The sequence below is a fragment of the Lathyrus oleraceus genome, unplaced genomic scaffold, assembly GCF_024323335.1.
Source record: "Lathyrus oleraceus cultivar Zhongwan6 unplaced genomic scaffold, CAAS_Psat_ZW6_1.0 chrUn0501, whole genome shotgun sequence".
In the NCBI taxonomy this organism is placed as follows: Eukaryota; Viridiplantae; Streptophyta; class Magnoliopsida; order Fabales; family Fabaceae; genus Lathyrus; species Lathyrus oleraceus.
The window spans coordinates 1-55,118 of record NW_026112892.1 but is presented as its reverse complement, the minus strand read 5'-3'; the positions used below and the strand labels follow the sequence as shown (position 1 = coordinate 55,118).

Below are 55,118 nucleotides of genomic sequence, written 5' to 3'. Positions count from 1 at the left end.
TTACAATCTCACTTACAAAAATTCTATTGCTTTCGGGACAAAAAATTAATGCTATGTAAGGAAATCGTAATTGGACTTAGTAGAAGCAACAACTATCTGAGGTAGGGCGGCAATAATAAATGGTGTTTAATGCATGCTAGAGACAAGGTATAAAGACCAAACTCCTAAAGCATACCACACACAAAATAAGAGGGGATGGACCTATCTCAATCAAGCTCATATTAATTCATCTGACACAAGGTCATTGATGAATCAACTAGCATTTTGATCCATGAGAAATCATTGGTCATGAATGGATTGGGAAAGAAGTGGAATTAAGATGAAGAGATGAAGTAAAAAGAGATCTCAAATTGGTCAAGGAACGAACCTCCCTTGATCAATACCATCCATTCATCTTGAGGGATGAAGTTCAAACTTCATCAGCCCCTAAATCCATTGGTATTGATCAAATTAAAGTCCAATTTAACCAATATCAATTCCAAATAGAAGTTGAGTCAACACAAAGTCAATAAAATAGCTCAACAAAAAATATTAAAGCATTAAAATAATTTAAATTCAATTTTTAAATGAAGAAAAATACATTTTAAAAGGTCAAAAAACCTGAAATCCCTTCAAATCACCAATAAATGGCCAAGGGATTTTTAAAGTCAGAAGTATTAAAATAAATTAACAACAAGTCAAAAATCACAAAATTCACTAAAAATATCAAACTGAATCAAAAATTAATTTTAATTCAAAAATGGGAAGAGGAAATTATTTGTGAAATTTGGGGGAAAGTCCCATATTTTTTGGATTAAAATTGAATTTATAATGAATTAAATGAGAAAATGGTATTTTAAACATAAATCAAAAAATTAATTATATAAAAAAATCAGGGCCATCAGACCTCCATCATTAATTGAGGTGAAATCTGATGGCCAACGCGTGCTATCTACCATAGTCCTGAGTCAAAGCACGTGTATATATGGTATTCAGAATGGATGGATGAGATTATAAAGTGACAACCAGATCAGATGGCTCGGACAATGTCAATGCACCACCGGAGCCCTAGCTCTGGTCATCTTCTTCGGCCAGGTCACTGGACTGGTTAGGATCAAAACCGCACCAAAATTAATGGGTCATACACTATTTTGAAGAGAAAATCATGAGGATTCCAAATATGATCTCAAATTTTTCCAACTCTCATTCTATAAGAAGATATATGGAGTTGAAAATTTAGGTTCCAAAACTGAGTTGCTTCGATTCAACCTCAAAGCAACTCAATATAAATGCCTACATTGGTAGGACTTCAGCCAACCACAAATCAAGCAAAATGTTGAGAAATGAGTGAGAATCGAAGAAGGGAAGTTTGAGAAATTTCACCTTCGGGTAGCAGCTATGGAGGTCGATCTTGATGCAATTCCACTTGGTTTTACTTCCTCTTGCTTGCAGGAGATGATTGAGAAGAAAAGAGATGTGAATCATTGGAGTTCTAGTTCACAAACATAATTTGAACTAGAAGCTCGATTTCAAACAAATCCTCAAGGTATTATTTCAATGGTGACTATGGGGTTGCTGGGCAAAGCTTAGGCAAGGTTCTCCTTCAATTCTGAGGCAATGCACATGTATTTTATAAGCTCATGAATTCATTTCCACACCATTTTGAAATTTTGGCCAAAATTAACAAGTTTGTGTGCATGGGTGTATGGGCATATGCTTAGTCCCAAATGATCATGTAATCCACTCCAAATTCATGCATAATTAATGCTAAGATCATAACATGAGGCCATGCAAAAGAGTTTAACATTTGAGTTCAAAAGTTTCCAAATTGGGCCATACAAAGAAACCATGTGGGAGTCCCTCAAATTTGATCCAAATGTAATGATCTTGGACTCTTTGGAAATCTACCGTCATGGGGAACAACTTTGATGTTAGGAATTTTTCCATTTGAAGCTTGGATCATGATGAATTCTGGCCTTGAAGTTGGAGGAATCAAACATACTTGAAAATTTTCTAAGTTAAAAGTCAAATGACCTTTTTTCCACCTTGAATGACTTTTGCTATGAGCTTTAAATGACTTTGGTTCCTTCTTAAAAGTTGTAGCTCTGTCAATCATATTCAATTTAGTCACAAAATTGACACCATTTGGAGCCTGCATGATAGAGTTATGGATTTTAGAAGTTGAGAAAAGTTGCTTGTTCAATGATGATGACCCAAATGGACCTATAATGTTTCCTCATGGAACATGCCTTTGAGAGTGGAATTTGACCTTTCTCAAAGAAGAAAAGTTATATAAGACATATTTAAATTTATCATGAAACTTGGATGATCATCATATCATACAAATATATGAAGTTATGGTTCTTGGAAGTTGACCTTGCATCTAGGGCATAGACAAAATGACCTATAATCGTTCACCATAAAAAATGACTTTCCAAGAAAAATTAGCTCTTGATGCCAACATGAAACTTGTTTGGAATGTAATAAAGATTAACTTTAATCTTGGAATAATTTTCATATGACAAAAAGTGTAGGAGATAGAGTCTAGGGAACCCTAGATTTGACCAATTGACTTTCTCTGGTCAACCTCCTTGAACCAACTTACAAAATTGAAGTTATTTTTTTCTTTGTGGCTCATGGAGGATAATATATGCAATGGAGTATCCCTTGATATGTTTGACCAATTGTTGAAGAAATTTGCTGAGGAAGGCGCACAAGATGCCTAGATGAATTAGGGTTTCCTTGACAAACAAGCTTCAAACTCTTGATGAATTCTTGATCAAAATGACAAATAGAGAGCATGGATATCCATATATGATGATTTGAATCAATGTAAACCTTTTATACCTTGATCCCTTGTCTTGAGGGTCTCAAACACTAGATATATTTTTGGATTTTGGTTAGCAAACAAAGAAAAAATAAACTATGAGACAATCACAAATGCTTAGTGATATCTCCCAATGCAAACCCAATGATTGATAGGTGAGGAGGATACCAAGATGTGATCCCAATGCTAATTCCATGTTAATGAGATGGCATGAGGGATCTTAAGGGTCAAAATTGAGGTCTTACAAGAGTCTCACTTGTTCCATTTAAGATACTACTCTATTATCCTCGAAGAGTCTTAGATATAATGGGGATATTGTTCCATTTTGGAAAGTTTCAATTATATCACGTAAGATACCGCTTCGCTGATTCTCACGGAGTCTCACTTATTATGTTTGAGATACTTCTCTATTATCCACAAAGAGTCTTAGATTTAGTTGGGATATTGTTTCGTTTTAGAAAGTTTCAATTATATTGCGTAAGATACTGCTTCACTAATTCTCTAAGAGTCTCATTTGTTTCGTTTAAGATACTGCTTTGTTATCCTAGGAAAGTATTAGTTATATAAATTGGGATATTGTTCTATTTTTGGAAAGTTTCAATTATATCGCGTAAGATATTGCTCGTTGATTCTTAGGGAGTCTCACTTGTTCTGTTTGATATACTGATCTATTATCCATAGAGAGTCTTAGATTTAGTTGGGATATTGTTCCATTTTTAGAAAGTTTCAATTATATTGCGTAAAATACTGCTTCACTGATTCTCTATGAGTCTTATTTGTTTTGTTTAAGATATTGCTTTATTATCCTAGGAGAGTCTTGGCTATATAAATTGGGATATTGTTCCTTCTTTGGAAAGTTTCAATTATATCACGAAAGATATTGCTCTCATGATTATCAAGGAGTCTTGTTTTTTTCATTTGAGGTTTCTTTGTTGATTTTCAGAGAATCTTAAGTCTTATAAATTGGGATATTGTTTCATCTTTGGAAAGTTTCAATTATATCATGAAAGATACTGCTCTGACGATTATCAAGGTGTCTTATTTGTTGTATTTGAGGTTTCTTTGTTGATTTTCAGAGAAACTTAAGTCTTATATGTTGTACCCCAAAATTTACCCTCTTATCTTTAACCCTAATTGGCTTATGCCTTATTATCATACATACTCATGCACATCATTGGTTTTATGGTTATGGGATCAAGGTATCATGTTCTATTGGTTTATATCAAGCAAGAAAGAAGAAGGACTGGAATTCAAGTCAATGGTGAAGAGATTTGCTCAATCTCATTGTTCACTCAAGCCACAAGGGTTCCATATGCATCAAGAGGTTTCAACATGTTCATTGTATCCTCAGATGATTGAGACTGGCAAGGAATTTGAAGATGATCATCATTCTCCTATCTTTTGGCTATCAATTCGGGTTTTGGTCAAAGTCAGCTTGTGACTAATTTTTTTGAGCAAAAATTATCTCCATGGTCCTTTATATGACTCAAATCATCCATGTGTGAAGTATTGATCATTAGATTTAATCAGAAGAGGCTCAATTGATAAAAAGAAATGATGAATTGGTTGTGTAAAAATAAAAGTCAATTATGCAACCAAAAAGTCAACTCCTGACTTTTTAAGGTCAAACTTATGTCTCATGAGTAAAATATGGCCAATGGTTGAGATTTGTCCAAGTGGAATCACAAGAATCAAGAAAATCAAGAGAGCTGTCAAATTTGCCTAATTTGGGAATTTAGGGTTTATGAGAACTTACTATTTTTGGCAAGTTTGGTGTGCATGATCAGCTGTTTTCAATACCAATTTTCCATATGATCAAGGATTCAAATAAAGTTGTCTTTAACATGAAAGTTGTTCTAATTTATTCAAGCTTTAAGGATATACCAAGTTTGTAGTATTTGGAGCGTCATGGTTCAAGTTATGAACATTTGAAGGTGGGTGTTTCAAATTCATCAAAAGCCCAACACCTAGAAAATTTTCTAAGTGTTTCAAGTCAAAATTTGAAAGCAAGTTCATGGAAATTTTAGGTGTGTTAGAGGATTCATTTCAAAATACATTTAACATGAAAATTGTTCTTTGATCTTTCATCTTTCCATTGATACCAAGTTTATGAAGTTTGGGGAAATATATATCAAGTTGTAGTCGTGCCAAGATGACTGCATGGCCATGCATTAACCTTGAGATAAAGACATGCACAAATTGAGCCTTGCACAATTTGCTTCAAATGGTCAAACATGTTCCATTACCATCACACACACCATTTTGTCCTTTCCCTTAAAGGCCCAAAAAAGGAGATTTTTATGCACACTCTTGTTCCCATGCATTTGGCCAAAAGGAGAAAACTAAAAGTATGAGAACTTACTGAATTCATTCCTTCTCACGTACCAGCCTTCCCATTCTTTGTCCACCTCATTTCCCTTTGTCTAAAATGCACCAAACATTCCCTTGGATCAGCATGAAGCGCACCATGCTACCTCACTCTCATTTTCACTCAATTTTCCAAACTTGCCCCTCAACAGATTTTTAGTTTGGGCCAACACTTCACCTCACCCTACACACTCTATATAGTACCCTCTTTCCCTCATTTTCACACACCCGCACCCTTGAAGAGTGAGAAATCAGATCTGTCCATTGAAGCTTTCAAGTAATTTTTCTTATTTGAAGCTCTATTCTCCTCATTTCTCTTGCTTCATTCCTATTATTCGAAGACGATAGAGCATTGTTAGTGGGGTTTCTGAAGTTGTAAGCAAGCAGAAGAGGCAGTGGACCTTCTTTACTAGGTAAGCTTCTCCTTTCTTCATCTCTTTCATTATAGATATAAAAATGCATGAATAGGTTACATACATTGCATATGGTTGGCTTAAGATGATGTTGTTGCTTGCTTGCTTGGATATTTGATGATTGAAGTTGCTGAAATTTATGAAAATAGTTGTGTTTGCTTGACTTTCATGCTAATTTTCTCCATGTTTAATCTATCATTTTGAGATTTGCTTGGCATGGTTGTGCTCTACTCTATGAGATCTACATTTTTGTTTTTTATTTCATTTGATTTCATGGATTGTGGATGAAGTTGTTATGTAGAGATGTATGGAGCTAGAGAATAGGTTCTGTTTAAAATGTTTCTGAGGTTGAAGATGATGCATGCTCTCTTCTGATTGGCTGACTTGTTTTTTTTGTCTTTTGTGACTTAAGTGAGCGTGACCGGTTGATACCGTATTACATGATTTTTGTGTTTTTTTATTTATTTATTTAAATGTCACATTGTTAAATCTGATTTCATTTGGTATTGGATCATGGGCCTGGTGCATTCTCTTTTCCCACCCCAACGCTTTGGGCCCATTGCATGTTTAACTATTTTTCAGTTCATTTCCATTTTGCGGTTGCACCCCCTTTGCCACTTAAGTTCATTTTATTTCTTTTTGTTTATTTTATTTTAATACTTTCAATACTCCAAAAATTCCCTAAAAAATCATTTTAGGTTGTTTTTTAATTTCCTATAATTTTTATTTTATTTTTCTAATTATTTTGGTATTTTATTTTAATTTGACCATAAAATGTGTTTGGTTTGATCTAGCTTGTGCAAAAGGGTTTGATTCTTGATGTTTCCCTTTAAGTTTTAATCCCAATTTTTGCACATACATAGACACATGTATATAGGACCCTTGAGTGTTAATTTGATGGCTTGATCATTCATTTTGGTTTATGTTTGAATTTATTTTGATGCCTAACTTGTATGATCAATAATGGTTTGTGATGCTTGATGTTTGATATCATTTTGAACTTGTTCTTGAGCCAATCTTTTAGGCATTTTTAGGCACATATATGCTTAGGGTTTGAGTGTTTATTTGAGGTCCTTTGGTATTAAATTGATACATGTATATTGTGTCTTTATGAGCCTCGATTGTTTGCTTACTTGTTAAGATATTTGTGGACAATTGTTGATTGTTTGAGTTGCTTCTTGACCACTCTCTTAGGCACATGTTAGGACACTTGTAAGTGGATGACTTCATGATGCTTTGTTAATTTTTCACCTATTTTTGGAGCCTCAAAAATATTTCTCTTGTGTGATACAATGCATGATTAATTGATTAACTTTTGCTCACATTGATTGTTTGTTTAGAGGATGCACTTGTGCAACCTGTAGCGGTAAATTTTTTGAGATTAAGCTATTGATTAACTTAACTCCCAAAACAAGAGTCACCATAGCGCTTTTATTGTTTCCAAAGGAAAAGGGAAAAAGTACAAACAAAACCCAAAGAAAGTTTTAAAACAAAACTAATAAAAAGAGAACAAAGGTTTGGGGTTAGTTATGCAAAGGGAAGGTATTAGCACCCTAAACATCCATGGTACTCCATGGGAACCTCTTTGAAAATATACACATTTTGGTTTGCAAAAAGGGTGTTGTTTGTTAAAAGATTGGAGAGATGAGAAAAGAAGCATTTTTATTATGAATTTGTGTTTTCCAAGACTTTTAAAGTCTCATGCCTACGTACCAACAAAGTGTAATGGAGGATCAAAATCTCGTAGTTCGTGGTAAAAATAACAAAAGGAGTTTTTTTTATTCATTTTTATGGGAAAGACATTTTGTCATTTTTAGGAGAATACTCAACTAGTGAGCCATGAGTATGATAACTTTGCATCATCATGAAAAGGGCTCCAACTTGGATAAGAATCAACAAGTATGCCACTATCTCCCACATATGGAAAAGAATCATCATCAATACTATGGAGATAGGAGAATTATAACTCAACTATGGAAATGACTCATGCCTAATGCTTTGAGAAAAGTTTTAAAGGGAAAAGTGCACAAAGGCATAAAATGAGTTGAATGAGTTAGGAATTTTTTAAGTCTTTTGAAATTAGTCTAAACATGCTTAAGATGGATTAACATTTATTATGAAAAAGGCTTGAAAATCACTTGAAAAAAGTCAAGGTTTATTAAGAAAGTGGTTCAAGTTAAAACAAGAAGGTTTTGAAAAAGAGAGAAGATTTTGAAAATTAAAGAAAGGGGAAGGAGAAGAAGAGGCTATCCTAAAGCAGTAAAGTAAAAGCTAAAGAAGAAAGATCTAACAAAAAGATAGCAAGATTTATGACATAAGTCAAGCAAGAATTCCCTTCTTTGGATTAAGCTCCAAGCAAGCAAAATAATCAAATATTAATCCATGTATCAAATGAACTCAGAGTAACCAAGCCAAGTCTTCACAGAGAAGTCCGTAATCAAGGGGTATTGTAAGACCCCAATTTTGACCCTAAGATCCCTCAGGCAATTTCATCATAAGCATTAGCATTGGGATCATACATTGGCATCCTCCTTACCCCTCCTTCATTGGGTTTGTTTTGGGAGAGATCACCAAGTACTTTGTGATTGTATCATATTTGTATTTTATCATTTTACTAATCAAAACACCAAAAATATGTCTTTGCATTTGCCTAACTCTTTTGTAGGTAGGGCATGATTTCCATTGATCTATCAAATTCATATCTAGGGTTTGAGACCCTCATGACAAAGAGCACAACCATGAATTGATACAAGAATGGTTATGATCATCATATATGAGTTCCATTGATTCCTACATGTTATATTGATCAAGTTTTCTTCAAGATTTTTTGAGGGTGATTTGCCTTGGAAACCCTAGTTTGACTGGGTATCCTGAGTAACTTCTCCAACAAGCTATCTCACCAATTGATCAAATTTCTCAAGGTGAACTTCAAAATCCATCATCTTATGCATATATGATCTACCATGAGCCTAGAAAGTCAAGAGAATTGAAGATTAGCAAGTTGTTTGATGGTGGTTGGCCAGATGAATTCATCTGATCAAAACTGGGTCTCCCTAGACCCTATCTCCTACAATTTTAACCATATTAAAATGATTCCAAGATAAATATTACTCTAAATGACATTCCAAACAACTTTCATGTTTAGACCTAGAGCTATTTTTGCTTTGAAAATCATTTTCTATGTTGAAACATTATAGGTCATTTTGTCTAAACCCTAATTTGAAAGTAAACTTCCCAAGGCCATAACTTTCTCAATTTTGATGAGATGAAATATTTCCAAGTCTCACAATCAAATTCAATATGTCTACTTCAACTTTGATGTTGGGAGTGAGAGCTGATTCAACTTTTATGAGCATGTGGTATAAGGCTACATTATAGGTCACTTTTGACCTATACCATTGATCAAGTGATTTTCCAAACTTCAAAAATGCATAACTCTATCATTTCAAATCTAAATAACATGAAATTGGTGACCATTGTGAAGGAAATTGAAATAGCTAAAACTTTTATGAAGACATTTTTCTCATTTGAAGCTCACATAAAAAGTTAAGCAAGGTGGAATATTGAGACATATGGCTTGACACTTAGAAAAAATTTCAACATGTTGAAATTTCCAAACTTCCACCTCAAAATTCACCATGATACAAGCTTCAAATGGAAAAGTGTTGAACATGAAAGTTGTTCCTCTTGATCTAACCTTTCCAAAAGTCCAAGATCATCCATTTTGGACAAGAATTACTAGGGTTATGCATGGCATGAACATGGTATCATCATTTGGCAAAGATCAAACTTCAAATCTTCACACACACTTGCCTAGCATTCCAACATGACTTCAGCCTTGCTTACACTCAATTATGGATTAGATGGAGTGATTTCATGGGCCTGTACACACCCATGCACTCATGCATCACACATTGCTAATTTTGGAAGTTCAGTTCAAGTGTGCAAATATCAATTGAATTGGCTATAAATAGAGCTCCATATGCTCTAAATTACATACACATTCGCGCCAGCTTTGATCCCAGACCTATAACCCTCTCATTCCAAAGGATAATCCTGAGAATTTCATTTGAAATTGAGTTGGAATTCTCACTATTTTGAGATTCCAAACTCCAGGGATCCAAGACCTTTTGCGTATTCTATTTCATTCTTGCAAGCATTCTGATTGAGATCAAGCACGAGCCAAGGGAAGAATAGTTGAATCCAGACCTACATTGAAGGTATTTTCCACAAAATTTCATCTCTTCGATTCTCTCTCAATCTTGCTCAATTCTCTTGATTCTTTGGTTGTCTGAAGTCCTACCAATGTAGGCAAGAAGATTGAGTTGTTTTGAGGCTAAATCGAAACAACTCAGTTCATGTACCTCAAATTTCAACTCCATGTATCTCTCAATATACTTGGAGTTAGGATGAATTGAGGTCAGATTCGTGATCTACGCCATTTTTTCTTTCAGATCATGTCCTCTTTTTTCATTTTTTTATAGTGATGAGTGAACCAGTCCGGCCAGGGTCGCCGGAGAAGACGACCAACCTTTGGACGCCGGTGATGTGCTGGCTTGGTTCTGAGCCATTGATCTTATTTGAATTGTTTTAATCACGAGCGTGCATTGTAATTACCTTTCTTGTGGCGCATTGACTCAAGACCACAATGGAACGCGCGCTGGTGGCCACTTGATCTTCCACCTCAATTAATGAGGGAGATCAAGTGGCTCACGTTTTTTGGTTATTTTCTGATTTTCTTTTATTCCTTTTATTTTCATTAATTCATATTAATTTTAATATTGATCCAAAAAATATGAGAGTTTCACCAAAAAAATTCAAATAAATTCCTCTTTCATATTCTGAATTAAAATTATTTTTTGGATCATTATTAATAGTTTTCATGATTTAATTGATTTTTCATTTGTTTTTTAATTGTTTAAAAATACTTTTAAATGTCCAAACAATATGAAATTTTTTCTCCAAGGTCCTTTGACCTTGTTTCACCTATGATAAATCTCATGGCCGTTTCTTTGGTGTTTTGATGAGGTTTTAGGAATTGGACAAGCCATATTTAATTTAAATGCCTTATTTTAATATTTTTAATTTAAATAAATGCCAAATGATTTTGTTGATTAATTGTGATGACTTATTTGTGTTTGACTATTGTTGTTGGGCCTTGATCAAGGTTGATTTGACTTTGTCAAATTAATATCATTGGATTTAGGGGATTGATGGAATGTACATTCCATCTCCCAAAATGAATGAATGATATTAATTTGGTAAAAGTCCTCCTTTGATCAATTTGTGATTTCATCCATTCCCCTCCCTCTTCATCTTATTCCCCTTATTTATGCATTCATCTCATTTGGCCTATGATATCTCAAAGTCCTAAAGCTAGTTGATTGAAAAATTAACATGAGTATGAATGAGATTAGGCCACACCTTTTGCATATTCGTTTTGTGTGTGGTATGTTTCATGAGCATAGTTCATAATACTATGTCTCTAACATGCATTAACACCAAAGTTCTATTGCCCGGCCTCAAATAGTTGTGACTTCTACATAAGTCTAATTACGATTGCCTAACATAGCGCTAAATTTGTGACATAAAAGGCATAACATTCTAGTTAGTGAGATTGTAAGTCTCCCCTCTTTCATGGTATTGTGTGGAAACTTGGCCTTTTCTCCTTCCTTTAGAAGATGTTTTGGCTCAAGGATTTATGCTTGTGACAAGTGGGTTGAGTGTTCTCCAAAGAATGTCTAAGAAAGCAAAAGCAAAACAATACTAACTTCTAACCTATTAACTACTAAGTTTTAATTTCAAGCCATTTACTTTTATGTCATTTAATTCCAGCTTTTATACATATGCCATTGTTCATATCATCCTAATTGTTTATGTTAATGCAATTTTCACTTTGTCCACTTGGACCATACTGTGTGATATATTTTGTTTGTGTATACTTTGCTTGTTTGAGTGGTCTTTGACCATTAATGTATATAATAACAAAAAAAACCCTAAAAAACTTTTGTGTGGACTGTTGGCTTGATCTTGGACAAATGGACTTAGAATTTAGGCAACATTCCTATGCTAAAGGACTTGGCCAATGCCAACTTATTGAGAAACCAAGTGCTTGCAATTTGAAACTTTATCTGATATATCATTCAAGATCTCTCTAAGTTCATCTACAACATGATCATTGTGAAACTGTTATTTTGAACCTGTGACTTGTGAAATTCATTTGTTACATGGGCTACCTTGAAGAAGATCATGGAATGGATAAGCTTGGATGGGGCCATCTTTATTTGATGCCTTGCTCTTCAAGATAATATAATTGTGCATTTGTGTGTTGCTTGATTCTAAAAGTCCAAGGGAATTCTGGGTTTCTATTGACATTATTGTCTATTGGATTGCTACCCACTTGGTCAGATCTTTTCAACTCTAAACTTTTAATTTTTTATATAGGATAGTCTCTTCATCTTCTCCCCATTACTTTAATTTCAAAATATCTCCCTCCTTTTTCAAAACCTTCTTTGATTGAACTTATTTTGTTCTAAACTTTGACAACTTTTGCAAAAAAGATAGAAACTTTGGCCTTATGCCATTGCATTTTCAAATTTATTTTCCTAAATCAAACTTGTAAATAAACTTAACTATACTTGACTTAAACTTTCAAAAATAAAAAAAGAACTAACTCAACCAAATCATTTTTAGGCCCTTGTGCCTTTCAAACTTAATTTTTGTTAAAAGCAATGCATCCACTTTGAAATTTGTATCACGAACTACGAGGTTTTGATCCTTCATTTTTATGTTGGTACGTAGGCACGTGATCGAAGGTTTTGTCAAACACAAAAATATAATTAATGAATTCTTTTCTCATCCCCCTATTCTATTTGTTTGTAAACATCACTTTGTACCAAATACATATGCACACAAAAAGGGCTCCCTAGGAGTACCTAGGACACTTTGGGTGTTAACACCTTCCCGCTGTGTAACCAACCCCTTACCTATAATCTCTGACATTTAATTAGTTTTGATTTGAAAACTTCTTACTTTTTGGGTTTTGTTCGTACTTTTTCCCTTTTCCCTCGGAAACAATAAAAGCGCGGTGGCGACTCTTGTTATTTGATCTCTAGCTTATCCATAGCTTGATGATCATGAATTTTCCGCTACAGAAATTAAGTGGCGACTCTGCTGGGGAGTAGTCTTCAGTGGGTTTAGCCTACTTTTTGTGTGTATATATTTGTCTATATGTGATGTTTGTATATATGTATGTGTGATATAATCTGCTTGTTGTGCTTGGTGATCTCTGAGTGGTGAGATAAGTTCTAACCCTAACTTGAGTGCAATTAAGATAGGAGGATGGTATAGTCATCTTCGACTTGTGTGGAGTAGTCCTTAACAAGTCGGCTTGAGATCCATCTGCTCAGTGGAGACTCTTTTAGATTTGGAAATGTCACACAAGTATTTGTGGTTAGGCATTACTATCTCTAATTTGGGTCTGAGAAGCTGAGGACCGTACAACATTTACCCCCTCTTGGCCTATTTAGGACGTAGTGCGGAGGCTGTTCAAGTGTAGACATGATAATAGTTGTTACGCGATACTAAACTCAGATGAGTTTCTCTTGAGAATATTATGGGTCGGTGAGTCATCCATCTTATCCTGTAATATCCGATAGATGGAATTAAGACTCTGGGAACTTTTTAGAACATGATCTACATGTTCTTATCCTTAGTTCACTCCTTTGGGATGGTTCTTACCCAGACTCCATGCTCGTGACTTGCAACAAACCCTTGATTCTTGGTTGATCCAATCAAGTCTTATCAATATCAATGGAACTTGTGTGTTGATAAGGTGTAAACCATAATCCACCAAAATGGATGATTGATCTTGACAATGACTTGATTCATCTCTTGAGCTTTGTTTTCCTTGTGTGTGATCCCTTATTTGTGATTGTTGCATTCATGCATTCATGCGCATCATAACATTCATCAAACGAAAAATTTCAAGGAACTGAGGTATTATTTGCAAATATTTTCAGACCATGGATTATGGACGAAGGAACACTAAAAAGTACAGTTTCAGATGTCCCGACTTGAAAAAGTTAAGGAAGCTAGCATCTTTTGTGTTAGATCCCTTGGACTTCAAACAACGTCATGGGAAGCTTCTGTCCATCTTGTCTGCTGATGTGGTTGAAGGACTTTTGAGTGTGCTAGTGCAGTTCTATGATCCTCTCTACCGTTGTTTCACTTTCCCATATTTTTAGCTTGTGCCTACCTTGGAGGAATATTATCATCTTTTGGGGATACCTGTTTCTAGTAGAGTACCTTTTAGTGGATTGGAGAAGATTCCCCGATCTAGTATTATTGCTGAAGCTCTTCACTTGAAGAAGTCTGAGATAGAGGATCATTGGGTGAAGAAAGGGGGGTTATTTGGGTTGCCATCTGATTTCCTCAGTAAGGAAGCTACTGCTTTTGCTCAAGCTGGTAGTGTGGACGCTTTTGAAGCTATATTTGTGTTGCTCATTTATGGATTAGCTTTGTTCCCTAACATCGACAGTTTTGTTGATGTTATCTCCATTAGAATTTTCTTGATTGGGAATCCTGTGCCTACTTTGTTGGGTGATATGTATTTCTCTTTGCATCTAAGGAATTCTAAGGGTGGTGGAACTATTGTCTGTTGCATTCCTCTTCTGTACAAGTGGTTTATTTCGCACTTGCCTCAAACACCTACTTTTGTGGAGAACAAACAATGTCTAAGGTGGTCTCAGAGACTTATGTCTCTCACTAATGATGATATAGTTTGGTATGATCCGTCTTTAAGCAGTTTGGACATTATTGATAGTTGTGGTGAATTCTCATAATGTGCCTCTCATTGGTACACAAAGAGGAATTAACTACAACCCTGCTTTGGCTCGTCGTCAACTTGGGTTCCCCTTGAGAGACAAACCTAATAACACTTTGTTAGAAGGTCTTTTCTATCAAGAGGGTAAAGATCCCCAACATTTGAAGCAGAAGATTGTGCATGCTTGGCATAATGTGCATAGGAAGGGAATATCCGAGCTTGGTCCGTGCAATTGTGTAGCTTTGGAAGCTTACACTCTTTGGGTGAAGAAGAGAGCTTTGTAGTTGAAGATGCATTATCCTTGCGAAAGACCTGTGTCTATGGTTGTGGTTGAGCCATTAACTCTCCCTAACCAAGATGTAGAGGAGTTGGAAGACAAGCTCATCAAGATGAAGCAAGAAAAGGACATGTGGGAAGAGCGTTTCCGTGCTTTGAGCAAGAAGCATGAAGAGTTGTAGTTGGAGTCTAAGGACAAAGATACACTTATTGAGCTACTTGAAGACCGAGTGGCAAAAAGACAGAGAGAGCCAGAGGTTTCATCTTCTAGCATGCCTCAGTCTTCCGTTGCTTGGAAGAAGATTGTTGACCAGCTTGTCCTCGAGAAGACTCAGATCAAGGCTCCTTTTGAGACTGAGATTCGTCGCATTTGAAGGAAGTACGCGCCTACAGCGAGATCTTCTGACATTGTTGTTAAGGATCCTTAGGATGACTAGTCTCCTTTTCTCTTGTATTTTTTATTTGGTTTCTGAAATTGTACTCAGTGTAATCCTTCCAATTTATATAAATAAAAAGAGATTTTTGGTCATATCAAGTTGTTGCAATTTCCATTTAAATATATATTTGTAAATGATATAGTAAGTTCCTTGAAAATAAATAAATTCAAGCATTGCCTCTCATGCATCATTTGCATAAGCAGGTTTTTGCCAGATGTCTTATTGGTGTTTCTTCTGTGCTTCAGCCAAGCTGACTCACCGGTATAATACCCGAGCCAATCATCTAAAAATCATGGAACACCTAGAGCAAGAGAACAGAGAGCTAAAGGAAGAAATCGCTCGCCTGACTGCCATGATGGAGTCAGTTCTTGCCGCTCAGAGTCAATCTTCTCCAACACCTGCAACTTCTCCTGCGAGGACTGTTATTTCAGAGGTAGCTACCTCTACCGTGCCTGCTGCTGGTGCCCATTTCGCGCCAACTATGCCTGCCGGATTCCCGTCCAACTTTGTGCCCGAAGGCTTTGCGCCTACCTTTGCTTCCATGCCAGCATCTAGCCCGATCATGTCCGTATCACGTCCCGTTGTGCACACTTTGCCTCGCGTAGAGGACACCATTTATCACTCCGAGCCGTCTGAGGGTCCGAATGTCTATGAGAAGATAGACAAAATGAAAGATCAGTTTCTTGAGTTGCGCAAGGAATTGAAAACGCTGAGAGGTAAAGATTTGTTTGGAAAAAGTGCTGCCGAGTTATGTTTAGTGCCCAACATCAAGATCCCGGTGAAGTTCAAAGTGTCTGACTTTGAAAAGTATAAGGGGAACTCTTGTCCGCTCAATCATCTTGTGATGTATGCTCACAAGATGTCTACTCAGACCGACAATGATCAATTGTTTATTCACTACTTCCAAGATAGTCTGACCGGCATTGCGCTTTGTTGGTATATGGGATTGGACAGTGCCAGCATTTGCACTTTCAATGACTTGGGGGAGGCTTTTGTATAGCAGTATAAGTATAATGTGGACATGGCGCCAAATAGAGACCAGCTTAGGTCTATGTCTCAGAAGGATAAAGAGACATTTAAAGAGTATGCACAACGATGGAGGGAGTTGGCTGCCCAGATCACTCCTCCTTTGGAGGAAAAAGAAATGACAAAAATCTTCTTGAAAACTCTGAGTTCATTTTACTATGAACGTATGATTTCTAGTGTGCCCAATGACTTTACCGAAACGGTAAACATGGGGATGAGGCTTGAGGAAGAAGTCTGAGATGGATGTTTGTCAAGAGATGAGGCGGCAACAAGCAAGAGGTATGGCAGTAATTTTGGTAAGAAGAAGGACAGTGAGACGAATGCAATAAGCAGTGGGAGGCAGAGGAGGCCTCGGATCAGAAGGAATCCATCATCCCGTCAATATCATCATCATCAAGTATCTTTCATTATCCCGATATTTTCTAATCAACAAACAACACCAGTTCAACAACAACAACAACGTCAATAACAACAACCGCAACAACAAACAAACACCTACAACAACAACAATACCAACAACAATCATCAGCAACAAAACTTTGAGAGGAAGAATGTCTATTTTGACCCAATTCCTATGTCTTACGTAGAGCTTTATCCATCCTTGGTCCTCAAGAACCTGATCCAACCAAGAAACCCGCCACAGATTCCCGAACTACTTCCTTGGTGGTATAAACCTGAACTCCATTGTGCTTTTCATCAAGGAGCACCCGGACATGATATTGAAAACTGTTATCAGCTCAAGTATGAGGTTTAGGAATTAATGAAGAGTGGCATGGTGTCGTTCGAGGACCGTGCGTCGAATGTGAAAGCAAACCCATTGCCCGCTCATGGGAACTCTTCTGTGAATATGGTGGATGGTTGTCCTGGGGAGTTTAAAGTTTTTGATGTGCGTTTTATCAGGAGGTCCTTAGTGCAGATGCATAAGGATGTTTATTTGGTAAGTGAGTGTGAGCACAACCATGATGATTGTGTTGTTTGTAGTGTTAACCCGAGGGGTTGCGATGTTGTGAAAAAGGAAATCCAACGTTTGATAGATGAAGGCATGATCCAAATTGTTCAATCCCGTCATGTAGATGGTGATGTTAATGTCATAGTACCTGTTTTCAAGCAGCCTGAGAAGTTGGTGATTCAGTATAATTCCAGTAACAACAATAGTCAAAGATCAGTATCACCGTTGGTAATACGGTTAGCGGTCCCAGTCCCGTATTCATCTGATAAAGCTGTGCCGTATCAGTATAATGCTACACTGATGAAGGGTGGTCAAGAGATCCTGTTACCTACAACTAGTTCAGTGGTGAGCATTGCTGATGTTACTAAGGTGACCCGCAGTGGTCGAGTGTTTGGGACGGTGTTCCCAAAGGATAAAGAAGAATCGGTTGTGAGTAAGAAAGTGGAAGTGCCTGTTGAAAACCCAGTTGGTTGTTCAAAAGATAAGTCTGGTGAATCCAGCAACTTGAAACCCGATGATGATGATGAGGTACTTCGTTTGATTAAAAGGAGCAAGTTTAATGTGGTAGAGCAGCTGCTCCAAACCCCCTCAAAGATCCTAGTGTTGCCTCTGCTCATGAATTCTGAAGCGCACAGAGAAGCACTACAGAGAGTTCTAGAGCAAGCTTTTATAGAACATGATGTTACAGTGGATCAATTCGATCATATTGTGGCTAACATCAATTCTTGCAATAATCTCAGCTTCTGTGATGAAGAACTCCCCGAGGAGGGCAGGAATCATAATTTGGCTTCGCACATCTCGATGAATTGCAAAGAGGATGCTTTGTCAAATGTGCTTGTTGACATCGGTTCGTCACTAAATGTGCTTCCGAAGTCAACTTTGTCAAAGTTATCTTACCAAGGAGCGCCCATGAGGTTTAGTCGTCTAATTGTCAAAGCCTTTGATGGTTCGCGCAAAACGGTTATTGGTGAAGTGGACCTTCCAGTTAAAATAGGTCCGAGTGATTTTCAGATTACTTTTCAAGTAATGGGTATCCACCCGGCCTATAGTTGCTTATTGGGAAGGCCATGGATCATGAGGCAGAAGCTGTTACCTCAACTTTGCACCAAAAGCTCAAATTTGTGAAGAATGGCAAGCTAGTGATTGTTGGTGGAGAGAAGGCGTTGTTGGTTAGCCATTTGTCATCTTTCTCTTATGTGGAAGTTGAGGATGAGGTTGGAACTCCATTCCAGGCCTTATCTATTGCTGCTGAGAAGAGAGTTGGGGCACCTATGTCTTTGTTGAAAGATGCTCAAAAGATTGTGGAAGAAGGCAATGTCGATCAGTGGGGGCACATGGTAGAGGTCTCCGACAACAAAGGCAGGACCGACTTGGGATTCCAGAAAGGTTCATCAACTGCAAGGACTGAAGATATGCAACTTAGCTTCCGTAGCGGAGGGTTCGTTCATGGCAATGAACAACACTTAGCTACTGTGCTAGAGGATGGCGGAGAGGAAGACTACACCAATTTTGTGATGCATGGAAAGGCTTGCAACAATTGGACTGCTGTTGATATTCCTGTTATTTTGCATCGATCTAAGTAATTGCTTTTATATGTTTTAAAATCTTTATCCTATGCCTAAGGGAGAAGTGAACATTGTTTAGGCATTTTCAAATTGATCATCAATAAAATTAATTCTATTCATCCACATCTATGATGTTTGTTTTTACTTTTTGCTTTATTCTGAAAATGGTAATCACAAAAAACATAAATAAATAATATAATTGTCCATCTGCATAATATTTGATCACAAATTCACTTCTCTAAAATCAAAATATCAAATCCTTATGCAGGTTGGTTCCTAACCCCATTGAATACAATGATCCTTCTCCTTCTCCAAATTTTGAATTCCCCGTGTTTGAGGCCGAAGAGGAAAGTGATATAGTAGTAAGTGATGAATTATCTCGTCTTCTTGAGCAAGATGAAAAGACCATTCGGCCTTTCGAAGAGCAAGTCGAGTTAGTCAATTTGGGTTCCGAGTATGATGTGAAGGAAGTCAAGATTGGGTCTCGACTGTGTCCAGATGTTAAGAAGGGGTTGATGGATCTTCTTCGAGAGTATTCAGATGTGTTTGCTTGGTCCTATCAAGACATGCCTGGGTTGGATTCTGAGATTGTGGAGCATAGATTTCCGTTGAAGCCAGAATGCCCGCCAATCAAGTAGATGTTGAGAAGAACGCATGCTAATACGGCTGTGAAGATCAAAGAGGAAGTGCCGAAGCATATTGATGCCAGTTTCGTTGTAATCGCTGAGTATCCACAATGGGTGGCCAATATTGTGCTTGTGCCGAAGAAATATGGAAAAGTCTGCATGTGTGTCGACTATAGAGATTTGAATAAAGTCAGTCTAAAAGATGATTTCCCTCTGCCACACATTGATATGTTGTTAGACAATACTGCTAAATTCAAAGTCTTTTCGTTTATGGATGGATTTTCTGGATATAATCTGATCAAGATGGCACCCAGAGATATGGAGAAGACCATATTCATTACACCTTGGGGAACATTCTGTTATAGAGTGATGCCTTTCGGTTTAAAGAATACTGGTGCAATGTACTAGAGAGCAATGGCTACTCTTTTTCATGATATGATGCATAAAGAGATTGAAGTTTATGTCAATAACATGATTGCTAAATCGATTGATGAAGAGGAACATGTTGAGCATTTGTTGAAGCTATTCCAGCGTTTGAGGAAGTATAAACTCCATTTGAATCCCAATAAATGTACTTTTGGTGTTCGTTCTGGTAAGTTGTTGGTCTTTATTGTCAGCGAGAAGGGTATTGAAGTTGATCCTGCCAAGGTCAAAGCAATACAAGAGATGCATACGCCCAAAACTGAGAAGCAAGTCAGAGGTTTTCTCGGTCGCTTGAATTATATTTCCAGATTCATTTCACACATGACTGCCACATGTGCACCTATATTCAAACTTCTTCGGAAATATCAGTCTTGCGATTGGATCGAAGATTTCCATAAAGCTTTTGACAGTATCAAGGAATATTTGCTTGAACCTCCGATTTTTTCTCCACCTGTTGAAGTAAGACCATTGATCATGTATTTGACTGTGCTCGAAGGTAGGATGGGTTGTGTTCTTGGTCAGCAAGATGAGACTGGAAAGAAAGAATTTGCAATTTACTACCTCAGTAAGAAGTTCACCGACTGTGAGACTCGGTATTCTATGCTTGAGAAAACTTGTTGCGCATTGGTGATGCATTGTAAATCTTGATGTTCGCAAGTGTACGAACGCGTCTGAGTAATATAAAAGATTATCGAACCACAGAGACCAAGTGTCAATCTATCGTTATCTATTGTTATGGTGTTTATCAAAGGCAATTAAAATAGGTGTTTTTGTAGTGTGCAATTGAAAAGTAAAGTTTTAAAATAAAATTAATTAATAAAGACGGGGTCGAATGTAATTCACATAATTAAATGATAATCCAAGTACTTGCTAATAGAACTACTTATGGGCAATGTTTCCTACTTTGAAAAGAACTAATTTAACAGGAACTATCGCTTTCACGTATTCAGAACTGAGTTGTACTCCCTAATCAAACCCTCTTATTGTCACTTATAAAAAGGCGCGCATTGCGTTAGAGTAGTAAACCTATTTTTAAGAAATATAGTATCTTGACTAAGTTGAAAAGTATTATAACCTGGATTTCTTAACCAAAAGAGGTTCTCACGAACCAGAATCTAAACTTATAAACGCGTCCGAAAATAGTTTCAAAATCTCTTTTCTTCTTGATGTTAAAAACTCCTAATGAATTAGACAAAGCGCTTTCGCTGTTTTTGAAATAGTTAAGAACAATTAAGTTTAAAAAGACATTGGACGGCTTTCGATCTTACCCAACGGAATTGAAGTGCGGGAAAACTTAATTTGAAAGTTAGAATAGCCCTTTAAGTGTTTCTACGAACAATTGTACAGATTACTGGTTTAATTACGATGCTTACATTCTAGCCTTATAAATTTAGCTAGACATGGTAAAGTAAAAGTGCATTAAAATAAATAAAAGTAGTGCGAGTGCGGAAAGTAAATAATTTAAAGCGAGTGCGGAAAATAAATGAAAGTAGTGCGAGTGCGGAAAATAAATAATTTAAAGCGAGTGCGGGAAATAAATAATTTAAAGCGAGTGCGGAAAATAAATAAAGTAAAAGCGAGTGCGGGAAATAAATAAAGTAAAAGCGAGTGCGGGAAATAAATAAAGTAAAGGCGAGTAATAAAAACCTGCTCCAATCGGAGGGCTGAGTAAATTGCAATGCGGAAAAGAAAATGGCGGCAGGATTAACTTCCTTCCAAAGTGCTCCAAACTCGAGTACAAACACAGACTCAATTACACAATTGTAGTAACACTCCAATGCGAAGCGATTACCACTTTATAAAACTGAATATATGCCTAAGTGAAACAAAGTTGCTTCTGATTTCGCCTTGTTCCAACGTTCGGATCTTTGTCTGCTCTAAGTTTGGGTGATTGTAAATCTGAATTCGCGTTTCTATTTATAAGCAAATAAAAAAGGTGGAATTTACTTGGATGCCCTTCAACTTGAAAATAGAGGAAACCGTTTTCCTCTTGTGGCGCCCGCCACAAGGCCATGGCACCCGCCACAAGCACTAAGTGGGGCGCCTTAGTGGAAGTGGTGGGAAAACGTGGGAGTTGATGGAAGTTTGAATTGGACACGTCATGGCTTGGACTGTGGCGCCCGCCATTGGGTAGGCCATAAGAGCAAAATGCTGATTTTTAGGGTTTTTGGCTCTTTTTCGCTCCTTTTCTCGATCGGGGCTCCTATTAAGGTAAAAACCTGAAAACAAAGGAAAACACAGTAATAACACAACAAAACGATAATAAAATAACTAGAATGCATGCGAAATCGGAGTCGAAAATACGTAAATTTTAGTGTGATCAAACTCTCCCACACTTAAACCTTTGCTTGTCCTCAAGCAAAACATTGAAAAGCTTATAGAAGAAAATTTGTGAAAACGAGTGCTTCAGGTAAAAATTCTAAGTTCAAGTCGGGATGCAGTGATAGGTACTAACTGAGTGAACTAAGGGTATCATGATGATACTAATCCGCAAATACGGACATAAACTTCATTCCTATATTAACCAACCCTTATTATCCCACAATACCTAGGCCTGCCGCTTCATCTCTTTTGTGTCCTTTTCATTCAGGTGCAATCACATTAAGCCCGTTATCCGTACATACTTCATAGTAGAGTGGCCTGTTAGTGATTATGATCAGAGCATGGGATTTCTGGCACATAAATATGTGTAAATCCTTTTCTGGACCCAACTGTAGTTGTGGGGGATCGGATCGTAATCCGCCCTACCGAGTTCAGTGCCAGATACCTCTGAACCAACTAACAGTGAGTACTGCTTTTCTTTTTCTTTTTCTTTTTCTTTTTGTAGCAGATTTTTTTTTACAATTCTTTGGTTTAAATGACTTTGTGAGGGTCACCTATACCGGAGTTGCCTTTTTGCTTTCTTTTATTTTTTTGTTTTTCTGGATCATTCACTTATTTGCATCGGTCCCCTACGTAGAGGATGCGTAGGCCAGAGCTGACTGCTGAGATAAACTACTAAGGACTTATACGGAAATGATGATTAAGGCCATGGTATATGGGGTTTCGGGAATGATTCCTATATTTACAAAGTCTATGGTGCTAAAACAGATACTGATGTTTCACAAAGTTCTCCCAAGTCACCGCATCCTTACTCAAAACATGTCCTTAAAACATGAAAACTTTCGAAATAACACTATTTTCTTTTTGCAAAATAAAAATAAAAATTGGTGGGGCTAAAGGTATGGGGAGGTAGGATTGTAATAAGGATCTACTATATTTGGTGACTCGTCAGACTCATGCATTATACTAAAAAGAAAAATAAACAACTGAAAGGGAAATTAAACAACTAAAAGGAAATAAACAGTCTAAAAATAGCAAATAAACTGAAAATAAAAGGAAAACGATAAATGCTCCTCCCACACTTAAATCGAACATTGTCCCCAATGTTTCGAAATAAGACAAGGGAAGAGTTACTTGGCAACCTATTGCTGACCACTAGTGCCCTCGCCATCCTGAGGTGGACGACGGGAACGGGTACGACGACGGTCTCTCTGATCCATCCTCGCCTGCAGGGCATCCTGAGCGGTCCTCACCTCTCGAAGGTTACCAATAATGGAACCTTGGGTGGCTTCAATTAGTGCCATGTGTCTCTGGTTGTATTGTTGTTGACGGGCTTGTGTATCGGTGATCACTTGCAGAGAGTGTAGAACAGTGTCATATGACCTGTCTGTCCTCCGCTGCGATTCTTGCATGAAGTTCATAGTACCCGTTATTTGTTGCTGGAGTGTAGAGAGTAGGTCGTCACGCCTTTGCTCTCGAGCCAGGTGGTCACGCCACATCTCCTCTGTAATATAGAAGCCAAGAGTGGTACCTGCAGAAGAAGAAGATGGTGCGGTGTGTGGTGGTGAAGGATGATGGGGGGACACATGTGGTACGGGAGATCTCTCTCTCCGATCATATTCATCATCAGTGTCTGGTCCCGCCTCATCAGGAATGTTAGGAGGAAGAGGACCCAAAACAGGTGGAGCATCTAAATCGTAGGTCCAATTCCTCTCATCACGTATATTTGTACGTCTAGTGCAAGGTAGAATAACAGATGGGATGGCCACACCATGAATCATAAGTGTATAACCTCCTTCTCTCCTTGAGCGGCACAATTTCATGTCTCTTAGAAATTTTAAATTAATTGTGCGAGGAGGTAAGGGGTTTAGGGTAGCCATCTCATTGTTCAGGTTAAGTGCCCGAGCAATAGACGTAATCAAGTCACCAAAAGAAATCGGTCCCGCCTTATTCAGAGTTAAAATCATATGGGCGAGCATAAACGAAACCGAATTAATTTTCCTATTTGTGAGGCTTCCTTGCAAAAATAGAAGCTCTCTAGCGTTAACCTTATTTGGATTCTCCCGGCCAAAAACAGTGCATGCCAACAGATATCTAAAAACTCTGATGGTCGGGTTATGGATGGTTGAGGCAAGAACTCCTTCAAAAGAGTTAATGGAAGTGTTTGATAGACGCTCCCAGAAGGAAAATACCTCAACAGCCCATTCGGAATCCAAAGGGGCCTCACAAATAGCACCCTCCCCATGAGGGATCCCTAACAGACTGGCTAGTTCATCGGTACTGAATTGGTATTCAACAACAAACATTCTAAATTGAACAGTACCGATTGTGCTAGCAGTGTTAGGGCGGACAACATAAATTAAAGAACTTAAAAATTCAATTGTCAGCCGCTCATAGGTGGGTTCTTTGTTGATAAAGAAATTATGCAAACCTAAGAAGTCTAATAAATGGAAAATGCTATGGTAGATGCCTAAAGTATATAGACAATCTTCGTCAACATACCTCGTCGGGAGAAGTTCCCGATTTTGCAACCGTTCAATGATTTTTCTTTGTCTCTCCCCTGGTTTCCCTCCTCGAAGAACGAATCCGTTGAACTCCATTTGAATGCTCTTGAAATGTGGACGAAGAAGATGAAGTGGTTGATGAAAAGGTTGGATTTTTACAAAATCCGGCGGATGAAATCGAAAATGGAAAGTGGATTTGTGATTTGTGTGGTATGATGGTTAGGAAAGTATGAGCTTTTTGTGGGTTCAAGGGCTTTTTTCCAAGGTGAAAAAATGGGTTTTGAAGGTTGTATGTTGTAAAAGTGGTGAAGAAGAGAGGTCTGCCCCGACCATTTACAAACGCTGTGGCGGGCGCCACAGGTCCTATGGCGGGCGCCACAAGGCAAAATCCGGCTGGGCCATATTTTGGTCCTTTGGTTTGGGCTTCGCTTGTCTTTTGGCTTTGAGGGGTCTGGATAGCATTTGTCTTGTGATTCTCCTAGTTTCTTCGACTTGCATAATTTTATAAAAGTGAAAACGAAAAATAAAAAGTGAAACTGAGTGGATTCACGGAGCACGGCTATCTCCTGTCTGAGCTCGACGATCTCTTGATATAGACAATCGGCTTCAGTAGCGTGGGTGAGATCAGACACTCCAATCTGTAAAGTTAGGTCCGCCACTTCCTGTCTAAGCGCTGCAATCTCTCTATGGCACTCAGCAATCTGGTGCGTATGTCGGGTGTCTGCAATGAGTGATTATTAGAGAGAACAGTGATTCTAGGAGATGGTGGTGCAGGTGTGTATTCAGCAACTGGGGGCGATCTCGGCTCCTCAACGGTCTCTCCTTGGCCCTCTAGAGCATAACTCCAATTCGCTGGATCATGCACACTGGTCATCATAGGGTCTGGCAATGTGAAGTAATGGATGGCCTCACTGTCGAATAGCAATCGGAACTGACATGGGTGGAAAGAGGCTCTCCTCATCAATCCTCTGGTCAAACAGAAATCGATGTCCATGGTAGTATATCCACAATAGGTCCGAAGATGCAACAGCTTGCAAGACAGACCCAAAGCGACAGCAATCTGTGTGATGATTCCACCAACATGGATGACTCCTTCGGTGGATCTAGAGATACCGCTGAGATTATTCAATAAAAAGTTCCCACATGCTACTGGGCGAGACTGGGATGCGCAAAATAGTAGGAAGATCTCCTCTTCACTTAGTAGAGTCTCTGCATCCTGTCTTCCCAAGAAGGAATGTGCTAATATCATCTGAAAATATCTGAAGGATGGGTTATGTATGACATAAGATAACTGTGTAGATGGATCCTGGCTTTCGCCTCCTGATATATCACTCCAAAACTTCTCCACTTCCTTACCCAAGAAATATCCCAAAGGTGTCTCCGGGATAGCATCAGGAGTGGTCTGGAAACCCAATAAGTCGCCGAACTCTTTCTGGCTGAAGGAGTACTCAACTCCAAAAAGTCTGAAAGCAGCATACCCATCTGGTCCAGAATATGGGTCGTAGTCGAATGAACTCAGGAACTCCAAAGTCAGGTTCGTATATGTGTTATTCAAGTTATCAGCAAATTCGTCCCAGTGGAGCTGGTGGCTAAGGAATCAGATACTAGGCTCGATACCCAGTGCCTCCATACAATGCTGATCAGGGTAACGTGTGGGTGCCATAGGGCGCTGGTATAAAGCAATGTAGCGCTCCCTCTGAGCATTGTCTCTATAGGCGACATGCATGTCATCAAAACCCTGCATCCTGTAAAAGTTAGGAAAGTGATCCTGAAAATACAAACCATTCAAACTTTAGTCTCAATGCAAAATAAGAGAAAATAAAATAAAAAATAAAAATAAATGTAAATAAATGCGAAAAAAAAGTAAAATGAAAAGAAAAACCATGGGTTGCCTCCCACACAGCGCTTGTTTAACGTCATTAGCTTGACGGTTAGAATTTATACACCTGTAATAGTATGAATCGGTGGATCAATTAGGGTGTGGCTTGAGTAGATGCTGGAATGTCTCCTCCTTCATAGAGCTTCAGTCTTTGTCCATTTACAATGAAAGGACTACAGGTATTGTTCTTGATTTCTACGGCTCCGGATCTCAGAATCTTGGATACTTCGAAGGGGCCAGTCCATCTTGAACGTAGCTTTCCAGGAAAAAGTCGTAACCTAGTGTTGAAAAGGAGAACAGAATCGCCTACATTGAAGTTTTTCTTTACTATTCTTTTGTCATGATAGGCTTTTGTCCTCTCTTTATATATTTTTGCATTTTCGTAGGCAGATTGCCTAAGCTCTTCCAATTTATGAATGTCCAGGATACGCTTTTCTCCAGTGGCTAAGTAGTCTAAATTCAAAGTTTTAATGGCCCAATAGGCCTTATGCTCTAACTCGAATGGTAAGTGACAAGATTTTCCATAAACTAGTTGGTAAGGAGTAATTCCTATAGGGGGTTTGAAAGCGGTTCTATAGGCCCATAATGCTTCTTGAAGCTTCTGAGACCAGTCTCTCCTAGAAATAGAAACGGTTTTCTCTAGGATCTGTTTTATCTCCCTATTAGATACTTCTACTTGGCCACTAGTTTGTGGATGGTATGGTGTTGCTACTCTATGCCTAACTCCATATTTTCTTAAAAGTTTGTCAAATATTCTCGATATAAAGTGTGATCCTCCATCGCTTATAACTAAACGTGGTGTTCCAAATCTAGGGAATATATAGTTTTTAAATAGTTTGATTACTACCCTAGTGTCGTTTGTGGGTGCAGCTATAACTTCAATCCACTTAGACACATAGTCTACAGCTACTAAGATATACCTATTTCCTAAGGATGGTGGGAAAGGTCCCATGAAATCTATACCCCATATGTCGAAGAGTTCTACTTCCTGAATGTTTCTTAGAGGCATTTCATCACGTCTTGAAATGTTTCCAGTGCATTCGCATCTATCGCATTTGACAATGAAAGCATAGACATCGCGCCACATGGTAGGCCAGAATAGGCCAGTTTGAAGAATCTTGGCGTATGTCTTAGAGGTGCTTGCATGTCCACCATAAGGTGCAGAATGACAATGCTCGATAATATTATTTACTTCTTCTTCTGGGACGCAACGGCGAAAGATACCATCTTTACCCCTTTTGAAAAGGAGCGGTTCGTCCCAATAGAAGTTTCTCACATCGTGGAAGAATTTCTTCTTGCGGTGGTAGTCAAGATCAGGGGGTACTATATCAGCAGCTAGGTAATTAACGAAATCTGCATACCAGGGTACGTTATTTATTGCTAAGGAATTTTGGGAATGCTCATAAGGATCTAGGTTATTTGCTTCAATGGTTTCTACTTTAGCTATCAGTCTATCATAGGCGAAATCATCATTTATGGGTATTAGTTCAGGTTTTAGATGTTCTAGCCTAGAAAGGTGATCAACCACTACATTTTCAGTGCCTTTTTTATCTCTTATATCTAAATCAAACTCTTGTAGTAATAGAATCCATCGGAGTAACCTGGGCTTGGCATCTTTTTTACTTAATAGGTAACGAATGGCAGCGTGATCGGTGTAAACAATAATTTTTGCTCCTACTAGATAAGATCTAAATTTGTCTATAGCGAAAACTACGGCGAGTAATTCTTTTTCAATTGTTGCGTAGTTAAGTTGGGCAGCATCTAGGGTTCTACTGGCATAATAAATGGCATGTAATTTTTTATCTTTCCTTTGTCCTAGAACGGCTCCAACTGCATAATCACTAGCATCGCACATTATCTCAAAAGGTTCCGACCAATCGGGCGGTTTCATAATGGGTGCAGAGATTAATGCTTGCTTTAAGAGATTAAATGCATCATTACATTTTTCGTCGAAAATGAATTCAGTATCTTTCATTAAAAGTCCAGTTAAAGGTTTAGTTATTTTGGAGAAGTCCTTAATAAAACGCCGGTAGAATCCAGCGTGTCCAAGAAAGCTTCGGACTTCTCTGATGGTTTTTGGTGGTTTTAGGTTTTCTATAACTTCTATTTTAGCTTTATCTACGTTTATACCTTTTTCAGAAACTATATGTCCTAAAACTATTCCTTCGGTCACCATGAAATGACATTTTTCCCAATTTAGCACGAGGTTCACCTCCACGCATCTCTCCTGGATTTTCTCAAGGTTAGCAAGACAATTATGAAAATTGAATCCGCAAACCGAGAAATAGTCCATAAACACTTCCATGATACCATCAAGGTAATCTGCGAAGATTGACATCATGCAGTGTTGGAAAGTAGCTGGGGCGTTACAGAGGCCGAAAGGCATTCGTCTGTAGGCAAAAGTTCCATAAGGGCATGCAAAGGTAGTTTTTTCTTGATCTTCGGGGTGAATAGGTATTTGGAAGAATCCAGAGTATCCATCTAGATAACAGAAGTAAGAGTGTCTGGCTAGACGCTCCAACATTTGGTCTATAAATGGTAAAGGGAAATGATCCTTCCTAGTTGCTTTATTTAATTTTCTATAATCTATACACATCCGTCATCCTCCTTCTAAATGTTTTGCTACACGTTCGCCTTTATCGTTTTGCACGACTGTGATGCCTCCCTTTTTAGGTACTACATGCACAAGGCTCACCCACTTACTATCCGAGATCTGGTAGATTATACCTGCCTCAAGCAACTTAAGAACTTCCTTCTTAACAACATCACTCATTATAGGGTTTATTCTTCCCTGATGCTCCCTAGAGGGTTTCGAATCTTCTTCGAGAGAGATCCGATGCATGCATACGGATGGGCTTATACCTTTCAGGTCAGAGATATTATATCCTAAGGCTGAGGGATATCTTCGTAAAACGTCTAAAAGTTGGTTCGTCTCCTCTTGGCTCAAGGTAGCACTGACTATAACTGGACGGTTCATCTTTTCATCGAGGAACTCATATCTCAGGTTCTTAGGCAGTTCCTTAAGTTCTAAGGTCGGTTTCTTAGGGCATGGCATAGGATCTGGGGTAAGGGATAAACATTCGTAAAGGTTATCATCGATGTAAGGTTCTTTAAAGTCATCATCTTCCTTTATGGGGGTCGATGGTAACTTAATAATTTCTTTTTGTTCTAATTCTCTAATACATTCATCAATGATATCTAAGGCATAACACGAGTCTCCCATCACAGGTGCCATAAGAAATTTCGAAAGTATAAATTCTATTTTCTCGTCGCCTACCTCAAATGTCAACTTTCCTTTCTTGACATCTATTATGGCTCCTGCAGTTGATAAGAATGGTCTACCTAGAAGAATTGGTATATCATTGTCCTCTTTGATGTCCATGACGACAAAATCAGTAGGGATAAACAGTTGACCTATCCTAACAGGAACATCTTCTAAAATGCCTATCGGATATTTGACAGATCTATTGGCTAACTGAAGTGACATCTTAGTGGGTTGTAATTCTCCTAAATTTAATCTCTCGCAAACTGCTAGAGGCATTAAGCTCACACTAGCTCCTAAGTCTAGAAAAGCTTTTTCGATGACATGATTACCCAAAAGGCAAGGAATGGAGAAATTTCCAGGATCTTTATCTTTCTTTGCCAATTTGTCCTCGGAAATTGCATTACACTCCAAAGGCTTCGAATCGTCAAGTCTACGTTTGTTGGTAAGGATGTCTTTCAGAAACTTTGCATAAGAAGGTATTTGGGTGATGGCTTCTGTGAAAGGGATTTCTACATGAAGTTTTTCTATAACTTTAATAAATTTTTGATACTGTTTATTGATTTGGGTTTGTTTGAGTCTTTGCGGATATGGTATAGGTGGTTTATATGGCGGGGGTGGTACGTAAATTTTATCTTTAGGTTCTTCTCCTTTCTCTCGACCTTCCTGGTTTTCAGATTCCTCTGGTTCCTTTACTTTGTCCGGGGGTTTGGTACATTCCTTAGAAGTTTCGGGTTCACTTAATCTTGGGTTTGGTGGCTCATCATAAGCGTTCTCACTTCGTAGGGTAATGGCATTGGCTTGTCCTCTCGGATTTTGTTGAGGTTGTCCAGGGATCTGTCCTCCAGGTGTAGTCTGAGGGGCTTGGTTTAAAGCTACCTGAGAGATCTGGGTTTCAAGCATCTTGGTATGAGTAACTATTTGGTCAACCTTGGTTCCTAACTGAGTAATCAATTCGTTAACATGAATGTTTTGGTTCATGAACTCCTTGTTTTGTTGGGTTTGAGCGGTGATAAAATTTTCCATAATTTTCTCAAGGCTCGACTTTGGTGGTACAGGTTGCATAGGTTGATTTGATCTAGGGGCTTGATAACTAGGTCCTGGAGGTGCATTATTTTGAATAGGGTTATTGTTTTTATAGGAGAAGTTAGGGTAATTCCTCCATCCAGGGTTATAGGTATTCGAATATGGGTTCCCTTGGGTGTAGTTCACTTGCTCGGAGTGGGTTTCGTTTAATAGACTACATTTTGCGGATTGGTGTCCTTGGGTTCCACATATCTCACAATCCGACGAAACTGCAGCTACAGTATTCGGGTTTATGCACATATGCTCGACCTTAAGGGCTAATGCGTCCATTTTAGCTTGCATCATGTCTATAGAGCTTAGTTCATGCACTCCTCCTTAGGCTTCCTTCTTCTTAACTATCGCTCGTTCGACTCCCCATGATTGATGGTTTTGAGCCATCTCTTCGATGAGGGCACTAGCTTCAGGGTAAGGTTTGTTCATCAGAGCACCGCCTACGGCAGCGTCGATGGTCATCTTTGTGTTGTAATGAAGTCCATTATAGAAGGTTTGAATGATTAACCAATTTTCTAAGCCATGATGTGGGCATGCTCGTAACAACTCTTTATATCTCTCCCAAGCTTCGAACAACGATTTTCCATGGTTTTGGGTAAATCTAGTTATATGGTTTCGAAGAACGGCGGTCTTACTCGGGGGAAAATATCTAGCAAGAAAAACTCTTCTAAGGTTATCCCAAGTCGTAATGGAATTGGGTGGAAGGGAATCTAACCATGATAGAGCTTTATCTCTGAGGGAAAAAGGAAATAATCTTAAACGTATTGCCTCAGGAGAAGCTCCATTGGTTTTAAAAGTATCTGCTAGTTGAAGAAATATTTTTAAATGTTGGTTAGGGTTCTCAGTAGCGAGACCCGCGAATTGTCTCTGTTGCACTAATTGTAACAAAGATGGTTTAAGTTCAAAATTATTGGCTGGGATGATTGGGTTTACTATACTAGAACTAGGTTCTTCGTTAGATGGTTGAGCGAAGTCCTTAAGAGGTCTTTGGTTTTGATCTTCGGCCATAGCTCTCTTAATTCTATGAAAGAATAAACGTGCGCGAGCGTAACGTTCAGGTTCCGCCAGAGGGTTTACTAAGCTTAAACTTCCGGTGCTGCGAGTTCTTCGCATCGACCGGCGGGAAATAGCCTAAGTCTAAACGATATAACAACAGGAAAATGAAATTTGACGAAATTGGTCCCCGGCAACGGCGCCAAAAACTTGATGCGTTGTAAATCTTGATGTTCGCAAGTGTACGAACGCGTCAGAGTAATATAAAAGATTATCGAACCACAGAGACCAAGTGTCAATCTATCGTTATCTATTGTTATGGTGTTTATCAAAGGCAATTAAAATAGGTGTTTTTGTAGTGTGCAATTGAAAAGTAAAGTTTTAAAATAAATTTAATTAATAAAGACAAGGTCGAATGTAATTCACATAATTAAATGATAATCCAAGTACTTGCTAATAGAACTACTTATGGGCAATGTTTCCTACTTTGAAAAGAACTAATTTAACAGGAACTGTCGCTTTCGCGTATTTAGAACCGAGTTGTACTCCCTAATCAAACCCTCTTATTGTCACTTATAAAAAGGCGCGCATTGCGTTAGAGTAGTAAACCTATTTTTAAGAAATATAGTATCTTGAGTAAGTTGAAAAGTATTATAACCTGGATTTCTTAACCAAAAGAGGTTCTTGTAAGACCCCAATTTTGTTCCTAAGATCCCTCATGGCATCATATCATACCATATCATTGCCTCAAGGATCTTTGTACACCTTTGCTTCCCTCCTAGTGGGTGGGTTATCTTGTGAGTGTGGTTCTTGATCACCAAGCATGTATTGCATTTGTATATCATTGCTTTTCATCTGTCTATTAACCAAAAGTACAAAAATATTGTCATCCAACCATGTTACTTGCAGATGAAGCCAGCTAGGTCAAATCAGTCAGAACAGTCATTAAGCAATGGATGGTGGCCATTATTGAAGAATTTGGGCACCATGATCATACATCAAGAGTTCATATGAGTTGTGACATCATTTTGAATCAAGATATCAAGTGGTAGGGGCTTGGAATTCATCAGAACATGGTTCAGTCAACCAAAACCCTAGCAAAGTCAACTGAAGTCAACTGTGGTCAACTGTGCATTTAATCAGTGATTTGATGGTGGGAATTGGTTTGACAGGTCTCATTCATGTCCATATAAGCCTCATATAACATGTCAAACATCCACAGTGAAGAATTTGAAGTCAGACAAAAGGTTTCCAAAAATAGTAAGTTGACCTGTAATTGGAATTTGCCAAAAATGGAAAGTTCTTCTCCTCAAAATTACATCATCATACAAGCTTCAAATGAATTTTTGTCCAACATGAAAGTTGAATATCTTGTTCTCCCATTTCCAAAAAGTCCAAGAACACTCATTTCTCATGTGTGGTTGGCAAGTTATGATCAAATCTTTCTCAAGAACTTTTGAACTTCAAAGTGAGATAACTTTCAAACCATTTGGCCAAATTGAGTGAGGTTTTTTGCTACAAGTCACATTTGATATGCTCTATCCAAATCCTTCATCACATTTCACCAAAAATCTTCCAATCAAAATGGCCTTTTTTCAAGTGCATTGAATTAAAAAAGGGAGGTGAAAAAGTGACTTTTCAAATTAACCATTTCCAATACATTCTACCAATTGTAAATGTTCAGAAATCTCATTTGGGATGTGTTGCCTAAGCCCATTTCGCACTGTAGCACATGCAGATGCAATTTGAGTTAATTTCACTAATTGGCCAAAACATTTCCATTTGAGCTAATGTGATTACCACTTCATTAACCAAACTTAAGCTTCATTAATCAGAGTATATATTTCACATTTCAGACAGGAAAAACCCTAGCCACTATTCACCAAACCAGATCTAAAATTCATTTTCTCTCAAAAATTCTCATTCTTCATTTGAAACTTTTTCTGAAAATCTTCAAAGGACTCTTGCTCTTTTCCATTGTGCCACCACCTACAAACCTTTTTGAAGCTTTTGCAAGGATAAATTCATGACTGTTCGAGCAAATACAGCACTGTTGCATTGAACCATTTCCATGGCAGTCGGATTTTCGAGCATGATTGAGCAAGAGTGAGCTTCCAATACTCATCCATTCACCATCTGGAGCATCAAGACGCATCTGTTTCAGCTCAACACGGCCAGAAAACCACTATTCCATCGCTGTTCTTCAAACAAGGTAAAAATTCGAACCATGCTTTTGTTGAAATCGTGCTATGCTTATTAAAGATCTCTCCATGCTGATTGCAATGAAACTTGAATCGTGAGAAATGGTTGAATATTGAGAGAGAAACATGGATTTAAAGTTTGTTGGTCAAATGTTGTTGTGCTCATTTCTTTCTTGTTAGCTCGAGTTAGTGAAAATTAAGGTTGGATTATTGATGTACATTGTTTGCTTATTTGAATGGTGTGCTTGTTTCAAAATTCTGGGAAAAAAGTTCATCACGATTGATGAACATGATGAACAGTAACACAAACCCTAATTTCAAACCCAGAACGTGTTTTGGCTGTTGGATTTTTTTGCCTTGCATGAAGTCACTGTTTTATTGCCATGCGCGAATCAGAGGACGACACATCCTTAAGTGAAACGCAGCGTTTCACTTAAGGGATCAAATATTTACAAAATTGCCATTCCCATTTTATATTTTAATTAAATCATTTCATTATTTCAATATTTATTTCATTTTGTATGCCAATCTTAGAAACTTCATAAGTCACTCAATTTTAATCCAAATTTGATGGGATTTTTTGTGAAATGCTCCTCATGACCTCTAGTTTATTATGGTGATTTTTCCAGATTTTTTGCACGTGTGGATTTTTAAATGTGCTAGGGTTTGTTCATGTGTGTCCATTTTGTGTATGCCATGCCATTTTGCTTGTGAAATGATGATACATAATCCAATGCCTCTCAAATTTTTTGTGCTTAAACTAGACATGTTCATGGTGATTTTCGTGTAGAGTTTGTGATTTTATCATTGCTGGTTGATGAGATATGATTTTTTGAATAGAGGTGTGACAATTTGTGTCACACCATTCATGTCCAACTTCATGATTTTAATTACCATGTTTATTGAACTCAAAATGGTTTGAATTTTTGCATGAACATACTTATGGATGTTGAGAATACATATGAATTTTTCTGGAATTATTGATGGCATTTCCTATTTGATTGGAATTTTCTCCCCTGTTTGGTCATTTGTTGATTTTTTGTGATACATGTTTGTATTTGGTTTGTGAAATTCTGGTTATTAATTGGATAGATGTGAAATTTGGCATGAGTAATGTAGACATCTTAAAGTTTGTCATGGTTTTAGTCCCATTCATTTATCATGTTTTATCACTGTTTTATGATTAATTGAAGTTGGTGCATGTGTTGATGCTTTGTATGAGTTTGCTTGAACTTGCTTTGACTTTCTGATTTTCATTGACCTACTTCCTTTGATCCAAATGAGCTGAAATTTGGTATGCTTATCATGTTATGGATGATGTTTGATCATGAATTATTTGAGAATTTTTTGAAATGTTTGTGATTGGATTTGACTTGAATCTTTCTGTTGACTTCTTTGAGGTTCTATATGACATGTTTTGACCTAATTTGTTTGTGAAATGATAAGGATGAATGATATGAATATGAAACCACTTGGGTTTGTTTCTTAATTGTTTGAACTTGATTTTGGATAGCTTTCACTTGCTGTTTTGGATTTTTTATCTCCTTTTGACCCTAGGCTTGTCCTAGTGGTCTTGTTTCTCATGTTTGAGTTTGCTTTTCAGGTTAAGAAGCAAATGCTTTAAGGAAATTAATGCAAGTTAATTGAGTTTGATTGATTATCATGAACTAACTTGTTTGTTTTGTAGGATGCTTAGCTCATATGCTTTGAGCTTTGTGCTTTGCACATGGGATTAATTGTGTTGACTGTCGATCCTTATCTTATATTGGTTTTGAATTTGAGTTGTATACTGATTTTGTTTGATTGATTTCAGGTACCATTAGTTGCTATTAGTTCTTTGAGAACTTGCATTGCTTTGCTTGATAGCATTTGCATTGAGGTAGAATCTCTTGTCTTCATGTAGTCTGGAAGACCTGGCCTGTTACTTGGCCAGGCAACTGTCTGAAGTCCTCCTTAAGAGGCAATGTTTGTGCTTGTTTACTTTTGTCCCAAGCAGGAAAAGTCCTTTAAATAAGGCAATTGGTAGAATCCAAGAGATATGTAACCTATCTCCTACTATTCTGTGTGTCACTCACCTTGCTCACACCATATGTGTTGATGCATAGTAAGTAAAAACCCAAGATCTATCGAGTCTAACTTGTGGAGAGAGTTCCATCTTTCTGAACTCCCACACCTTCTGATATTCAATGCTCTCCTTAACCAGGGATAAGAGCATGAGGCACACCCCTCATATCCTTTCATCTGCTTCACCTTGGCTCTCAATGTCACGGTTAAGAGCACCATTAACCCTATTTCAGTTGGCTTCAATGCCTAACCCTTTGTATGAGCCTAATTGTTTGGTTATAGAGTGTGCTGAATGACTTTGGTTGATTGATTACTTAGTTCATTTGTACATGTTTGCTTGCATGCTTTGTGCATTTATCATCATTAATTGCTCATTAGTGCATGATCATTTCATCTGTCTTTGTGACATATCTTTGTTGTTTGCCCATTGAGGATAATTGTAAGACCATTCATTGGCCATTGTTCCTATGATATGGAAGTGAGTATAAGACCATTTCATTGGCCACTCATCATCTCTTTACTTGATGCATTTGTTTGTTGTATGTGAGGATGCAATTGTAAGTCCGTGTAATTTGGCATTTGTTTTCCTATGATCATATGTTGGAGGTTAGAGTAAGCCCAGATAGATTGGCATCTGACATCCAAGTGTTTGCTTTGTTTTGTTGGAGATTGGTATAAGTCCAGATAGATTGGCATCCGGTATCCACTTTTTTTTCTTTGTTGAGGAGATTGGTATAAGTCCATAGAGTGGTCTCTGATACCCAGTTCTGTTTTAGGAGATTGGTATAATTCCAGTAATTGGCATCCGGTATCCGCTTTTGTTAACTTTTTTCCTTTGCTTTGCTTGTTTATTATTGCTCATTGCCTATTCCAAAGGACACACTTGAGTCATCTTCTATATGATTTCAAGAGGTGAACCTTCTAGGAAGTTTTACACTCCATCTTCATCCATTCATCCCTCTTTGTCCTAAACCTTTTCACACATTACTTTCAAAACTTGAGATAAATATTGTGCAAACATCTTCATGCTTTCAAATTAGAAACCTGGACCCTAAGTCCTTGACTTTTCAAACCCCATTTCATAATACTTCTTTTGAATCAATCTTAATCATACTTTGACCCTCCTTTTTGTGAATAATCATAATCAATTAACTTCACCCATTCAATTGTTTTGTGGCTTTGTCCATTCTTGCTAAGTTTTCATACATTAGCCATAGGTTTGATTTATCCTAGTTGGTTGATGTCAATCTCACCTATTTGTCCTTAGTTGATTGAATTGTAAGTCTTCCTTGCTTATTATAGGGTTAACCCCTCACTAGCAAGTTGAAGCTTTTCTCACATGGTGGACTCGTTGTTTGTATAAGGTTGAGTTTTCTCCCGTGGATAACGTAAGACCTTAGGGTTTGTGTTTAAAATTGAATCCACTAACTTTTGGAAATCTTTTAGCCGAACTACGGCGTTTTGATCCTTACCTTTGATGGAAGGTACGTAGGCAACGGGTTCATCCGTTCGAACACAAAAATAATTAACTTGTATATTCTTTTCTCATCATCCCAATCATGTTTGCACAATAAATATTTCATAACAAATAACAATTTTATACGACAAGTGTGAAAAGGGCTCCCTAGGAGTACCTAGGACGTAGTGGGTGCCTAACACCTTCCCATTGCGTAATTTACCCCTTACCCAGACTCTCTGATCTTTTCATTAGTTTTCTATGTGTAAAACTTCTTAGGCTTTTGTTCGCTTTTTAGCCAGTCCTTTGGATAAATAAAAGTGTGGTGGCGACTCGAATTCTTTATATGCTTTGCTTATGGTTTAATCAATAAATCATATAGCGACAAATACACCGCTACAGTTCTCACGAACCAGACTCTAAACTTATAAACATGTCCGAAAATAGTTTCAAAATCTCTTTTCTTCTTGATGTTAAAAACTCCTAATGAACTAGACAAAGCGCTTTCGCTGTTTTTGAAATAGTTAAGAACAATTAAGTTTAAAAAGACATTGGACGACTTTCGATCTTACCCAACGGAATTGAATTGCGGGAAAACTTAATTTGAAAGTTAGAATAGCCCTTTAAGTGTTTCTACGAACAATTGTACGGATTACTGGTTTAATTACGATCCTTACATTCTAGCCTTATAAATTTAGCTAGACATGGTAAAGTATAAGTGCATTAAAATAAATAAAAGTAGTGCGAGTGCGGAATGTAAATAATTTAAAGCGAGTGCAGAAAATAAATGAAAGTAGTGCGAGTGCGGAAAATAAATAATTTAAAGCGAGTGCGGGAAATAAATAATTTAAAGCGAGTGCGGAAAATAAATAAAGTAAAAGCGAGTACGGGAAATAAATAAAGTAAAAGCGAGTGCGGGAAATAAATAAAGTAAAGGCGAGTAATAAAAACCTGCTCCAATCGGAGGGCTGAGTAAATTGCAATGCGGAAAAGAAAATGGCGGCATGATTAACTTCCTTCCAAAGTGCTCCAAACTCGAGTACAGACTCTATCACAGACTCAATTACACAATTGTGGTAACACTCCAATGCGAAGCGATTACCACTTTATAAAACTGAATATACGCCTAAGTGAAACAAAGTTGCTTCTGATTTCGCCTTGTTCCAACATTCGGATCTTTGTCTGCTCTAAGTTTGGGTGATTGTAAAACTGAATTCGTGTTTCTATTTATAAGCAAATAAAAAAGGTGGAATTTACTTGGATGCCCTTCAACTTGAAAATAGAGGAAACCGTTTTCCTCTTGTGGCGCCCGCCACAAGGCCATGGCGCCCGCCACAAGCACTAAGTGGGGCGCCTTAGTGGAAGTGGTGGGAAAACGTGGGAGTTGATGGAAGTTTGAATTGGACACGTCACGGCTTGGACTGTGGCGCCCGCCATTGGGTAGGCCATAAGAGCAAAATGCTGATTTTTAGGGTTTTTGGCTCTTTTTCGCTCCTTTTCTCGATCGGGGCTCCTATTAAGGTAAAAACCTGAAAACAAAGGAAAACACAGTAATAACATAACAAAACGATAATAAAATAACTAGAATGCATGCGAAATCGGAGTCAAAAATACGTAAATTTTAGTGTGATCAATTGGCTTGGGCTGCTAAGCGTCTGCGCCAGTATATGTTGAATCATACCACTTGGTTGCTATCCAAAATGGATCCAATCAAGTATATATTTGAGAAGCCTGCTTTAACTAGGAGGATTGCCCGTTGGCAGATGTTGTTATCAGAGTATGATATTGAATACCGATCTCAGAAAGCAATCAAAGGTAGTATCTTGGCTGACCATTTGGCTCACCAACCAATTGAAGATTACCAGTCAGTACAATATGGCTTTCCTGATGAAGAGATTTTGTACTTGAAAATGAAAGATTGTGATGAACCATTGTTTGAAGAAGGGCCAGAACCCGGTTCCTGTTGGGGCATGGTATTTGATGAAGCTGTTAATCAATATGGAAATGGCATTGGGGAAGTGATCATTACTCCTCAAGGCACGCATCTACCATTTACAGCCAGATTGACTTTCAAGTGTACAAACAACATGGCAGAATATGAAGCTTGCATTATGGGGCTAGAAGAGGCCATGAATCTCAGAATCAAGTATTTAGATGTCTTCCGTGATTCGGCTTTGGTTATGAATCAAATCAAAGGAGAATGGGAGACAAATCAACTCGGTTTGATACCATATAGCGATTATGTGAGGAGTATTTCAACTTTCTTTACAAAGGTTGAGTTTCCTCATATCCCTCGAGATGAGAACCGGATGGCAGATGCTCTTGCAACATTGGCATCAATGATTGTAGTGAAGTATTGGAATAAAGTTCCCAATTTGTCTGTGATGTGTCTTGATAGGCCAGCTCATGTGTTTGTTGTTGAAGAGATTAAAGACGAAAAGCTGTGGTATTATGACATCAAATGTTTCCTTCAAAGTCAGAATTACCTGCCTGGGGCATCTTTGAAAGATAAGAAGACTTTGAGAAGGTTAGCTGGTAATTTCTACTTGAATGGTGATATACTATACAAGAGAAACTTCAACATGGTTTTGCTCAGATGCGTGGATAGACACGAAGCAGACTTGTTGATGACTGAAGTGCATGAAGGTTCCTTTGGTACTCATTCCAATGGACATGCAATGGCGAAGAAGATGTTGCGAGCAGGTTACTATTGGCTGACAATGGAATCTGACTGTTGCAAATTTGTGAAAAGATGCCACAAGTGTCAAATTTATGCTGATAAGATTCATGTTCCTCCAACACTATTGAATGTTATCTCTTCCCCATGGCCTTTCTCCATGTGGGGAATTGATATGATTGGGATGATTGAACCCAAAGCTTCGAATGGAATCATTTCATTTTGGTGGCAATTGACTACTTCACAAAATGAGTTAAAGAGACATCGTATGCAAATGTAACCAAGAAAGTTGTTGTAAGGTTTATCAAGAATCAGATCATATGCCGTTATGGTGTGCCAAGCAAGATCATTACTGATAATGTATCGAACTTGAATAATAATATGGTGGAAGCTCTTTGTAAAGACTTCAAGATTGCACATCATAATTCTTCTCCCTACAGACCCAAGATGAACAGGGTTGCGGAAGTTCCGAACAAGAACATCAAGAAGATCATTCAGAAGATGGTTGTCACGTACAAGGATTGGCATGAGATGCTCCCATTTGCTTTGCATGGGTATCGTACATCCATCCGCACTTCAATAGGGGAAACCCCTTTTTCTCTTGTATATTGTATGGAAGCAGTAATCCCCGTATAGGTTGAGATTCCTTCATTGCGCGTGCTTATGGAAGCCAAGTAGATTGAAGCTGAATGGTGTTAGACCAGGTTTGACCAGTTGAACTTGATTGAAGAAAAAAGATTAAACGCCATGTGTCATGGTCAGTTGTATCAGCAAAGGATGAAGAAAGCTTTTGATAAGAAGGTCAGACCTCGTGTGTTCAAAGAAGGTGACCTTGTGCTCAAGAAGATTTTATCGTTCACGCCAGATTCTAGAGGAAAATGGACTCCTAATTATGAAGGACCATATGTTGTTAAGAGAGCCTTTTCAGGCGGCGCATTGATACTTACAACTATGGATGGTGAAGAGTTCACTCGTCCTGTGAACGCAGATGCAGTCAAGAAATACTTCGCCTAAAAAAAGAAAAGAACAACTCGCTAAGTTGAAAACCCGAAAGGGCGACTTAGGCAAAAAATGAGCGCCTCGGTGAGTTAAAAACCCGAAAGGAAGATCCAGGCAAAAATTAGAGACATAAAACAGAAAGAATTTCCCGATAAGTTGAGTACCCCACCCTGGGGCAACTTATGCAAAAAAAATTAGGGATTATGGCAAGTAACTGCATTCTACTGATCTTCAGTGTTTTGAAAACTTGATTAAGCACAAGGGTTGACGTCAATTCATCACCTTGGCAACGGTCAAGAGCACAGTGGATATTAAAAGTTGGTAGAATGATTAAGGATCATTTGTATTCAATGTAACCCTTTTCCATATAAATTACCATTTTCAACTTTGTAAAAATCTACGGAGTCTTGTCATTTACAGACTACCATTCTATCAAATAAAATTGAGCTTTTATCCAATTGTTTCTACTCTTATTTATTTAAGCCAATAGTTTAAATTTTATTATGATCATTTTTGAAAATTTAATTTTTTTAATCAAAATCTCTTTTTTCTTAAAACATATAAAAGCAACAATTTTCCAAAGCAATTGAAAGAAATATCAACAACATTCCGATGGATATCAAGTCCTTAAGTGCGAAACATCAGAGGTTCCCCAAGCAGTTAACCCTTCGGGTATCCCTAGAAGATTGTGTTGATTCAGTTCCACGGAGGAGTTTTGGATTCCCTAGTAGAGCTTTGTTTCTTTTCCTAGCTGAGTTGGTTGGTTGAGGTACCCTGTGACTGGTCTTCCCCGACAGAGATTTTGCCTTCCCCAGTGGAGTTTGGTTTCCTTCAGCAGAAGTGGTTGATCTCCCCAGCTGATCGCATTGGTTTCCCCGCCAATTGCCAATCGACTTGCTCCCCAGTCAGAGTTTCCTCCTGGTTCATGAGCAGTTTGTTTTCCCTGTAGGGTTGTCTCCCATTCTTATGGTGTTGACCTAAAAATTTCCCACAGATTCAATGATATTTCTCTCTCCTCAGCAGATCTCCTCCTTCCCCAGTTAGGGTTGAGCCTTTTTGGATTGTTGATCTCTCTGTTCTCCAGCAGTTGTCTCCATATTTTATGGATTGATTGAGGATTGTACCGATGATTCAATTTCTTTACGACACCTTCGTATCCTTTATGATCGTCTTTGTCCGCATAATCATCATATATATATATATATATATATATATATATATATATATATATATATATATATATATATATATATATATAATTTCATAATTTCATGTTTGGATATTCGCATATCTGATTAATTTGTTGGTTTGAGATTCTCATTCCCTGTATGGCGGTACTTGATCCCCATACAAATTTCGGTGTCTGTTCTCTCTTAATTGTAGAGTGTCAGCCCCTTAGGAAGAAAGACTTTAACCTTTCTCCTTTTCCCCACTGAGCTTGTTCCCTCGTGGATGATTATTATTTTAGTTTCCTTTCCAGTTGTTTATCTGGAAGGAACCACTCCCCTTGAGTTATGTCCTCATTGGGATGAGTCTTAATTGAGTATTTCTTTCTAGCTCTTACCTAGATAGATACTTTGAGTTCCCTAAGAGTCTATTGCCCAGTAACTGATAATATTCTTCTTAGTTTGCAGTTTGTTACTTCTTTCCCAATACCCGACAAAAGTATCCCATTTTTCCCAGCAGTAGAGTCCCCAATGGATCTGATTCCCCAGGAAGTATATCCTTGATATGTTCACCCTAACCGGTGACGGGTATCTTTTTCTCTCCTGCTTGAGTCTATCCTTGATACGTTCATCCTAACCGATGACAAATATTCTCATCTTTGGTATTCTACCTAGTAAAAAGGTAGTTGTAATCCCTATTCTTGTTCCCCAGAGAGTTAATCCTTGATATGTTCATCCTAACCGATGACGGGTTTTCTTCTCTTTGCGGTCTTCCACCCAGTGACCGGTAGTTGTGAATCCTGCTTTTTGTCCCCTTCACAGAGTTGATCCTTGACATGTTCACTTTAACCAGTGACGGATTCTCTCTCTTGGTATTCTATCCAGTAACTGATAGATGTAATTCCTATTTTATCTTCTCACAGAGTCTACCCTTGATATGTTCATCCTAACCGGTGACAGATTTTCTCTTTGATGGTATTCTATCTAGCATTCAATAGATGTAATTCCTACTTTTTGTTCAGTTGGTTTATCCTTGATATTTTCATCTTAACCGATGACAGATATCCTCCTTGACAATCCCAGGCAAGTTTATCCTTGATATGTTCATCCTAACCGATGACAGATTTTCTTCCCTGTTGAGTTTATCCTTGATATGTTCATCCTATCCGATGACAGATACTCTCACCCTTGGTCTTCTGCCCAGTAACTGGTAGTTGTAAATCCTATTTTCTGCAGTTTCCCCAAGCAAGGCTATTCTTACCCAGTAACTGGTAATGAATACTCCCTTCTGTGGTTTCCCAGCGAGTCATCCTTGATATGTTCATCCTAATCGGTGATGGATGTTCTCTCTGTCAGATCTTTATTATCTCCTTACCCAGTAACAGGTAGTAGATAATAGATTTCTGCTCCTCCTGTGTTGAAGTTTATTTTCTCCCCAGTTGAGTTGAGTGCGCATTTTCTTAGTGAAATCGCTTTTCCTGCATGATTCAAGTACTTCATTTTTATCCTGACTTACTCCTATCCCCTGCAGATGTTGTTAATTCCCCGACTGAGTCTTTCCATTTTGTATGGAATCTCTCGAGTCCCTCAGTAGTTTTGAGTCATAGCCTGGCCTGCACATAACCCTTTTTCCCCCTAGTTAGTTTTCCTTACGGAAATGCATTTTACTCCTGTGGACCTTCGGTCTCTCTGATTTCTTTTCCTTTATGGCAATATTTCCCCACAAAGAATTAACTTTTGCGTTCATATCATATGCATCATGAGGTCTCTTAGGGACCAAAATTTGTTTCTATATGTTGTTATTTAAGCCCATTCTATTGAGTCGACATGAAGATTTTAACCTTCTCCTCATCAATTAGAATGTCCTTAAATAGGGGCAGCTGTAAGACCCCAATTTTGACCCTAAGATCCCTCATGCAATTTCATCATAAGAATTAGCATTGGGATCATACATTGGCATCCTCCTTACCCCTCCTTCATTGGGTTTGTTTTGGGAGAGATCACCAAGTACTTTGTGATTGTATCATATTTGTATTTTATCATTTTACTAATCAAAACACTAAAAATATGTCTTTGCATATGCCTAACTCTTTTGTAGGTAGGGTATGATTTCCATTGATCTATCAAATTCATATCTAGGGTTTGAGACCCTCATGACAAAGAGCACAACCATGAACTGATACAAGAATGGTTATAAGCATCATATATGAGTTCCATTTATTCTTACATGTTGTATTGATCAAGTTTTCTTCAAGAGTTTGAGGGTGATTTGCCTTGGAAACCCTAGTTTGACTGAGTATCTTGAGTAACTTCTCCAACAAGCTATCTCACCATTTGGTCAAATTTCTCAAGGGGAACTTCAAAATTCATCATCTTATGCATATATGATCTACCATGATCCTAGAAAGTCAAGAGAATTGAAGATTAGCAAGTTGGTTGATGGTGGTTGGCCAGATGATTTCATCTGAACAAAACTGGGTCTCCCTAGACCTTATCTCCTACAATTTTCACCATATGAAAATGATTACAAGAGAAAACTTACTCTAAATGACATTCCAAACAATTTTCGTGTTGATATCTAGAGCTATTTTTCCTTTGAAAATCGTTTGCTATGTTGAAACATTATAGGTTATTTTGTCTAAACCCTAATTTGAAAGTCAACTTCCCAAGGCCATAACTTGCTCAATTTTTATGAGATGAAAGATTTCCAAGTTGCATAATCAAATTCAAGATGTATAATTCAACTTTGATGTTGGGAGTGAGAGCTAATTCAACTTTTATGAGCATGTGATATAAGGCTACATTATAGGTCACTTTTGACCTATACCATTGATCAAGTGATTTTTCCAAACTTCAAAAATGCATAACTCTATCATTTAAAATCCAAATTACATGAAATTGGTGACAATTTTTAAGGTCTTTTAAAGAGATACAACTTTGATGAATACATTTTTCTCATTTGAAGCTCACATAAAAAGTTAAGCAAGGTTGAATATTGAGACATATGGCTTAACACTTAGAAAACACTTCAACATGTTGAAATTTCCAAACTTCCATCTCAAAATTCATCATGATACAAGCTTCAAATGGAAAAGTGTTGAACATGAAAGTTGTTCCTCTTGATCTAACCTTTCGAAAAAGTCAAAGATCATCCATTTTGGACAAGAATTACTAGGGTTGCGCATGGCATGAACATGGTATCATCATTTGGCAAAGATCAAACTTTAAATCTTCACACACACTTGCCTAGAATTCCAACATGACTTCAGCCTTGCTTACACTCAATTATGGATCAGATGGAGCGATTTCATGGGCCTGTACACGCCCATGCACTCATGCATCACACATTGCTAATTTTGGAAGTTCACTTCAAGTGTGCAAATATCAATTGAATTGGCTATAAATAGAGCTCCATATGCTCAAAATTACATACACATTTGCGCCAACTTTGATCCCAGACCTCTAACCCTCTCATTCCAAAGGATAATCCTGAGAATTTCATTTGAAATTGAGTTAGAATTCTCACTGTTTTGAGATTCAAAACTCCAAGGATCCAAGACCTTTTGTGCATTCTATTCCATTCCTGCAAGCATTCTGAGTGAGATCAAGCACGAGCGAAGGCAAGAACAGTTGAATCCATACCTACATTGAAGGTATTTTCCAAAAAAAATCATCTCTCCGATTCTCTCCCAATCTTGCTCAATTCTCTTGATTCTTTGGTTGTCTGAAGTCCTACCAATGTAGGCAAGAAGATTGAGTTGCTTTGAGGCCAAATCGAAGTAACTCAGTTCATGTACCTCAAATTTCAACTCCATGTATCTCTCAATATACTTGGAGTTAGGATGAATTGAGGTCAGATTCGTGATCTATGCCATTTTTTATTTCAGATCATGTCCTCTTTTTCATTTTTTATGGTGATGAGTGAACCAGTCCGTCCAGGGTCGCCGGAGAAGACGACCGACCTTTGGACGCAGGTGATGTGCTGGCTTGGTTCTGAGCCATTGATCTTATTTGAATCGTTTTAATCACGAGCGTGCATTGTAATTACCTTTCCTGTGGCGCATTGACTCAAGACCACAATGGAACGCGTGCTGGTGGCCACTTGATCTGCCACCTCAATTAATGAGGGAGATCAAGTGGCTCATGTTTTTTGGTTATTTTCTAATTTTCTTTTATTCCTTTTATTTTCATTAATTCATATTAATTTTAATATTGATCCAAAAAATATGAGTTTCACCAAAGAATTTCAAAAAATTTCCTCTTTCATATTCTGAATTAAAATTATTTTTTGGATCATTATTAATAGTTTTCATGATTTAATTATTTTTCATTTGTTTTTTAATTGTTTAAAAATACTTTTAGATGTCCAAAATTATGAAATTTTTTCTCCAAGGTCCTTTGACCTTGTTTGACCGATGATAAATCTCATGACCGTTTCTTTGGTGTTTTGATGAGGTTTTAGGAATTGGACAAACCATATTTAATTTAAATGCCTTGTTTTAGTATTTTTAATTTTAATAAATGCCAAATAATTTTGTTGATTAATTGTGATGACTTATTTGTGTTTGACTATTGTTATTGGGCCTTGATCAAGGTTGATTTGACCTTGTCAAATTAATATCATTGGATTTAGGGGATTGATGGAATGTACGTTCCATCTCCCAAAATGAATGAATGATATTAATTTGGTAAAAGTCCTCATTTGATCAATTTGTGATTTCATCCATTCCCCTCCCTCTTCATCTTATTCCCCTTCTTTATGCATTCATCTCGTTTGGCCTATGATATCTCAAAGTCCTAAAGCTAGTTGATTGAAAAATTAACATGAGTATGGATGAGATTAGCCCACACCTTTTGCATATTCTTTTTGTGTGTGGTATGTTTCATGAGCATAGTTCATAATACTATGTCTCTAACATGCATTAACACCAAAATTTTATTGCCCGACCTCAAATAGTTGTGACTTCTACATAAGTCCAATTACAATTGCTTAACATAGCGCTAAATTTGTGACATAAAAGGCATAGCATTCTAGTTAGTGAGATTATAAGTCTCCCCTCTTTCATGGTATTGTGTGGAAACTTGGCCTTCTTTCATTCCTTTGGAAGATGTTTTGGCTCAAGGATTCATGCTTGTGACAAGTGGGTTGAGTGTTCTCCAAAGAATGTCTAAGAAAGCAAAAGCAAAACAATACTAACTTCTAACCTAATATCTACTAACTTTTAATTACAAGCCATTTACTTTAATGTCATTTAATTCCAGCTTTTATACATTTGCCATTGTTCATATCATCCTAATTGTTTATGTTAATGCAATTTTCACTTTGTCCACTTGGACCATATTGTGTGATATATTTTGTTTGTGTATACTTTGCTTGTTTGAGTGGTCTTTGACCATTAATGTATATAATAACAACAAAAACCCTATTAAACTTTTGTGTGGACTGTTTGGCTTGATCTTGGACAAACGGACTTAGAATTTAGGCAACATTCCTATGCTAAAGGACTTGGCCAATGCCAACTTATTGAGAAACCAAGTGCTTGTAATTTGAAACTTCATCTGATATATCATTCAAGATCTCTCTAAGTTCATCTGCAACATGATCATTGTGAAGCTGTTATTTTGAACCTGTGACTTGTGAAATTCATCTGTTACATGGGCTACCTTGAAGAAGATCATGGAATGGATAAGGTTGGATGGGGCCATCTTTATTTGATGCCTTGCTCTTCAAGATAATATAATTGTGCATTTGTGTGTTGCTTGATTATAAAAGTCCAAGGGAATTCTGGGTTTCTATTGACATTCCTGTCTATTGGATTGCTACCCACTTGGTCAGATCTTTTCAACTCTAAACTTTTAATTTTGTACATAGGATAGTATCTTCATCTTCTCACCATTTATTTAATTTCAAAATATCTCCCTCCTTTTTCAAAACCTTCTTTAATTGAACTTATTTTGTTCTAAACTTTGACCAATTTTACAAAAAAGATAGAAACTTTGGCCTTATGTCATTGCATTTTAAATTTCTTTTCCTAAATCAAACTTGTAAATAAACTTAACTATACTTGACTTAAACTTTCAAAAAGCCAAAAATAACTAACTCAGTCAAATCATTTTTAGGCCCTTGTGCCTTTCAAACTTAATTTTTGTTAAAAGCAATGCATCCACTTTGAAATTTGTATCACGAACTACAAGGTTTTGATCCCTCATTTTTGTGTTGGTACGTAGGCACAAGACCGAAGGTTTTGTCAAACACAAAAATATAATTAATGAATTTTTTCTCATCCACCCATTCTATTTGTTTGTAAACATCACTTTGTACCAAATACATATGCACACAAAAAGGGCTCCCTATGAGTACCTAGGACACTTTGGGTGCTAACACCTTCCCTCTGTGTAACCAACCCCCTTACCTATAATCTCTGACATTTTATTAGTTTTGATTTGAAAACTTCTTACTTTTTGGGTTTTGTTCGTACTTTTTCCCTTTTCCCTTGGAAACAATAAAAGCGCGGTGGCGACTCTTGTTATTTGATCTCTAGCTTATCCATAGCTTGATGATCATGAATTTACCGCTTCAGGTATCAGATGAATTCCAGGATCTTAAGTCACAAGTCCCAAAGCAAAGGTCAAGATCCTAATCCTAATTCCATAACTCCACAAAGATGCCAAGGATAGTAATCATAAGTCCATGAATTAGGAGTAACAAGCTTCTTTTTTAGGTTTTTTATTAGTGTCTTCTTTACAATATTATCAAAAGAAAGATCCAAGTGGTCAAAGAACAAAAATAATATAATTACACAATAATATGATATGAAATGCTAAACATAAAATATAAATTAAATGACATAAAAAGTAAAGGCATAAAGGTAAATGACTTTGAAGTAAAAGTTAATACAAGTAAATTATTAGTAAATGATGTTCGCAATCAAAGATGAAAAGATATTTTGGTCATTTTTTGGAGAATACTCAACTATCCACTCACAAGAATGAAAATATGAACCTTATACATCATTTATAAGAAGAGATCCATCCTGGATAAAATCAACAAGTATGTCAGTAGCTCTCACAAATGGAAAAGGGGCAAAATTTTCACACAATACCATGATGAATAGGAGACTTACAGTCTCACTTATAAAAATATCATTGCCTTTGGGACAAATTTAGCGCTATGTTAAGCAATCGTAATTGGACTTATGTAGAAGTCACAACTATCTGAGGTCGGTTAATAATAATATTTGTGTTAATACATGCTAGAGAAATGATATGTAAATCATCCTCATAAAGCTATGCCACACAAGAAAAGAAAATGAAATGGGGTGATCAAGCACAAAGGCTAGGAGGATGGTTCATTACTTCAATCCACATTTCATGACACTTAGGACAAACTTATGCATCAGTCTAAAGTACCTTAAATGATTCATGATCACTTAGAAGATAGATTTGAAATGATGAAAGTTCATCAAGCACCAACCCACACATCATGAACAAGATGGACACCAACCCATCTAATTGATCAAAATAAAAGAAAGGGATGAAGATGAAAGGGAAAAAAGAAGTCACACCCAAATTAAATCACAATTTTGATCAAGTCATCATCAAAATCAATCATCAATTTTGGTGGATTAGGGTTTTCACCCTATCAACACCTAAGATCCATTGAGTTTGATGAGACTTGAAGTCAAAGTCATCATGATCCAAGGCCAACAGAAAATCACTAGATCAAATAAATCAAAAATGAAATTAAATGAATTAAAACTGAATTAAAGGTATTTTTAAAATGAAAATAAAATGGAAAATCCACAAAATCCTTCAAAATACCAAATAAATGACCAAGAAAATTATGGAAGGTTGGAAATAAAATGAGAACCATAAAATAAAAATTTCAAAATTTCAAAATGCAGAAAAGTATTTCTAAACCAATTAAAACAAAGGAGAAAAGAGAAAATTCATGAAAAATAGAAAATCAGTGAAATAAAATGTGGAAATATAAAAATTAGATGAAAAAAATAAAAGAGAATTTTAGAAATTATTTTGGGATTTTTTTGGATAATAAATAAAATTACTACGAATTTTTAAAGAAAAAGTAATTTAAAATAATCAAAAGAAAAAGAATTAAAATCAGAAAAACCAAGAGCGTTGGATCATGCCTCATTAATTGACGTAACAGATCCAACACTCCAAATGATGAGACACATGTTGGAACACGCTGCAAGCTTATAAATGCCCAAAATGGATAAAATTCATTTATGAAAAATAACATTTATCAAATTAAGGAAACATTTATTCATGAAATAATACACACTTTGTCAAGAAAAATGATACTTTTAACGATGCGTGATTAATTATTGCAGGAATGAATCAAAGGAAGGAAAAAGTCAAACAAATAACATGTCCTGTTTCGCTATGCAAATTCTAATTCGCTTAGTGAAACCAAGTCAGGAATAAAACTTCCAGGTTTGCCAGCAGCGAGTTGCAAGCGAAGAGACAGCAAAGGCACGATTCTCTAAGCGAGCTCTATTTTGCTTAGCGAAACCAAGTCATTAGCAAATCATTCTAGTTCGCTAGAAGCGAGGCGCAACAAAGAATTAGCGAAGGCCCAAAGTGAAGAGCAGCGAAGGATGTTCACATAGCGAACTATACCTCGCTTAGTGATGTTTGGAGGCTCTTGGAAGGTGTTTGGATAACTCAAAACTTAATGGATAAGAAAGGAAGTTTGCTTAGCGGAATATGCTTCACTTAGCGAAGATTGGAGGCTCCTAGAAGGCGGTTTGATAGCTCACATACTTAATGGAGAAGAAACGATAGCTCGTGTAGTGAAACTTAAACTCGCTAAGCAAACTCAGGTGGCCATAACCGACATAAAAAGAGACCAAGAGCAATGCAGAAGGCATCTAGTTTTCATTGATAACAACTTATAATATTTAGTGTATTCTGTCAAAGAGAGTTGTAATAGACACTTAAGGGAGGCAATCAAAGAATCGAGCTGGATACACATCAACAATCGAGGAATCATCAGTGATGCTCATTCATCTCTAATTCTTCCTTTTTGTACAAGCTACCATGAAAATGGCTAGCTAATCTCCTCCTCTTGCTGGGATTGAAAGAATCTACCATAATCGTATGTATATTTACCGATTGTATTCTTAATATAAACATGTTTTCATGATTATTGATTCTATCTTGATTTTATCTTTTTAATTTTTATGAATTTGATATGTTAATAAAAATTGCTTTCGAGTTCATGAACCAAAGATAATGAACCGGTTAAACTCTAATTGCTAGACATAGAATTAGTTTTAATATCCACCTCCAAATACTTGATCTTCATACAATCAGATTGTTTAATCGGTTGAGACATCATCAATTCAACAAACTGATTGGAATCTTGAAACTTTCATGTAGACATACATGTTGTTTTAAAAAGTATGTGGAAATATGAATGAACACATGATTATGCCAAAATTAATCGGTACATTGCATATGTAAAGGGTTGAGGACATCCAATCCCTGCAAGATAACTTGTCATATTACAATCCCGCTTATTTTATTCTGTATATCTTACATTTCACTATTACTTTCTATTGAAACTTTAAACTTTCCGAAAAACTTGAACTTAAACTATATCAGTAAACGTAAGCGTTGGTATATCACTCCAGTCTTTGTGGATACGATAACAAAATACTTCTTTTTGATTTACTCAACATCAAAATGGCATAGTTGTCGTGGATTGACATATAGATATTACGAACATAATGAGTATTGTTATCTTTTAAGTTTGTATATTTGTTCAAAATACTGTATATATATTTACACCTGTACTTTATCTCACTTTCTCCTAACATTTGTTGGTTAGAAATTGTAACACTTTGTGTATGCGAGGTACAAACTCAAGGGAATTAATACCTTTTGATCCCGAGATCGAAAGAACAGTCCGGAAGAACAAAAGACGTGCAAAGAAGCAGAAGCAAGTAACCAAACAAAAGGAATCCACTTATGTTTTATCAACAACTCCTATCAAATAAACCATGGCAGATGAGACTGTTAACGGTCCTTGCGCAAGCAGTCCAAGGCGATTGGCCCGTCTCACCAACAATCCATCCACTAGACAAACTAAAATGAAAACAGGGTTGCTGCAGATTATTTACGCTAACCCTTTTGCAGGTTTGGATCATGAAGATCCATACACCCATCTCACAAATTTTTATGCACTGGCCGGTACGTTAGGTGCACCCGAAGCAGAAGAGGAAGCTGTTTTCATGAGATTATTTTGCACTACTTGATACACAAAGTAAATGATTGGTATCTTGACCAACCTACCAAAGCCATGACCAATTGGAATGTATTGGAAGTGAATTTTCTTAACAGATTCTTCCTTCACAACCGGTTCATGGATGCTAAAACAACTATTGTCGCGTTTTCTCAATCCGCAAATGAAACTTTATGTGAAGCTTGGGAACATTACAAATCCATGCTACAAAAATGTCCAAATCATGGTTTTGACAACCTAACACAAATCCACATCTTCCGCAACGGATTGCAGCCACAACCAAAACTCTTACTTGACGCAATAGCTAGTGGATCATTATTAGCAAAAAGCGCAGAAGAAGCAGTCTCAATTATCAACCGAATGGCTCTCATCGATATTCGAGTGCAATACAATCGAGGAACCGTACAAAAGAAGCATGGAATGGTGGATTTAGGTACAAACGATGCAATACTAGCACAAAACAAATTGCTCACTAAAATTGTAGAAGAATTAACAAAATAGTTATCCAAATTACCACAACAACTTAAGGAAATGCACGGTTCGGCATGTGCACCACAACAAATAGCTTTTTGCGAGTTAAGTACAGGAGACCATCAAACCGGTTTTTGACCTCCAATCAACGAAGAGGTCAATTATATGGAGAATCAACAAAGACAAACACCATATAATTGCAATCCAAATTATCAAAGTGGAAACAATGCCATCTATGGTCAAGGTTGGAGATAAGATTCTGGGACATCAAGCAGGCTAAATCAGTATCAAAACTATCAAAACCAACAAAATGCAAATCAACCAGACAGAACATCCAAACTTGAAGATACCTTGCAACAATTCATGCAACAATCTATGGCAAATTAGAAAAACACTGACGCTTCGATCAAAAACCTGGAAATGCAAGTCGGGCAAATTGCCAAGTGTAGAGGTAAATTAATGATCATCAATCTATGGATAAGCAAGACATCAAATAATAAGAGTCGCCATCACGCTTTTATTGTTTCCAAGGGAAAAGGGAAAAGTAAAAACAAAACCCAAAAATAAGAAGTTTTCAAATCAAAACTAATAAGATGCCAGAGATTACAGGTAAGGGGGTTGGTTACACAGAGGGAAGGTGTTAGCACCCAAAGTATCCTAGGTACTCCTAGGGAGCCCTTTCTTGTGTGCATATGTATTTTGTACAACGTGATGTTTACAAACAAATAGAATGGGGGGATGAGAAAAGAATTCATTAATTATATTTTTGTGTTTGGCAAGACCTTCAGACTTGTGCCTACGTACCAACATAAACTGAGGGATCAAAACCTCGTAGTTCGTGATACAAATTTCAAAGTGGATGTATTGCTTTTAATCAAAAAATTAAGTTTGAAAGGCACAAGGGCCTAAAGAAAAGGTTTGAATGAGTTAGTTCTTTTTGACTTTTGAAAATTTTAAGTCAAGTATAGTTAAATTTATTTACAAGTTTGATTAAGAAGAAGTTTAAAAACTGCAGTGGCATAAGGCCAAAGTTTCTAATTTGCAAATGGTCTAAGTTTTTAAAAAAACAAGTACAAACAAAGAAGTTTTTAAAAGGAGGGAGAGATTTTGAAATTAAGAGATGGGGAGGAGATGAAGAGACTAATCCTAAGCATAAATTAAAAGTTAAGAGTTGAAAAGATCTAACCAATGGGCTGCAATCCAATAGGCAAGAATGCCATATAGAAACCCCAAATTCCCTTGGATATTAGAATCAAGCAACAAACAATGCATACAATATTAACTTGAAGAGCAAGGCATCAAACAAAAGATAGCCACATCCAAGCTTTAGTCACTCCATAATCTTCTTCAAATTTGCCCATGTAACAAATGATTCATTCCACGAGTCATAGGTTCAAAATAACAGTTTCACAATGATTATGTTGCAGATGAACTCAGATGTATCTTCAATGATGTATCAGATGAAGTTTCAAATTGCAAGCACTTGGTTACATGAAAGTTGGCATTGGCCAAGTCCTTTTGCATGGGGATGTTGCCTAGATTCTAAGTCCAATTGCCTAAGACCAAACAATAGTCTACACAATAGTTTTTTAGGGTTTTGTTTCTTGTTATGTACATTATGGTCAAAGACCACACAAACAAACAAAATATACACAAACAAGATATATCACACAATATGGTCCAAGTGGACAAAGTGAAAAGGCATTAATATAAACAATTAGAATGGTATGATAATGGCAAATGAATAGAGCTTAAAATTTAAAGTGCATTAAAAGTAAATGACTTGAAATTAAATGTTAGTTGTTAATGAATTAGAAGTTAGTATTGTTTTTTGTTTTTGCTTTTCATTTTAAGCCGTTCTTTGGGGAACACTCAAACCCACTTATCACAAGCATGGATCCTTGACCCAAGATATCTTCCAAAGGAAGGAAAAATGCCAAGTTGCCACACAATACCATGAAAGAGGGGAGACTTACATCTCACTAACTAGAATGCTATGCCTTTTTGTGTCAAAAATTTAGCGTTATGTTAAGCAGTCGTAATTGGAATTATGTAGAAGTCACAA

General features: G+C 37.2%; 1 non-coding gene across 1 annotated transcript; it reads left to right on the top strand.

Moving 5' to 3' along the window:
* Positions 1-31,273: 31,273 nt before the first annotated feature.
* LOC127114488 (small nucleolar RNA R71) lies at positions 31,274-31,380 on the top strand. The gene has a single exon (XR_007800355.1). It is a non-coding gene; the product is annotated as a small nucleolar RNA R71 (small nucleolar RNA).
* The last annotated feature ends 23,738 nt before the right edge of the window (positions 31,381-55,118 follow it).